General features: G+C 35.6%; 5 protein-coding genes and 1 pseudogene across 10 annotated transcripts in view; all 6 read right to left on the bottom strand.

Moving 5' to 3' along the window:
- Positions 1-8689: 8689 nt before the first annotated feature.
- Positions 8690-12624, bottom strand: LOC121240302 (receptor-like protein 2). Of its 2 annotated transcripts, none has more exons than XM_041137700.1 (2): positions 10359-12624; positions 8690-9010 (listed from the first exon to the last, which is right to left on the bottom strand). In XM_041137700.1, exons 1-2 carry the CDS (start codon positions 11234-11236, stop codon positions 9007-9009), a joined length of 882 nt encoding a protein of 293 aa, XP_040993634.1. In that variant the 5' UTR covers positions 11237-12624; the 3' UTR covers positions 8690-9006. The 2 variants fall into 2 exon arrangements, 1 of the variants encoding a protein (XP_040993634.1); XR_005935512.1 differs by having other exon boundaries at positions 8701-9010.
- A 7858-nt stretch (positions 12625-20482) lies between these two features.
- On the bottom strand, positions 20483-22966 carry LOC121240938 (receptor-like protein 2). The gene is made up of 3 exons (XM_041138454.1): positions 22540-22966; positions 21942-22135; positions 20483-20587 (listed from the first exon to the last, which is right to left on the bottom strand). Exons 1-3 carry the CDS (start codon positions 22964-22966, stop codon positions 20483-20485), a joined length of 726 nt encoding a protein of 241 aa, XP_040994388.1.
- A 10406-nt stretch (positions 22967-33372) lies between these two features.
- Positions 33373-65081, bottom strand: LOC121240734 (annotated as a pseudogene).
- Positions 35923-37298, bottom strand: LOC121240937 (TMV resistance protein N-like). Its single transcript, XM_041138453.1, has 2 exons — positions 36769-37298; positions 35923-36511 (listed from the first exon to the last, which is right to left on the bottom strand). The coding sequence occupies exons 1-2, from the start codon at positions 37296-37298 to the stop codon at positions 35923-35925; spliced, it is 1119 nt and encodes a 372-aa protein (XP_040994387.1).
- On the bottom strand, positions 61556-63126 carry LOC121240733 (disease resistance protein RPP5-like). The gene is made up of 3 exons (XM_041138266.1): positions 62541-63126; positions 62226-62426; positions 61556-62099 (listed from the first exon to the last, which is right to left on the bottom strand). The coding sequence occupies exons 1-3, from the start codon at positions 62541-62543 to the stop codon at positions 61887-61889; spliced, it is 417 nt and encodes a 138-aa protein (XP_040994200.1). The 5' UTR covers positions 62544-63126; the 3' UTR covers positions 61556-61886.
- A 6890-nt stretch (positions 65082-71971) lies between the features above and the next one.
- The window catches only part of LOC121240732 (protein EMSY-LIKE 3-like), a 4802-nt gene continuing 4684 nt past the window's right edge, over positions 71972-72089 (bottom strand). For all 5 annotated transcript variants that reach the window (XM_041138262.1, XM_041138265.1, XM_041138261.1 and 2 more), the window contains one exon: positions 71972-72089. This exon is cut by the window's right edge. The gene's annotated coding sequence lies outside the window, so the exon portion shown is untranslated.

Below are 72089 nucleotides of genomic sequence, written 5' to 3'. Positions count from 1 at the left end.
ACGGATAACCAATAGAATTCTCTTAACAGTGTATACAAACAAGTATATATATATATATATATATATATATTATAATGATATAGTGATACTAATACGTTATACATTATGGAATATAAATTATATATATTATATAATAATACATTGATACTAAATTATTATTAATACTATATGATATACTAATAGTGATATTAATACTATATAATAATATATGGTCATAGTGAAAAATATATAATATCTTATAGACTATCATGAATTTTTAGACGAAACGAATAACCAATAGAATTCTCTTAACAGTGCATACAAACAAGTATATATATATATATATATATATATATATATTATAATGATATAGTGATACTAATACGTTATACATTATGGAATATAAATTATATATTATATAATAATACATTGATACTAAATTATTATTAATACTATATGATATACTAATAGTGATATTAATACTATATAATAATATATGGTCATAGTGAAAAATATATAATATCTTATCATGAATTTTTAGACGAAACGGATAACCAATAGAATTCTCTTAACAGTGTATACAAACAAGTATATATATATATATATATATATATATATATATATTATAATGATATAGTGATACTAATATGTTATACATTATGGAATATAAATTACATATTATATAATAATACATTGATATTAAATTATTATTAATACTATATGATATACTAATAGTGATATTAATACTATATAATAATATATGGTCATAGTGAAAAATATATAATATCTTATATATAATTATAATATATATTATTATATATAATTATAATTTATATTATTATCTAATATAGAAAATATTATATATAATATTAAAAAAATTAATTTAAATATATAATATAGTAACCAGTTTGGTCCTAAAAATCATAGAATTGGAACCGGACCTATTCCGGTTGGTTTTTACATTTTAGAAATCGGTTCTGGACAGTTCCTCCTGTTTGGGCCGATCCGGTATGATTTTTCGATTAAAATTTACACCCCTAATTGTTGCCCATAGTCACAAAAAATATATTCCGATCTGATGCGTGTTTTAGTCTTTTTTCGTGAAATTAGGTCGCCACTAAATACATTACCAAATATGTAACTACATGTAGAGACATTATATCGTCGCAAATGGATATTATCTAAAAACAAACAAAAGGATGCATTTTGCAGCCTAAACCCTTCCCCTTTCATTATTTTTTCTCTTATTTCTTCTCCCCCACAACTTACAACCTCTTCATGTGCAAGAAGATCATACACTTAGATCCTCTTGTGCAATCTTTCCAAAGACACGATCAGTGTTACACAGAGTTGGTCTTTTAAATTATCCAAAAAACAAAAGTACAAAACTCTCCAATTATGGCTAAAAGTCAAAGGACCATTGTAACAACCCGCTAGAAATTTAATGGTAGAATTTCTATTGGCTTTAAGAACCTCATGAAAGCCCCTAAGTTTTCATGAATTGACTAATCGCATAGGTTCTAGTCTGTCAACATAGTCAGTGTTATCACTTACTATGGTACTAGAAGTGAGATTTTAATTATTTGAGGTAGTTAGAAGTGTCAGAATGAGTTATGGTTTGCGTCATTAGACTCAATTGATTATTTAGGATTTTATAACATAATAGTCAATTTTCATATTTTTAGATGAAATGCCTTGGTAAGCACACTAAATGCAGTGTTTTCAAAATCACAGTGTGAAATATCCAAATTAGATTAAAGAAGTTTTATTTGGACGCTTGGCAAGATCTTAACCACACATAGTGAATAGTATTAGACACTTGACACCATGAGTAACGTTTTATGGATTTGAAGGAATCAAGGTGTGAGATCATGTCACCTAAGCAAAAATCATATTCTATCCAACCAATCAAATTGTGCCAAATAAAAGAGGATTTCCACCCTAAGAAATTCATAAATGGCTGGGATCCAACCAAGAACTCAAAAGTATGGTGGAAACCGAAATCCTAAGCGGTTTTATCCAAACCATAAAGTTGACTTCCAAAACCTAATTGAATCGGTTTCTAGCATTGTGTTTAATTACTTGATTAAATTACTTCCAAATGCTATTAATCTTTCAAATTGATATTATAACATCATTATCCAACCATGTAAACCTTGGATAATTGATTGGGCCAAGAGAAATTAAATTTGGGTTTTATAACAACCCAAATCCTCTTAAAACCTGAAATTAAGGCCCATTCAGTTAAGGCCCATTAACACCTACGAATTTGGCCACATTAGTGTTGCTTCTTGGCTAAGTTTTTTGTACCTCCACATGCCTAACCAGATTGTTCAAGAGAACCTAGAAGACTCTTGAAGTAAAAAGCTAAAGAGCCACCTCACTCTTTCACTTTTGTACTCCACTTAGAGAAAAAATCTTGGGTTGATATTTGTATATTATATTGGAAAGAAAAGGCCAACATTCAAGTTTCATTTTAGACTTATCATCTTCCATAACTAACATAAAAAGGCCTTGAGCCCCTTCCAATGAGAATCATCCCTCATTTACACTTTGCTTTGTTAGAACACAAAAGACACTCTTGGGTAACTTTTCTGAACTTCATTTGACGCCTGATTATAAGTTTTTGTAGGTGTTTTATCACCACGTTTCCTTCTTTAAAGTTGTTTCTTTTTTAGTGTCGTTCACAAGGAGATCTTATTTGTTCCATTTGAAGATCATTTGGTCCGTCAAAAGTTGTTTAAACCACATAACAGTCATTCTAAGCAAAAAACTGGAGAGTGTGTTATATTTTGAAGTTTTTGACCAAGTTAATGGATAGATCTTGGTCCGAAATTCTTATGGAGTACTGCTAACATGTGTATATGATTATTGGCTGTGGATTTTTTGCATGATTAAAGGTTTTGATGAAATATTTTCTTAGATATAGAAACTTGGAAACTGGAAGAGGAAAAAACAATATATGTTTTAAGAAAGTTTGGATCTTTTGTGATTTAAACCTAGTCCAATGACTTTGATAATTTTATTGGAGGATCCTAAGCCTCTTATATACTTGTTAGAATATTAGTGTTAAGATATTTTATGTTATATTCAAAGTTATGAATTTTTATGCAAAGAGATATTCGTATAGACCAAGTGATGATGTTCTTGACTAAATTCTTGTTTTGGGTAATTTTTAGCCATATGATCTTGACTTTAAAGCAGAGATCTATTTTAGACACATTTTTAAACCACTTAATGTTTTGGTTTGAAGATCACATCTTTTTAAGTCATGGATCAAGAGGTTGATCAAAACAAGTTAGAAACAAAAATCAGTTTTTGAACTTAAAAGAAAATCGAAAAGTTCAAGTATGATTTTAGTGATTTTGATGACTTTTTTTTTTTTATGATTCAAAGCATGATTGTTCTTAGAAATATATTATGAATATGTTAGAAACAAGATTTGGATTTTTGCAGTTCTTGGAGATACTTTAAAATAGATCAAACCATATGATTGAAGGGTTTGCCTTTTTAGTTAAAAAGTTTGGTGTCGATGACTAGCATATTTTTAGTTGATATTTTGAGTATTTTTTAAATTCGGATAGGTAGATCTTTGTTGCAAAATTTGATTTGATCATGAGTTTTGAAATTGGAAGAATTGCAACAAAAATTAAGGAAAAACTCCTATGCAAGTTTCGGCCACTATAGAGTTTTAATGGTTAGATTTAGTTTTAAATTTTTCAAAATTGATATTTGAGTTTTGACAAAATTTACATGAGGTATGTGAATTTTGGTAATTTTTGTACTTAGGATTCAAATTCTTTGAGTTATGGGTAAAATGATTATTTTTCCACATATAGATATTAAAATGGTAATTTTACTCTAAGTTGATACTTTTACATAGTTCTAATTGTTAGTGATTAAGTTCTAACTTTTAGAAATCATTACTTTCAGTTTCTCTTGATCGCGCTTGAGTTTTTTTAGAAATACGATAACCGATGTAAGTTAGATTTTAACTTTCTAGCAGTTTACTGTGTATGGATGATAAGTAAAGGAACTACGGTGAATGTATGTATATGTGTCATGCCAAGTCATTACATATTTATTTATTACACACAATTTATTCTGTCACGAATTATTCATCTATTACACAAGATATTCTGTCACATATTGCTATATATTGCAAGTAGTGTGGATACGTACAGTATAAGGAGATTTCGCTAGAAGATTGACACTTAAGCGGATCAATGTAACCCTTCAATCTTTCGTACAAATTTACTTAGTGAGTACTATTCATTACTACGATAAAATTCATCAAGACAATGTCAGAAAGGATAATGTCATGTATGTCATGTTAAACTAGGTATGTCATTTGTTACATGTATGTCATGTCATGTAATATGCATTGTTGCAAGTATGTTATGTTAAGTATGTTATCTGTTACATATTATGTCATGTTATGAAATATTGTCTACTACATATTATGTCATGTTACGAAATATTTCTATATCAAGTAAGTCATGTCTTATGAGTTATGTTCAAGTTATGTTGTATTACGTCAGGGCTTCTGTCCTTTCGTATTTCAGTCATGTTTCGTCTTGGATACAATTTGTATATTTTGAGAACAGTCATGTCAAGTGATTTATGTCAATTACGAACCAAAGTGTTAGGATTGGGTAATATCCGAGTGAAACACCTTTGTTCATACTGGAGTGTCTAAATAGGTGTAAAATTTCCTAAGTTACAAAATACAGTCAACGGGTAACGGGCGGGGCCTAACAAGCTGGTTACCGGAGCACGCCAGACACTAACGCCGATGGACCTACATTTAACCCCTCTCCTTTTCATTCTCTGTCAAGCCCGCTAACGCAGCCATCCTTCTGGCTTCCCTTCCTTTGTATATGCAGGTACCAGCTGTAGGCTCTACTGCCTCACGTGATGTTACTGTGCCATCATCTTCTTCACTCAACCATGCAGCTTGTAACATCCGAGCCTAGTCAGGCTGCTTTACAAAATGTTGGATTATAGTTATGAAAAATCGTTTGGGATTACGAGTAAAATTTTTAGAAGAGAGTTTGGGCCTGAGATATTTTTGGCGATATATAAATTTTTTTAATAGGTTTGATAATTAGGTTTTAAAGTCTTTAATGGATCAAGTGGATGTTCATCAGAAAAATTTATGGGATAAGTGTATTTGTTTTAGGTTGAGTCGAGACTCAAAACTTAAGTAAAACCCATACAGTAACCCCATGCATGATCAGAGTCGTCGGCCAAGTCTATTTATTTTTTTATTTTTAGGCTAAAGAGCCCAGTCCCGTGGGAGTACCCAGAACACGTCGCATGGTTCCATTTCCATGCATACGCTTTTCATCCCCTTCCTCTAGGTTTTCTCTTCACTATTTATATGTTCTATATATATTTATATGTTAAACATCTCAACCCTAGTTTATGTGCTACTGCCATCTCTTCACGCTCTCAGCCATCCATACTTATCTGAACCTCCACCCCCCAACCTCAATACAGACCACAACCATTCTCTGTAAAACACCAAACTGAAGGGCTCGGTTTGCTTCCAGTAAACCGCCACCCCAAAGCTAATCTGCATGCCGCGACGCCGCCAAGCACCGTCCACGTCAGTACCTCAGCCTCTCTCAGTTCACCACCCAGGCCGTGCGCCACCACCCTCCGAGTATCCCGTCCGGTTCTCAGCTATCCCCACCCCCTGTTTTTACACCAAGAAATAGAGTGTTTCCCACCATCGTGCGCCATCAACCTACCAACCCACACAGCCAACCATCGTCTGGTCACCTTCGGTCTGCCGCACGCCACCTTGGTCTCTCGGTAAGTCACCGACACACCCTCGCTATAGCTCCCCTTTCAGCTTTGCTCTCCCTCTGTTTTTTCTCTCACAGTATCCCCCTGTCTCTCATTTTCAACTCTCTCTCTCTCTCTCTCTCTGTGCGACGCCATCAGAAAGTCATCACCACCTTTGTCCAACGTCCGTCGTACTCCCGGGGTGCTGCTGCCTCGATATTTGTCATGGGTATGTCCCTGTCATCACTCGTGTGTTGCCTCTTCTGATTTTAGTTTTGCTATTAATAACAGTTACTTAAAAAGGGAATTGTGGTTGTCTTGGGTAAATGGTAGGTGAAGGGCATTTTTACCATTTCGCCCTTTTTGTTTAAAGCATCAGCTAAGTTGATATTTTTTTAACTGAAACGTGGGTTGTATGCGATTTTTATGGTTACACGAAGGCATATGTGAGTTTATTTTGCTAAGCTGGTATTTTCAAGAGACTAATATTTTTATCGGATTGGTTATTAAATAAATATTGATAAATTTTTTTGGAATGATCAGTAAGTGCAAAATCTTATAATAAATCCTTGTAAAAGAATATTTTTTTAAACAAAAGTATGATTATCTACTTATAATGATTACGATATACTTATGTTATTTTAGTTTTATAAATTATAGTAAGATCTCAATTGTAAATAAGTTAGAATCTTATAAATAAGTTAACATTTGATGTATTAGTCGGAGTAAGTGCCTTAGGGTACAAGGACTTTTTGGAGAGTTATTTTGGTAGTGTTGATATGTTATGTGGCTATTGTATTTTGAGTAATGATTATTCCTAGTCTTTGTGGAAATGTTTATGAATTTTATCAAGACACTTCTGATGTGCCCTTATGTAGGAACATGGATATTTGTATTGAACATATAGGTTAATATGTTATGGAGAATCTGGTTTATTTTTAAAAGTGTTATTGGAGATGATATTTGGCGACATGAGTTAATTCTCAAGATCCTCAAGGACGGGATGTTACACAACTTTTCCAAACTCATCATCAATATCATTGTCGCCAGCTCTTCAGGCTCCTTCCACTGCTCCATATATCCATCCGATGTGCATAAGGCTACAAAATAAAATTTGGTGTCCCAAACAGTACACTGATGGTACCATTCCATACTCTAGCCAAGCCCTTATGGTGATTTTCGCTTCTACTCCTATCGAACCAATGTGTTTCACCACTGCGAATAAAGACTCAGCATGGATGCAAACCATGAACAAAGAGTTTGACACTCTTCTCCGAAACTGCACCTGGTCACTTGTCCCTGCCACTTCCACCATGAACATCGTTGGCAACAAATAGGTCTACCACCAGAAGTATAATGCCAATGGTACTGTCCAGTACCACAAAGCCCGTTTAGTGGCCAAAGGGTTTCACCAACAGCCAATACTTGACTAGAGTGAGACTTTCAGTGTCGTAGTCAAACGACAAACTATACGGCTCATTCTCTCCATTAGCGTCATTCGATGTTGGCTCATTCGACAGTTCGACGTTTCCAATGCCTTTCTGGATGGTAATCTCTTTGAAGTAGTCTTCATGGCCCAACTGCAAGGTCTACATATTATGTGTGCAAGCTGCATAAGGCCATCTACAGCCTTAAACAAGCCCCATGCTCATGGTATTTCAAAATCAGTAGCCGTCTCCTTGAACTTGGCTTTGTTGCCTCCAAAGTAGACAATTCCCTTTTTATTTATTGTTAACACTCACTGGAATTCTATGTTTTAGTTTATGTTGCCGATATACTTGTTATTGGTTCCTCCATGACTGTCATGCATACACTACTCCAAAGCCTATGCATTGGTCTTCTGATTAAAGACTTAGGGCAACTTCATTTCTTTTTAGGTGCAAAAGCACATTTCCAACACAATGATTTTTTTTTTCTCTCTCAGCATAAATATATCCAAGCCTTTACTCCTTATGACCAACATGCACAATGGTCTACTAAGGGTGGTAATATGTGACATGACCCGTGGATCCAACACAAACACAACACAAAATTAGCAGATTTGGATTTGATGTTGTACTGAACTCATTTGGCTTCAGGGACTTCTCAACAATCTTGACATTTCTCTACATCAACCACCCATTTTATGGCGTGACAATATTGGTACCACATACATTTTTGTCAATCTCATTTTTCATTTTGCACCAAGCATGTGGCTATTGATTTTTACTTTTTTCGGGAACGTGTTATTCGTGGTCATCTGAAGGTACAATTTATCTCAGGCATGGACCAATCCATGGATATTCTCACTAAGCCATTGGTTGCACCCAAATTTGTTATTTTATGGGACAAGCTCAATATCATTGCTAGTTCGTTGAACTTGAGGCGGTGTATTAGTGCTCCAACTAAATGACCCAACAATCATGCCAAATTAATAGCCAAGAACTTCTCCACAGTTGGTGACAAATTACTCACATATTCAAAGTCACTTGCATAGCTTCAAGTCTAGCCACGTATCAAATCTCCATGATTATAGAAGCTGTCTTTCCAACGTTCATTTTGTTTTTTTGTAATATATATTTCCATTAATTGCATTATTGACTCTGTATGTATCATAGCACGTGTACATGATATTGTGTGTGTAATAAATCAATATTTTATACCTTCTTTAATTAGTTGTTGTGAACTAACCCAAATAAAACTAATCATCATACTCCACATGCAATAGTTTTTAGAGTTAGTAGGAGGTTCCTCAAGTTAAGCTATATATACAGTTATCTGGTTATTGGAGTAACATGAATTTGGTGTAATCCGGGGTAGCCATGCATTTGTTAGTTTAGAGGTTTCTAATTGGAATTTGTGGCCTTTATCTGTGTTGGATCCAGATTATACTGCTGGGGAAACACATACTATAGACTGAATGTGTGGCACCCTTGACCCCCCACATGTGATTTGGTGGAAGTCGTAACACCTGGATGATGACCACACAGATCATACACCCATCGTCATTTGCAAGTGTGTGCAAACATGCAAAATGTGTACAACATAAATAACGCAGCGAAAAAATATAAGGCAGTCAAAAGTAAGTACCAGAAAGGTTAAAAATGATATAACCCGAAACAAAGTCCTCCAAGAGGTTAATACAGTCATCCGACTAAAATAAAGGAAATGAATACAAAGGTCTAACAACAAGTAACGGGTAAAGTCCCAAGCCATCACTCCTCAAGTGGGGCTGGTTCCTCCTTCTCATACCCCTCATCTGCATCAAAGTTTACGATTCCATGAAACGGAACTGTAGATAGGAATATCAAAATGAGATTTCACAATCTCATTAAATAAATCACTAGAGCGAAAAAGAAGAGATTTAAGCATAAAATTATACAAACAAACAATGCACAACAGTCATGGAAGCAAAAAAAAAAAAAACCCCAAAAATGTCCATTTTTACAACAATTTCCAAAATGCATTTATTAGAACCACTCACGTCAAAAACCCCTTCGTACCCCAAAACACATCCATTTATTACACGTACACCATGGTCTGATCTCAAATGGACCAAGTGCACACCCTGGCTCCATTCGTCACACTACGAGTAACGACCGTGCATGTGATTTTGTAAAAGTTGGCCATGCAAGACAATACGCGGTAGTAGTTGATGTAGAGTTTGTACACAGAAAAAACTTGGACGAATAGCCTAATTTATAAGCATTAATAATATAACTAGATTATAATTAAGAGAAACCACAAAATACGCTTTCAAAGTTTTAACATTTAATATTGGACTTATAATAGTTCAACTGATCATATATATGTCTTCCTGTATAGAGTATTAACAAAGGAAAGGCTGAAGTCCATGCGGGTTTTAATTGTGAAATTACTACTAGTTTCAAAATTTTAATTTAATAGAAAAAGATAAATTTAATTATTTCTAATATTATTATTTTTTCAATGGAGATTCTATCTTAATTATTTGTAGAAATAGAAAAGATCAGAAGAAAGTCGCGAATTATATAATCATCATAAGTGACAATCACGTGCTGTTGAATGATATATACAATCATGTGCTAGAGATTAGAGGAATATACATCCTAATTAGATACATTTATTATGAGATTGTAAATATCATATGACAAACTAAAAGAAAATTTTTTCAACATGACTCAATAAATCTCATTGAGCAAGCAATTGTAGAGAAAGAATGCACATTAGTTTATGCGTATACAGTAAATATAGTTCATATAAGTTATAATATGGTAGTCAAGTGATTAAATTCTATTAATTGTTTTATAGAATCTATAGTACTTACTGGATAGGTTTTAATATATAGTTTCATTTACTAGTTATATAAAGAATTTTCATTAAATTGTTGTAATTTAATTTATTTTTAATTATTCAAGTTTATTAAAAAAATAAACAAGCTTGATCAGCTCGTTCTTGGTAATTTTAAAGATTTTGCAGGTACAGAGGCAAAATAGTTCAATTACAAATTCTATTTATAGTATCAAAGAAAAATGAATCATCATTACTACTGATGCGGTCTTTGCTACACATGCATGAAGACAAAACTTTGCCTAGACTTTTGTGTAAGAAGATCATAAACTAATTACCTCCTTCTAGCCAAAGACACTGCAAATGCCCCATAGAGTTGGTCTTTTAAGTTATTCAGGTATCGGAAATATGAATCTCTCCAATTACGATTCAAAGCCAAAGGACCACAAACCGCCCAAAATCCTGTAATGAAGCCAAACATCGCAGTAATATGAAACCATGGAGTTGTACGTCCATCTTTCTCATTCTGGATGTCTTTGTCTTCGTTGCCATTAGTAATATGGTCACAACGAGGAAGTGGGGCGCCGCAAAGTCTAAGATTCCCTTCATATGCAGACGTATCAAAACCTTGGAGTTGAGTGCCCGAGGGTATTCGCCCATGGAGATTATTGTTAGCTACACTAAACGTAGCCAAGAAATGCAGACGAGCAAGTGATGCTGGTATTTCACCAGATAACTGATTTGCTGAGAGGTCTAGCTCTTCCAAGTTTGTAAGTTCTGATATTTGGTCTGGAATGTTCCCTGTGAAGCTGTTATGACCAAGATGTAGTGCTCGAAGCAATTTCAAACGTCCAATTTCAATGGGGATACTGCCACTAAGACTATTATTATCTAACGATAACCGTGGGTAAAAGTAGGAGAGGGAGCTGTACTGGCGAACCTCATTATTTTCTAAGTAATAAATCGGTAAAAGCAAAGAATCATTGTCTCGTTGATAAACCTGTGCTGATACTAATGTGGGCAATGCACAAAGTTCCTTAGGGAATTCACCCGATATGAGGTTGTGAGACAATTGTAAAGACTTGAGCCTCGGAAGGGTCGACAACCAACCTGGAATTGAACCTGTGATACGATTACCATTGAGTGCCAGAATTTCTAGCTTCTTGAGCATAGATAGCCAGATAGCCACATAGGCAATTGACCAGTAAGTTGGCATGTAGCAATACCCAAGAGTCGAAGATTTTCAAAACCAACTATGTCAACATCATTCGGCAATCTCTCATGCAGAAAGTTGCTTCCAATGAGGACAATTTCGAGACTCTTGCAACGCGTCATAATTTTGATTGCCGCCATGATGTTGGTTAGACTGTTGTAACTAAGTGAAAAATAAGATAAATATTTCAGTTGAGCAATCTCCGATGGGATTTGCCCCTCTAGTTGGTTTCGGGAAAGTCGAATTGCTCTAAGAGACTTGCAGGATTGAAAGCTTATTGGAAAGCTACCAGTGAAGCAATTATATCCGAAGTCAAGAATAGTTAGCTGTTGAAAACCGGAGAAATTAAGGTTGGATATATTTCCTTCAAACAAATTGATTCGTAAATTCAATTCGATGAGATTTGTGCAATTCATCAATGATGAGGGCAAAGAACTGTGAAGGAGTTTGCATGAAGAAGCATGTGCTTTAATTTGGAAAGCCTCCCAATATTTGGTGGTAACTTGCCGCTCAATCGATTTGCATACAACTCAAGGAGGGTGAGTTTGGTTAGGTTCGCAATGTCATCGCTAATGGGTCCGGAAAGATTATTGGAAGGTAAAGAGATTTTTTCTAATGCTGTCACACTATATAGATCATTTGGAAGTAACCCAAAGAGAGAGTTAAAGCCTGCTCGGAAAATCTCTAGTTTGGAACATGCTCCTAGTCCTAAAGGAATTTGGCCAGTATGATCATTGAAAGAGAAATCAAGGAGCCTAACAGAACGGGAATTCATGCAAAGATGAGAAGGAATGGGGCCTTGGAAACTGTTGCTGCTGACATTGAGCTCGATCAAGTTCCAAGCTCGTTCGAGGAATGATGATTGGATTGTACCATGGAAGTGATTGCTAGACATGTCAATTATTTGAGTAGAGGTAGGCCAACCATGATGAGTAGATGAGCCATTAGATGAAAATAGCAAAGATACATCTCCAACTAAATAGTTGTAGCTTAAATCAAGAATCATGAGTTGATTCAAGGATGAAAAGAATCCACTGGGGAGAGAACCTGAAAGTGAATTGTGGGAAAGATTTAGGTGAGAGAGATGCATAAGGTTTCCAAGAAAATTAGGAGATACACTTCCTGTTAGGCCTTTAGAAGGCAACGAAACATGGGTGACCTGACCGTTGTGATCACAAGAAATACCTTCCCAGTGGCAGCAATCGTTCGAAGACCAATTTAAAGGAGGAGAGGACGTACTGGCCTTTAAGGACATGAGAGAGTTGAGTTCTGCTTGGTTGCATGCATTATTTGCAATGAGAATGACAAGGAGAAGTAAAATGAAAAGGAGATCATGAGGTGTAAAGCAGAGCATCTTTTTAGCTTGATAACTTCTGAAAAAGAGGAACGATATCGACTAAACTGAAGCACACAATGAACTCAGTTTGATCCTGCTATTTATAGAAATCTGATCATATTCTTCACGTATACGCATGCATACCTAGCTTTCAGTTTTGTTTGTTGATTTAGGTGGGTTTGGATGGTGATATGAGATAAGATGATTTTAGATGAAAATTGAAAATTGAATAAAATATTGTTAGAATACTATTTTTTAATATTATTATTAATTTGTGATTTGAAAAAATTAAAGAGACAAGCTCTTTCCTGCTGAGCCACGAAGGACGGAGATCATCCCCCCGAGCCACGACAGACTGATCTTGCGACCCCAAGCTCCCATCCCAAACCCAAGGGTCTTGAAGTGTCCCATTCGAGAATACTGCCCGATTAACTAGCTGAGTTCTTTGTTTTTTCTTTTCTTTTTAGTTCATTTGGCCTTCAACAACGACAGAGACTGAGAGAGTGACCTGCGGTGGAGTTGACGGCGGCGAGAAAATGGCAGCGAGCTGAGCATTGCAAATTTAAGAAAATGGCGGTGTGGTTTTCATAGGGTGATCAACACTTTTTTGTTCATAGGGTGGAGTTAGGAAGAAATTGTGCTTTGTTTTTGCTCCTAAAAAATAGAGGTTTGTTGGGCAGCATCTGGGCTATTTTCATGGTGACGACGGACTGATTTTGAGAATACTGCCCCATTCACCACTCTTTTTTTTTTTTTGGTTTTTTTGGTATGATTTTTTTTGGTATGAAAAAAATAAGATTTGTGTGTTACGGTGTTGCTAGGTGCTATCGGTGGTGGCATTAGGAAGAAATTGTGCTCTGCTTGCGGAGCAAAAACAGAAGTTTGTTGGGTAGCGTTTGGGCTATTTTAATGGTTGTTCAAAGCTTGCTACGGAGGTTAGACATGGGGCTTTGCGGTGCACTTTTCTTGCAGTGCCATGCAATGCTTGATTGTCTCATGGTGGATCATTTTTTTTTTTTTTTGTAGCTAGGGGTGGTGGCGCACGGTGGGGCTTTGGGGGTTGGTTAACGGAGGCTAAACGTAGTGCACTTTCTCTTTATGCATGTGCAGTGGCTTCCAAATTCAGGATTGATGTGGAGGGGCTATTGTGGGTTTTATCATGTGGCGGTAGAATTGAGATGGCGTTGGACTGGTGGCGGTGGAACTCTGCTTTTTTATCGTGCGGTGGTGGAACTGCAAGCACATAATTGATTTAATTTCCTATAGTGAATGAGTCTCTTTTCTTTCCCATGTGGACGAGTGTATTGTAAATTTGATATTTTTGAGGTGGCAATATATGAATGGAAAGCTGTTAAACAAAGAAAAATAGCCCGATCGGTTAGAAGGGGGACTCTTTTGAAAACGCACGGATCAATTCTTTCAAATTGTTTGTTCAATGTCCACATGTCACAGGTTTTCAATATGCCACATCTAAAAGAAACTTGAAAGGAATTATTGTTTTCATATTTTTAACACCTAGCTATAGAAGATTAAAAAAACAAAAAAACACCTAGCTATAGAAGCAAAAAACTCTAAATTAGGTTAGTTAAAATTGAAGGCACATGAGAAAAGATATTTTAGAATTTTATTAGTAGTAATGAAATGATTTGAGTTAAGATATTTTATTGGATTTTGGAAAAGAAGAGAGAAAATGTTGAATAAAATTATTATAAAGTTCAAAAATTGTTTGAATATAATTTTTTGATATTATTTTTGTTTTGAAGTTTGAAAAAGTTGTATTCAGTTTTGTGTTTTGTTTTGAAGCTTGTAAAAGTTGTATTGATTTTTATGTTTGTATAATGATTAAGTAATAATTAGATTAAAAAGTGAAAATTTAAAATTATTTTATGTTTAAATGATGTTTGAGAAATAAAATATTAGATGTTTTGAGAAGTTCATATCTCATCTATGTGTCCAAATGTCCCTTGAGTATATGTAACAATCGTATATATACCAAAGTTTCGTGGCCGTTTCGGTTAAGGTACTGGAATGAAATATTTCGATACAGGTACCATTTCGAGATAGTATATATATAATAAATTAATAATATGTGTATAAATTATATTTCAAAATAACATCAATACAAGTCTTATAAAGTTAAAACACATATTTATAAAACTAAATAATACTTCTAAGTTCTCTATCCAACTATTTTAAAAAAATAATAACTCATCTTCATCATAAAAAAGGAAGTAGGGATTTAATTTTCAATTCTCAAGAAAAGAGGATTAAAAAAAAAGTTAAGAAAATAGTTTCCAGATGTGAGAAATTGAGTAAAAATTATGAAAAATTTAGAATTTTTACATTAATTACAAAAAAAAACAAAAAAAAAAAGATTTCGGGTGATACATAGAAAATAGGCCGGTATTGACCGAAACGCACTGGTACAATCGATATTTGACTTGATACGAAATGTAAACATCAACTGTACCGGTCTGTACCCCAATATGGTAAATATCGATTGTATCAATTGGTATAGTACAAAATTCAAAACTTCTTATATATACACAATAATTTTTAGAACTTTGTTATCCTACAATAGAGTGGCAGCTAGCTAGTTAGCAAAAAGAAATAAACTAATATCTATCATAAATGTATTATGACATTTGCCTTTTGGAAAAGATATATAATATATTTAACTCTATAAATTGACTTGGAAGTCTTTGTTTGTTCCAAGTAATTTCCTGGTGGCTTCCAATCACTAATCATGTTAGATTAAAAAATAAAAGAATTAAGAATGATTACATATTTTATTAGGAAGATGGTTTTGCGCAGCTCCGCTTCTTCTTCCCACTTTTTTAACTTTTTGACTAAAACATAAATTAAAACACGTAGTAATTCCTCTTAATGACATCTAAAGAAAAAACATTTACATGATCTAGTACAAGAAAACGAATTATTTGTTGCCAATTATTTTTATAGTTATTTCCTGTAAAAATAATTATTTCCTAATTTTATTTCTTCTTCTTTCTTCACCTACCGCGATCCTGCTGCAGTGACATAATACTTTCCATCTAGACCAGCATCTCTCTCTCTATACTTATTTTTGAACTTTAATGCGTATTCTTTCATCTTGATCTCTTTGTCGCTTCTGCAAATATGTCTCTAAATTAGACTGTCGTGATAAGAGAGCCTTCAACTCTTATTGCCTAGACTTCATCTGCTCAATTTCTTGATGTGCAGTTTCCAAATCCTTAGTAAGATTATTAACTTTTGAAGTCTAGGCAGTGTAGGATGAATAGACATGCTTCAAAGAACGTCTCAAGCCTCTTACCAAACCAGAATTGGTCTCGAGGACCTGCATAAATATGTCCATGTCATTAGGAAAAGATTTCTTAGAGGCTGAGTGCATCTAAATCATTTTTTTCCTACAATAATTAGGAAGAAAACACACAATAAAGAGAGATTTGAATTCAAAACTCACCTCAACTCATCTCATAATTACAATTTTTTAAATTTTTACACAAAATATAATAAACAATTCAACTTTTTCAAATCTCAAAATAACTTTCTCAAATTCTCACACAAAATATAATAAATGATTTAACTTTTATTCTACTATTTACAAACTATTTCAACTCATCTCTGAATCCAAATCTCTCCACTTACAGAATTATTATAAAACATAATTATTACATAATATCCATATTAAAATAAATAATAAGAAAATATAATATCCATTGACAAGTTGACATAATTTATTCACACACTTACATAATTATTTTTGACAACAGGATCAATCCACTCCTTGTGCGCATCAGTATGAATTGCAGCATAGATATGAATGAAGGAAAATTTTTTAAGATCATCGTATTTCTAACAAAGTCCGTAGTAATTTTAAAAAGTATTTAAATAAATAATATGATAAAAATGATTGAATTTAATAAATAATTACCAATTTATTTGCAAGGCGTAGAGTGGCAGCTAGCAAGCTAGCAAAAAGAAATAAACTAATATCTATCATATATGCTTTATGACATTTGCCTTTAGACAAAGAGTTATAATATATATCATTCTACAAATTGACTTGGAAGTCTTTGTTTGTTCCAGGTGATGTCCAGGTGGCTTGTTCTTCCCATTTTGCTAACTTTTTGACTAAAATACAAATTAAAACACATAGTAATTCCTCTTTATGACATGCAAAGAAAAAACCTTTACAGGATTTAGTAAAAGAAAAAGAATTATTTGTCGTATGTTATTTTTTGTAAAAATGATTATTTTTTACAAAAATAAATATATGTTTTCGTCTTAAATAGTCATTATTGTTACAAATAATCCGTCAAAATATTCATTTTTTTTGTAGTACGGTAAGTGCTTCATGTTGATCGTAGCAATTCTAGAGTGGTTATGAAATGGATTCAGTGATTCATTGGACTAAACTATTATTTTTCGTCACTATCTTCTATCTATGCAAAAAATGATTAGATGAAAAAGTTAAAAATTTGAAATTAAAATTACTTGTATTTAAACGATATTTGAGAATGAAATAAGATAAGATAAAATGAGATAACTAGGATGAGATGAGATGAACCATCCCGTCAAGCAACACCATAGTCCTACAAGAGAGTGGCAGCTAGCTAGCATAAAGAAATAAACTAATATCTATTATATATGCATGATGAACATTGCCTTTTGGAAAAGAGCTATAATATATATAATTCTACAAATTAACTTGGAAGTCTTTGTTTGTTGAAGGCAATTTCCCAGTGCCTTCCAACCTCTAATCACGTTAGATTAAAGAACAAAAAAAATTAAGAATGATTACATATTTTGTTAGGAAGATGGTTCTACGCAGCTCCACAACTTCTTTTTCCACTGTACTAACTTTTTGACCAAAACACAAGTTATTATTATCATAGTTTATCATTTGCAGGCCCTTATAATCACTACAACCGATTTCATTTATTCTCACCGATGAAACCATCTTAAAAAAAATAAGAAAATCATCATAAATTTTTTTTTGGGACGGTTTGAAATTATCACCACAACCATCATAGAAAGTATTTTATGACGATTGGAAGTCTGTGGTGAGATGCAATGTTTGAATGTGATGAGATTTTATAACAGAAAAATTCTGTCATAGAAAATACGTTCAAATATATCAAATAATGTTCGAACGTTTACTTGATCGATTAGCATTCGAACGATAAATATCTAACGTTAGATATTTTTCATTGGAATGTTTGATTTTTACATTCGAATATACACATCTTGAAACGTTTGTGATGTAACGTTTGAATTTTACATTCGCAAATTATTGAACAATTGTTTGAACGTCAAAGATTAAATGTTCATATGGTTGAGCAGTTACAAGTAGTATATGTCCGTACTAAACGTATTCATGACATAAATCGTCGGATCGTATAGGCAAATAACGGTCATTCAATATTGACCGTTAGATTTGTCTTAATTCTCGTTGCATCGGGCGAGCTCATTGCTCGGGATGAGTTAGTGACACGATTCATTGTACAATTTTTCTTGCAATTTCGCCTACATTGTTAACTTTTCCAAAGGCAGATTAAACAATATTAAATTCGCATATTTCAATTAAATAAACTCAATATTAGAGCCCCTACGATATGTATTTGAATAATTATGTTATGGTAGTGATTGTTGATGGGAAAGATAACGTATGCATCATTCCAATGAAATCTTTAACACAATTTATTCTTAAAAAAATTGCACAATGAGCTAATCCTAAATGGGTGAAAGCTGAGGATATAATTTCATTATAATTATATATAAAAAAAAAAAGTGTTTGGAGATCATTTCATTATTTATTTATTTTAAAGGCCGTCCTAAATATATGTAAAAAGGAAAAAGAAAAGATAGGCTGGACTTTTGTGTCTCAAGAATAGGCTAACTAACTACTACTTATTTTACTAATAAAAAAAAAAATAGGCTAACTACTACCACAAATAAATCATGTATAGAGGGCAGCTAATGTAGTTTGACCTGTCATTTGACATTTGAAGCATCAAAAGTATTAAAATCCTCATTAATTCTTCTTTATTTTTACAACACATCTCATCTCGTTTCATTTAATTATTATAATTTTTTCAAATTTTTACACAAATTAAAATAAATAATTTAACTTTTTCAAATTTCAAAATAATAATAATATTAAAAAATATATTCTAATAATATTTTATTCAATTTTTAACAATTATCTAAACTCATCTCATCTGCAAAATCAAACGAAGCTTAAACTCACATTACTTGAAATATCTACCGTTTATGAGATTTGGTAAGGAAGGAAAGTTGAGTCACCGTTATGTAGGACCATTTGAGATTTTGAAAAAAGTCGGTCCAGTTGCTTATCAAATTGCATTACCTCCTGCACTTTCTAGAATACATAGATGACTTCTCCTCCCGTTATAGTTAGTTGTATCCTCTTCAATCCAAAGATGCAACTTATGAATGTTTTATCAAATTCAAAACCCTTGTTGGAAACCAGTTTTGCTAAAAAAAATCCAAAAACTTCAATTTTATGGTGGTGGGGAGTATACTTCCTTTCGGTTTCAATCCTTCTTGACCCACCGTGGCATAGTTAATAGAAAGTCATGTTCTCATGAGTAAGGGAGCTTTGGGCAGAGGGAACTGCTGTCACGTATATCGGTTTAGAGTACTTGATAGGGCGTGAGCGCATGCAGCCACGTAAAGCAAGAGATTCTGCCCTTCTATATATCAATGTTGCTTGTTTAAAATCAACAATTAGAATTGAAACACCATATATCCATCAACATATGGTCCTTCTCCTTTCGTAGTCATCATCGTTATGAATAATGTAAAAAGGAAGAAATTTATTCTTTTTAAGATTATTAATATTTTTTTGTATATGTATAATATTAATCAAGTTACACGTGTTTTTATAACATTCATTCACCTCATTAGTGGCCTAGCTAATAGTGGGAGATTTATATGACATTAATGACAGAGCATGGGAGTGAAATAGCATCTCTATTAACCGTTCCCCAAAATGCAAAAGTATCAAAATCATGTCTTTAATGATATCATGCATGGTAACTTCAGCTAGCCTAAACGGTGAGAGCTCTTTTTAGTCCTCAAGAACTACATATCAACTCATGTGAACGTATGTCAAACGAAAAGGAATTAAGAAGTATGGTTTGCACAATCCAAATTATTAGATTCCTCTACTTTATATTTAAAAGAGTAATACTAGATATAATTTTAAACTGTTCAAGTCCTGCATACTCTTTGAAAAACAAATGGGATCCATTATTAAAAAATAATTTTTGAAAAACAAATGGGATCTATTATTAAAAAATAATTTTTATGTATGACATCCCGGGGGATGTATCCATTTCTTTCAAAAGTATGTAGTACTATGTGGGACTTATACACCATGACTATAAATATCATCAAATAGATGAAAAATAAGTAGTGTTACTCTCATCATGATGGTCAGATCTTAATCGAAGGAGCTAAATATCATGTTTAGATAGTTTGAGAGTGTATTAATTAGTGGCAACCTAATATCACTAAAAAAGAGACGGCCAATGTTACATAGAGTTGGTCTTTTAAATTATCTAAAAATGGAAGTACAAAACTCTCCAATTACGGCTAAAGTCAAAGGACCACAAACTCTCCAAAAACCAATAATGAAGCCAAACACTACCTTAAGGCGAAACCGTGGAATTGTATGTTCATATCTTTCTCATCCTCAATTCCCTTATGATATGTGTTGTCCCTAGTAATATGGCCACAATCAGGAAGTGATGCACCACAAAGTCCAAGATTGCCTTCATATCCAGAAGCATCAAAACTTTGCAGTTGAGTTCCTGTTGGTATTTTTCCATGCAAATTATTGTTTGTGTTAGAAATACTAAATCAATTATATAGAGGAAGCAATATTACCTCGTTGGCAAATTGTAGATCAAGTGCGATTGTTCTACGGAATCTCCGTCATAGCTGTTGTTCATCCGAAATACCCTCTTATCGATGGTGAAGTATGATACCTGGTAATACAAAAGCAACACTCACAAATTTCACTGCCTATATGTCGGGACTAGAGAGAATTCTTTTGAGAGAGGGATTATTTTCTATTTTGTTCCACACAGAAACACTTCTCATCCAAAAGGGGGAGGGCTATTTACATAACCCCTCTAAGTGTAACCCCTAGCTCATTAAGAGCCAGCCATCAAGGCTCATAAAGTAACTTAAGAGCCACTTCATAACCTCCAAGAGAAGGGGAAGGGTGCCTACTATGGGTACCCCTTTCTTACATCTCCCACTTGAGTGGAGTTCGAGCGAATATCAAGCGAACACTAGGAGTTTGCTTCGCTCGAATGAGAGTCGAGCGAATAATTTGTTTGGACTTCGCTTGAGCTAACTGTTTAGCGCACCTCGAGCGAACTCTCTGCTTGAGTTTCACTCGAGCCAAGGTCAAGCAACAATCGAGCGAAAAATCTGTTTGCACCTTTTCCAACTCAGAACCAAACTCCACACAAAACCCAATAGGAGATTTACGACAATAATAGATCAACATGGGAGTGAGATAGCTAGCATTTGATCATCTAAGTATTGTTCCCCAAAATGCAAAAAGTCTCAAAATCATACATCTTTCATGATATCATTCATGGTAACAACAACGAGCCTAAACAGTGAGTGCTTTTTTTAGTCTTCATAAACGACATATCAACTGTGAACGTACATCATAAACCAAAAGGAAGAAGTATGCAGGTTTGCATCAACAAAATTACCATATTCTTGTTCTTTATATTTAAAATAATAATGCTAGATACAATCTCAGAATATGCAAGTCTCGCGTACTCTATTTGAAAAAAGGGAGTCCACCATTAAAAAATAAATTTTTCATGTGGATTTTAAATTTATCCATTTTTTTCAAAGGCAGTGTACGAGATTTGTACATGATCCAGGATTGCAAATATGATTAAATAGATTAAACATAAGCAGTGTTACCCTCAACAAGATGGTCAGATCTTAGTCGATGGTACTAAATATCATGTTTTGATAGTTTGGAGTGTAATGCGTTGGTTTTGATATTTGGATTACATGAATTGTGTAAAACCTCTTGCAGTACTTTGAGAATGCAAAGTATATTTATTCCTTAAAAAAAACGATCAAAAGCAGGAAAACTAAAGTTGAAACATATGTGAGATATTGGATTGACAACAATCTCTAAAGAGACCAAGTATATTTACTATTCAACGCATAAAGTCACACTTATAGCCATCTCTTCAATCTGGCTAAAGATACTGCTAGAGTTACATAGAGTTGATCTTTTAAGTTATTAAGAAATCGAAAATATGCAATTCTCCAATTAGGGCTAAAAGCCAACGGGCCACAAACCGCCCAAAATCCAGTAATGAAGCCAACCACCACAGTTATATGAAACCATGGGATTGTGTGTCCATCTTCCTCATCCTGAATGTGCTTATCAGTACTATTGCCATTAGTCACATGGCCACACTCCGAAAGTGGGGCACCGCAAAGTCCATAGTTGCCCTCATATGCAGAGGCATCAAAGCTTTGTAGTTGTGTGCCTGATGGGATTGGTCATGGAGATTATTATGTGCTACACTAAACCTACGCTAGAAATGCAAATGAGCAAGTGACGTAGGTATTTCACTAGACAAGTGATTTGTAGAGAGGTCCAATGTTTCCAAGTCTGTAAGCTCCGATATTTGGTCTGGAATCTGGCTTGAGAAACTGTTCTGGCTAAATCCACTGAACGAAGTATCTTCAAACGACTGATCTCAGTTGGAATGTTGCCACTAAGACTTTTTTTTTTTAATATATATTGTTGGGTTCCAGTAGGGGAGATAATTGTATTGGTAAACTGTACGATTAAATACGTTATAAACTGGTAAAAGCAAGGAACTATTGTCTTCTAGAGCTTGCGTTGATGCTAATGCTGGAAATGCATTAAGTTCCTTCGAAAACTCACCTGAAATGAGGTTGTCCGACATGTCTAGACAGATAAGTCTTGGAAGGGTCGACAACCTACTTGGAATTGAACCTGTGATAGAATTGGCATTTAGGCTTAAGATTTTCAGCTTCTTAAGCTTAGATAGCCATATGGGCAACTCACCAGTTAGTTGGCATCCACCTATATCCAAGAACTTAAGATTTTTGGATCCATTAAAAGCAATTATGTCATCATCCGTTGGCATTGTCTCGTATTGAAAATCTGTTCTAATGAGCACAGTTTCGAGAATCAAGCAACGCATAAGAATCTTGATTGCCCCAGTGATATTAGTTATCTTGTTGCCGGTAATTGAGAAGAAAGTCATAAATCTCAACTGAGCCACTTCTAGTGGGATTTGTCCGTCTAGTTGGTTCAGGGCAAAACGAACTGCTCTTAGGACTTGCATGAGTGAATGCTTACTGGAATGCTACCAATGAGGGCATTATACCCCCGGTCGAGTTTAGTAAGTTAATTCTACTACAAGAAAATAGGTTATTTTCAACAATTTTAATATCGTCGCAAATAGTCCTTATTTGCGGCGATTTTTAGTTCGCCATTGATTTTTTTGCGAAAGTGAAGGATGCTGAGGGAGACCACTTTTTGCGATGAGTTTTAGAGCTATTGGGGTGATTTAGGTCGTCGCAACAAAATATGGTGACTGTAGCATCATCTTATCTCCGTTGAACTAAGAAAGTCGTCACAATAACTAATTTTGTAGCGAATATTGTCGACGAATTTATAATTACTAGCGATGAAAATATCCTTTTCTGAATTTTATTTTAGAGGTGATATCGCATGGCACCCCGCCCCAGCATGGACGGAGTGGGGTAGCCCACCCGGCCATGCCCCGCTACCCACCCCTATTTTATTTTCATCTGTCCCAGCCTGGTACTCTCTCTATTCTTTATTTACTCTCTTCTTTTTCTTCCCACCTCCACCGCCGTCGACAATGCCACCTCCACCGCCGCTCCTTGCCGGAGACTACCTCTCTTGCCTCTCTCAGCTCCTCAATCGTCTGTCTGTCTCTTTCGGTATCTTCCTCCCAACGCTGCCTCCCTTTCCCGATTTCTTCCCCCTAGCGGCCGTTGCAACCGCCAGCAGCCACGACCACGCTGCCTCCCTCCTCCAAGCACAGTAAATCGGCAAGCCAACCTACGACGCCTCTGCCTTCCTCTCGAACCCCTCTCTTTCTCTAGATCTCCCTCTTCTCCCTCACTGCTTCTCTTCGTCTCAGCCATGGACGATGGAAGCTCAGCCACCAGCCACCGTGAACAGTAGCGCAAAACCCCCGACGCCTCTGTTACCCTCTCTGTCTCTCTCCTCCATACACCACCTCACAGTCCCCTATTTTAGCAATCCGAATGGTGTTCATTTCATGCCATCTCTTTGGTAAGCAGCTTAATTTGTTCTTAAATTATTTGCTTTGGAATAATAATATCATGGGTGAATGTGGATCTTAAATTAATAATTAGGGTTTTTCTAAATTGATCTTAGGGTATAGATTTGAAGACAGATACACATTACTGATGTAGAAGCTTTTCACATTTTATGGGCACGAACAAATAAGCTAGATCAGTTTTGTATTTGCACTGAGTTTGAAAATTACATGTTTTGTATTCTAATGTTAAGTTTTATTGTTGCACTGAGTTTGGAAATGGCTATTGTTTATATTTGAGTACTCTTGAAACTTTGGAAGAAAGATGTATGGCTACTTGGAATTTTCCTTCTATAAAATTATTGTATGTAGATGGTACGCTTTAGTTTGATAAATGGTGTGTAGTGTATCTTCGAATGGCTTTGTTTTATGGATGAGGGAATTGTGTATTTCTTGGCAGTGAGGTTTTCTTGTTCCTTTGTGCAGGTGGGTGGATGAAGTCATTCCCAATGAAGTTATATACGCCTACATATATAAGAATTGAAACATTAGAGTAAACAAATAATTAATCGGTCTTTCTTAATTAACATGTCTGTGGGGCATGAGTTTAGTCATGTTATATATATATATATAGTACTTAGTTAGTTAGTAATTTAAGTTAAAGTCTAATGTACAAGCAACCAATTGGTTTTGATCTCTATGTTATACAATATTCGTTTGCGGATAGGTCGCATGTTATGTTAGGGATCTCTTATATTAATTAAATTCACCACATATCCTATTCAACACACACAGTGGCCTTTAACTCTCTTGATGATAAACTACAATAAGATTTTAACTTTATTTTTTAACTTGCTAGAAGGCTTATGCAGGATCACAAACACTGCAGAGTATCATTTTATTGAACCGTGTTGAATTTAAATAGCGGTAGGAAGAAAACTTAACACAGGTGGAATTTAATACTCATGTGGACTAGGATGGTTAGTCTTAAGTGTAACTAGAAGTTTAAACGAGTAGAGTTAGAGCAAATACTACATCCGTGTCTAATTAATTTTTATTCGAACATGACTTGCCAATCGCATTGCAGAAAAGGCGGCATCCACATAAACAAATGTGGGACAGTCTAGACAAACAGTTTAGCATAGGATACATTTTAGAATACCAGTCTCAAGGTGTGCTCATTTTTTCACTGTCCTCTGTTCTGCTGCTTCCAAGAATTATAGGAACTTCTTATTTTTTAATAAGTGAGACTTATAGGATCTCTAACAAAGACAAACATGTCACATACAAACTCTCAGTTTTCTTGGTAACCAAACAGGGGTTACTGTGAAGTGCATGGTTTGTGTATTTTCCTCTATTTTTGCTGCTGCTATTTGTGGTTCTTTGGTTATTTATTAACACCTTATCTTTGGTTCTTTCTTAACACCGTATCTTTGGTTCTTTCTTAACACCATACACTAGCAATGCTGTCATGGCATTTTTGTGGGGCAAATAGGTGCATGAACTCATTATCTGAAAAATACTAAAATGTTATACTAGAAGTTTAGACTCCTTTCTTTCAAGTTGGGGATTCAAGGCAATAAAGGAATGAAAATAATGCTGGGTGGAACTTGGTTGAACCCTTCAAATACTGATCAGGTATGATTCAAATGAAAATTGGAGGAAATGGGAGCACATGGACGTGTACATGTACTTCCAAAGGGTTCCCTAAGTTAGTTTCTGAAAATCTTGATACCAACTGTTTTACAGCTTGCCAGTGCACTCTAGTCTGTCACATTTTGTTTCCATGTTTTTCTTTTCAAATCCTCATCAGGACTCCACACCTTTTTCCACAGCTTAGCAAGTTAATTGCTCATAACAGGGTTCTTCCAAGACATTCTCAAATTAGATTGTAATCTTTTGTTTTATTCTTTGGCAGTCTATGCATAGAATTATGAATTCAAGACTGATTGATTTCTTGCTTGGCTTTAATTGATAAGTTCCCCAGCATTGCTTCTTAGTAATACGTGAAATCTACATATAAAATCTACGAAGATTTGTCTCAAGTTGAATATTTGGCTGCAGATGAACTTTCTGATACTTCTGGCATAAACAAATGGACATGTAAATGTTTTTATACATATCAAGGAAATCATAGTTATGCTGTTAAATCTAACTGTTCCACATCTTGTAATTGCATTCCAGGTATGCTACTACTTTTATGGTATGAAGCATCTAGAAGCTTTGACTGGCATGTTAAACAGTTGCTGAACTCACACACACACACACTCATTCATTACCTCTTTGTTAATTTATATATAGAATTTCATATATATGTGTTCTAAGAAATTTCTACCAGCAGCAACACACTTACCTGGAAAGAAGGTGAAAAATGAAAAGTACATTTGCATAATAGTTTGTTCTAGACAAAGTTCAATGCTTGTGACTGATAATTCAGTTTTATTTTTCCTTTTCTTTTGACTTGAACCTTTTATGAATTATGAGTTGAAATAAGCAATACACTTTGGCAGTTGATGGTTACTTTCATTCACGCAGAAAATGAAAAAAATCTTGTGATATCTTCACTGGTTAGTGCAAGCTTGTCAGATTTATGAATTATCCAAGTTATAAGCTGGGGCTTGGGGGTTAAAAGATCAAATTAGATAACAAAAGTAGATATTACTTGGATGCTTTTAAGCAATTACTTTATGTCCTCCATTTATTTTTGGGAGTCTCATATCATGAATATACTTTTGTCTAACTTGGTTGAATTACTAGATCTGTTATGACTTTATTTTTTCCTTTGAATGGAATGTAAAAGACAATATTGGATCCTCCACAGCAATAAAACTTCCAAATTTTCCCTAGGTTTTTACATTTTCCCAAATGAAATATTGGACATGAAATCTGCACTCCTCCCTTCTTATTTATTCTGAAACTATTTCTCTTAGATTTTGTGGTCAATAAAAGTACCATATTTGTTGGTCTGGAAGTCATGAAGTGCAATGTGGCTACCAGAAATTTGAAATTATAGGGACTAAGTTCATTTGTAAGAAGACTAAGTTCAGTTTAATTTAAAACTCCATTTTCCCCTCTCTTAGCTCACGTTTAGCACCTAAAAAGATAGCAGCAACACACTTCCAAGTACCATTTTTATAAACGGTACTGCTTATTACAGAAAATAAGGCACAAATAGTTGTTTTATGCCTGTTTTGGGTATATGAAGGAAAATTTTATTTGTGTTGAATTGAACATACTTTGGTCCCTTTATCTTCATTTATTTACTTTTTCATCCCTCTTCAAGTGGTTCTTTCTGTAGAAATTCACGGAAGTCCAATATAGCTTATTGCCTTGTACTTCTCATCTAGCTTTCTTTCCCATCAATATATTGTAGTCTGATTTGATCTTGCCTATCATTCCGAACTCTCTAAACTTATGATCATTTGTTTATGATGCTTGATACAGGGTCTCATCTCTATTTCTGGATAGCAATCATTCCTATTGCTGTAATTATTTTTTATTTGTAGCTTTAACAGTTGCTTCTAGGCTGATTGATTATGTGTGTACATTCTAACGTGGTATAATAGATGTGTATTCACAAATGAAAAAAATACATGAAAAGTCAACATCACATAGCTTGAGTTCCCCTCATGTAAATGTCTTGTCATCTGGTTCTACATGTTTGTGTGCAGCTTGTTCTTCTGGTGGGCACAAAGCTGCAGCTTGTTCTTCTGGTGGGCACAAAGTTGCAGCATGTTATTGCAACCTTGGCATTAGGGAATAATGCACCTAACTGGATTCTTCACAGCAGCAAAGCTAAGGCCTTGAGATGATCTTTTCTGGTTTAAGAACCCGTGTCTTTATTGTTGTCCTTGATCCATTTTATTCCGTTCCAGGTTGGAAAAAACATGACACATCTGCAGATAGTTGCAAATCTGTTTTCTTGTTCTTTCTAAAATTTCTATGGACTGACTTTCAATCCAGAAAGCAAAACTGATTTGCATGTTCTTTGTTTTAACTCTTTGCAGAATACATTTGAATTGGCTTCATTCTTTTGGTTCTGGATACTCTCTTTTCTTCCTTGACTAGGCTTATTGAATATTGATACTTATTGCTACACTTTTTAATATTGAGAACATCTTCTCTTTTTAATCTTTTCTGCTTAGTGTATTTTTAATGTATTGTAACAAATTTTTGTGTTCAATTAGGCTATGAAAGCCATACAGTTTCACTAGTATTTTCTTTTTATTATTATTATTATTTTGTAACAGACTTTTTCCGGCGACAAAAAATCGCTGCAAATACTTATTTACAACGATGAACATTTGTCGCAAATAAGCTTGTAGCGTCGAAAATTTTTTATGGAAAAGGGAGTTTGTATTTGCGACGAATCCAAGATCGATGAAAATCTATAATTGCAGCGAATAATGTTCGTCACAAAATGTCGTTATGGTTATGGTTCCCATAAGCCTTTAGCGTCGTAAGACATATTCGTTGGAAAAACTTTTTTGTGGCTGCTTTTAATAGTATTTGCGGCAAAAAAAAGACCACTGCAAAAACTTTTTCTCAATGATTTCCTATGGCTAAGGGGTACACATTTCCGGCGAATTTGTAACTATTTGCGACTAACGTAATCGCTGAAAATAATAAACTATTTGCGACGAATTTTGCAGTTTGCTGATTTTACAGGGAAAAAAAAAAAGCAAACAATTCCAATGAACATGTGCCGATTGAAAAAGCGACGAGAATGGATATTTCTGGCCATTTTGCATAGTATTAGCGACTAAATCTGGCGCTGAAAAAAGTCTTTATCTTTGAATACCAAAGAAATCAAGTGTAGAGATATTTTCTTCAAACAAATTGATTTGTAAAATCAACTCGATCAGATTCATGCAATTCATCAACGTTGGGGGCAAAGAACCTGTCAAGGAGTTCGTATCACGAAGGAGCAAGTACTTTAAGTTGGAAAGCTTCCTAATATTCAGAGGTAGCTTGCCACTCGAGTGATTTTCATACAAATCAAGGTTGGTGGGTTTGGTTAGGTTTGCAATGTCATCGCTAATGGGTCCTGAAAGATTATTGGAATGTAAAGAGATTTCTTCCAATGCTGTAGCATGATATATGTCATTAGAAAGCAATCCTGAGAGAGAGTTAAACCCTGCCTGGAAAACCTCTAATTTGGAACATGCACTTAATCCTTTAGGAACTTGACCTCCATGATTATTGGAAGAGAAATCAAGGAGCCTAACAAATGGAGAATTGATGCAAATAAAGGAATAGGGCCTCGGAAATTGTTATTGCTTACATTGAGCTTGGTCAAGACGTTCCATGGTCGTTGGAGGAATGAGGACTGGATTGTCCCATTAAAGTAATTCCTAGAGATGTCAATTACTTGAATGGAGCAGGCCAGCCCATGATAGATGATTCATTAGACGAAAAAAATAATAAAGATATATCTCCAGCTAGATAGTTGAAGCTCAAATCTAGAATCATGAGTTGATTCAAGGATGAAAAGAACTCATCAGGGAGAGGACCTGAAAGTGAATTGAGGGAGAGATTTAGGTGAGAGGAGATGTAATTAGAGGTTTCCAAGAGAGGAGATACACTCCCTGTGAGGCCTTTAAAAGGTGACCAAATATGGGTGACCTGATGGTTAGCATCACAAGAAATACCTTCCCAGTGGCAACAATCAGTACTACTGGAAGACCACTTTAAAGAAGGAGAAGACGTACAACCGAAGGGTAAGGACATCATGAGAGAGCTGCGATCTGCTTGGTTGCATGCATGATTTGTAATGAACATGCCAAAGATCATAAAGAAGGTGAAGATCAATATATCTTGAGGCTTAAAGCCAAGCAAGGTTTTGTTTGGTAACACATACTACTGCACGAGGAATGGACCAAATTAGGATCAATGGAAAACTAAATGCATGCAATGAAAACTAATATCTCGATCGGATCGTTGGTATTTATAGATATTTCTCCCATCCTTTTCTGAATATAGATTTGTTGGTATTCTTTATAATATTCCTCTTCATCACATAATTGCAGAATAAAATTGGTTAACTAATTAATTTCATCATCATGTCTACGATTCTTTATTTTTCTGTTTATTAATTTAGGATCAATAATATTACAGAACAATATATAAAAGGTCCCAAAAAAAGACCTTCCGTAAAAAAGTGTTGGGGCTATATATCTAGTGAACTTTCTGACGAGGAATTAATATATATCCAAATATCACCATTTTTCTGTAGGCAAGAAAAAAAAAAAATTAAGGATCCATATGAAATTCGAATAAGGTCCGTTTGGAAACAAGAAGTGTTTTATCTCTTCTCATCATATCATTACAATTTTTTGCATGCATTGAGAAGCCCACCTACACGCACTTTAATAACCCTATGTACAGGAAGCCGCGGTGTAATGAGCTAAGTTTGAGCAAGACTATTAATGGGTATTCAATTAAGTTGTTTAATTTTTATTCGTATACTGCGTAGGGGTGGGCAGCAGAGCCCTGCACCCCGCTGCCCTGCTCCCCTCTGCCCCGCCCTCGCATGGAAGGGTGGGCAGCGGAGCCCTGCACCCCGCTGCCCTGCTCCCGTCCGCCCCGCCCTTGCATGGAAGGGTGGGCAATCCCGCTCCGCCCATACGGGGGTGTCCCCCGCCCCACCCCCCCTTACATTTATATATATATATCTATATATATATATATATATATTATATGTAAACATAAATATATATTTATATTTTACAAATTGTGTATATATAAATATATATTACAATTTTGTTATATTTGTTCACAAAATATGCACCGGTAAATTTAAAAACTACATAATTTAAAAACTAATACACTACAATTTACACAAAATATGCACTAGCAAATTTAAAAATTACATAGTTTTAAAATTATAGTCATATTTAGAAAATTTCAATTTATAATTTAGGTCTAAAAATTTATTTTTAATTACTTTTGGACTTAGAAATAATTTTTAAACCAAGTAAAATGTAGTTTTTTTTTTTTTTTTTAAGTAGATGGAGGCGGGATTGATTGGGAATCCGCCCCGCACCCCGCCCAGCTGGGTGGGATGAGGACGGGGTGCAGGATGGCCCCGCCCCGTAGGGGGCGGGTAGCATCCCTAAATTACTTGAGCCGAATTTCCATTTATGAATTTTATTTATCATGTTTACGAAAAATTTATTTACTTTTTGAGCAAATATAAGTTATTCATGAGCTACATTCGTACATCATTTTTCTAGAATATATTATTTATATTTTATGTTAGGCTTTATCTAACAATTTTAATAAAAAAAAAAACTTTTAGATCACTTGGGTAAATATCTTTATATATATTTAATATATTAATATATCGATAATTATAGTCATAAAAAAATTAAAAAGACCCCTATCGGATTAGAAGCATGGTTCCCTAGTCTTATTTTTATTAATTAGTTTTTATAATAATAAGTTAAATCAAGAATAATAATCAAAATTGGGGGAGCTTGCGAGAATCGCTTGGTACGTAAGCAAGCAACTGGCCTGTTATATATGAAGGCGCCAATTCCCATTAATAAAATATAGTCGAACTAATTTTTATTAGAGATATCCTTTAATAAATGATCATGATTACGTATTTATGACGTCCTTTAATAAATATTTCTATTTTATTGCTTATAAATTGGCTCAGTTTTAAAACATTTCATCTCATCATTAATTTTTTTTTAAATTTCTATACAAAAATATAATAAATAATTCAAATTTTTTCAATCTCAAAATAAAATTAATATTAAAAAATATATTTTAATAATATTTTATTTAACTATTATTTAAAACATCTCATCTCATCAACTGTCTATCCAAACTCAACCTAAAAGTTATACAGATTATAAATTGCACGTGCCAAAAACCATCATAATTGATTAGATTCTTGCTTAGGACCAAAAAAAAAGAAGGAAAAAAAGAGAGCGTTCTTCAATCCAAACGAGGCCCAAGTTTTCATCGTATAAAATGTTTATTTATCTTCTACTTGGCCAAAGAAAAATTTAAGAGAAAAACTTAAAAACTTATAACGGTGACAATAGAAAGATAACCCTTTGAATCAAGAAGAGAAAAAAAAATGATAAAAAGAAAAAGAGGAAAGAATCATCATGAAAATTTACCTTTGGTGTGAAGAGAATAATTAGGTCAGCATATATGGCAAGTACTTCAAAAGCTCAAAGCACCAAATAATCGAATATCTACATTACAACAAATGATGATTTATTTTATTTTTGAGAAATGATACTTGTAGTTGTGAGTGTGCAAGGGCCGTTCAGTCACTTTGAAAAAAATAAATAAATATGAGACCTACATGAAAAGAAATTAATTTTTTAATAATAGACCCCACTCTTTTTCAAAGCGACAGCACGGCGTTTGCGCATTCCACAACTGTATGCAGCATTACTCTTTATTTTTTACTGCTGATTCAAAAGCTCAAAGCACCAAATAATAGAATATCCACAGTAAGTACTTCAAAGATGAGATGAGATGAGTTAAGATTAAAGTTAAAAAGTTGAATAAAATATTGTTAGAATATATTTTTTAATATTATTTTTGTTTTGGGATTTGAAAAAATTAAATTGTTTATTTTATTTTGTGAGAAGATTTGAGAAAATTGTAATAATAATGTGAGATGAGATGAGATGTTTCCTGAAAATAAACGAGGGTAGAACATACACCGGCAACTTGCACTCAAAACTGTTGAGTTTTCCTCATTTTCATAGACATCACAACAATACCATGTCTGCCACTTCAGAACTTCCTTCCAGAGATACGCTTTAACCTTTATCAGAGGTAGAAATAAGTTATAACTTTACAACCACCTGTTCAAGCAAAATAACACGTAATTGGCATAGAACCAATTCCAATTATTCCCATTTGGGAAGAAAAGAAAAGAAAAGAAAAGAAAACCACTAGTTCTGGAAATTAAATACAAATTAATATGGTAAGCAAATTAAATGTTTTGCTTCCATAAGAATTTCAGGATATCTTGATCTTCACGTAGTAATTTCCAATCCTCTTCAAGAGAACACTTAGGAACGCGAAGCGCGCTAGTTCCTAATAGTAGAAGTATTTTGCAAATTAAGAAACAATAAAACACGGAAATTCTAATGCACAATAAACTAAACACCAGCAGAAGGATGTAGTAACGAAATGTTTGACAGGTGTCAACAACTTCCCCACCTCCACAGTTCCACCCAAGCCAACAAAATGGTATTCGCAAAGGAGATGATCTGAATCCCCTACACCTGCAAGTGCGTCAATGGGACGGCAACAGTGAGCGTCGAGTTGGATTTGGAAGGCTAGGCTTCGAGAGAACTGAAAAGGTAAGAACAAAATTATAGTTCGGTCGGTTTAACAGCCGAAGAACAAACCCGATATAAGTCCAATCACCCCATCCAAAAGGAGGGATTTTCCTACTATAGATAGAAGTCCAATAGCCTATTTCTTTTATTAATAAATAAACATGCCAATATTATAAAATTACAAAAAACCCTCATCCTCCAAAATGAGGAGAAGGAGACAAAACACACCAACTCTAAATAAACAACACATGAGCTGAAGAAACAAATAAGGCCAGCCTAAACAAAAGGATCCAGCCTATATGCAAGTGGAAGGGCAGCCCTTAGAGTTTCATCTCTATCATAACTGCCGCCACCCTTCTTTCAACTTTCTTTTTCCTTTTTCCTTTTTTTCTTTTCTTTTGTACTTGGTCATACCGGCTTCAAATTGTCGATGGAAATTTGAATTTGAAAATCCCGAACGGCCAAAAGGAGCAATGCTATTATAGAACTTTGAATTAGCATCATCTGGAAATACTAAATGCACCCCGCATTCTTTCACTTCTACTTCTTGTCCAGAAAGCGGCTCAAAAAGCCAAATCCAGCATGTTTTAAATGAAATCTTAATGACCCTCCGTCTATCCAATAACCGCAAAACTGCCGGTATATACACCCAGAATCCAATTCGCTTACCAAAAGAGACGTTCAAGATAGGAGATATTGTACTGTAAGTTGAACAATCATATTCCACATAATATTCTTCATCCGTCTCAAACACTATTGTAAGCCTCGCCGCCTTCGAGTTTATACTGGGGCTCTTGAATAACGAAGAAATTGAAACACTAGGTCCATAATCATGATGAGAAGAGAATTGATCAGAATCACAGACAATAAAGAAAGCCAACCCCATCTCCGGATTCGTATTAGCATCCAAATCTATCTTTACAAAGGAGCCATTACTTTTATACTGGACCCACTCCGGGATCATATGGAATCCCAACGACCATCCACTTATCATGTTCTGTAAAAACAACCCCAAAAAGAGATGTTAATTGCAGTAAAAATAAAACAATTGCAAGGTAATGATTAATTTTTTTATTTGTGAAATGAAATACTTTTTTATTAAAGCATTTTTCTGACATATTTTATTTGTTTCTAAAGAAAAGAATGAGAGAACTCACCAAATCGTCATCTAAAGCCGAAATAACAACACCTGCCATGTCTAAAATATTTTCTACTTCGCTGTCAAGATCAATCCACGCTGCTTCTAGGCTATCATATGTTCCTTTCTTCTGATATTCTACAAGTGATCTGATATCATAGATGGGATCCCTTGATTTAAGTCGCATCAACTTGCTTCCAGTAAAATGAAACTGAACGCCAAAGATATCCTTGCTCTTGGGCGATATATTGACAGATGGTATTTGTGTTATAGCAGTTTCAAATGCCCAAAGATAGGTCAGGCATTCCAAACTACTCAGGTCTGGTAACTTTTCAAGGCTTGAACATTTGTCAAGATTCAATTTTTCTAATTTTTTGAGACTTCCGATGGATGGGTGGACCTCACACAAGCTTCTACAACCTGAAAGGTTTATTCTCTCAAGATTTGGGACGCAGTCAAATCTGGTGTTTCAATCAAGTTCTTTGAATAGCTCAGATCAAATTCCTCCAAATTGGGTAAAACCTGTTATAAACAAGTAGTTAATTGGATCAAAATATAAATATGTTAACTTGTTTGGAAAATTATTAACGGGGAATTATTAAGATGAATACGTATTTATACGAGTGAGAAACTTACCATCAACCCCTTCCATAATTGTTTCATACGGCTGCCACGCATCCTTAGTACAGTAAGATTTTTTGGTTGGAAACTGCGCGGCAAGGTTTTCAAATGATATCCAGGCCACTCTAGAAATCGCAACTCATTGGTTGGCATGTATTTTAAAGGATCTCCACTCCATTGTATAGTTCGAGAATCAGGGAATTTAAGATACCTCAATTTTGTCATCTTTGAAAATGCTTTGGCTTTGAGTATCTGATCTTTCGTTTCAGCACAAGAATGCACGACTATGGCTTTAGTTGCATCAGTTCCCTGGTAACCAAGAAACAACAGATTAGCAAGAATTAGGATGAAAATATACCTTTTTATATTAATATCTACACTAATCAACTTACAGTATCAGTCTCCAGTACGTGATAGAGATCGTCCACACAAAACAGTCTACTCCGTCCTCCAGGGTTATCTCTACGGCATTCGCGGCGAACTATTTCCCTGCCCAGTTCTTTTAGCAAATCATGCATGGACTACAATCCATAATTTGATTTGCTTATGAGGGACTTCTCGACGAGAACATCAATGTCGATGCGATGATGACCAAATCTTTCTAATAACATCCAAGAAAATATGTGCTCATGTCCTCCGAACAAACACGCCATATCCAAAAATAACTCTTTTTGCAATTCCTGCAGCCCATCAAAACTTATTTGAAGTACATCCATAAATTTTGGATTAGGAATTGCTTCTAGTTGACCCCTAGCACTTTCCCATGCATCTATTTCTCTCTCATATAAGAAGGAACCCAAAACTTTAAGAGCTAAAGGAAGGCCTTGAGCATAATTCACAAAATCCATAGATAGATCCTTGTAATTCTCTGGTAGATGGGTTTTGTCGAAGGTTGACAAACTAAAGAGCTACAATGCTTCATCTTTTTGAAGCCGCTCAACCTCATAGATATCATTCACTCCATGTCTTTTCAACAGATGACTATCTCCGCTTGTTATAATCACCCTACTCCCTGGACCAAACCATTTCCGATCCCCTGCTAATGCCGCCAGTTGCTCGTCACTGTCCACATCATCAAGGACAATAAAAACCCTTTTATTACTCAGCATCTTCTTTCTCATCCGATCTCCCTGGTTTTGATCCCATACATGTATTTCTTCTTGCATGATCATAGAAAGAAGTTGTTTTTGTAAAGAAGCTAGACCACGAGCTTTAGATTCTTCTCTAATACAAGAAATAAAGCTACTTCCTTCAAATCGACAATAAGAATTAGAAACTCGATCATAAATTATTTGGGCCAGCGTTGTCTTACCAACGCCACCCATCCCATGAATTCCTACAAAGCGAACATCGTTCGATTCCATATCCAATAACTCCATCATTTTGTCTACTTGGGAGTCTATTGCAACAAGTTTATTGTAATCAAGATGTGAGAATCTAGAATTCAACTCACGAGATATACGTCTACTGATATCTTGTATAATTTTTGATTCGTACCTATAAATTGATAGAACAATTAATATTGACGAGACCTAAATCGACACGAACAAAAAAAAAAAAAAAGGCTAGCTTTAGTTGATAATTTGCATTGTTTATTAGAGGAAGCGAAACACTTTAATTCGTACTTCAATATTTTCCGTCTTGCAACACTCGAGCTGTCAGACCAGATCACAATTTAAACATTTTAAAAATTATAAATGTCATAATTGCTTGCTATATATCCGTCATTGGAAGAAGAAAAGAGGAAATGTTACCTGTCATGTATGTGCTCTCCTTTAATGTTGCCCACCTTACTGAAAGCTTTTTTCCACATTTTAATCTCTTTGACGTCTAGCTTGGGATCTTTTTCATGTGCGGCGAAAGATTTTGTAAAAGTCCCTCTTTGATTTCTTACGTCTGAAGGATCCACATAGTAGAAAATAGGAATAATTGTGATCAGCTTCGTCTTTTTCTCCCATTTAACGATCTTGGCAAGTTCCCTGAGGCACCATTTGGAAGAAGCATAATTTTTCGAAAGAATGACGATGACGTATTGTGATTCTTGAATTGCTTTCCGAAGCGCTTTAGAAATGTCTTCTCCTCGCTGGAGTGCTTCATCATCCCTAAATACGAGAATTCCTTTCCGTTTTAAATCAGCATATAGATAATCTGTAAAACTAATGCGAATGTCTTTGCCATAGAAACTAAGGAAAACTTCATATTTCCATCGAGACGAAGATGAATTGTCTCTTTTTCTCTTCTTACTAACTTCAGAAGTAGATAAAGAGGGTGTTTGAGTGGCCATGAATGCAATGCAAAGAGATCTAGAAACTTAATTGTAGAAGGGAATATTGGTAATTTGCGGGCTTAGACAATGAGAAGAACACTGAAGATATCATGAGTTAATTTGTTTGTATATATATAGAAGCTAGCCATGGAGTACTAGTAGTACTGGTCGACCTGAGATGGAAAGTTCCAGGTAGACAGCATCAACTTTCGGTTTATTTAAGCCATGTTTATGGTAACCCATCACACGCCCTTATGGCATACGAAGGTTCTGCGCAACTTCTCTCATCTTTTACCTTCTTTTTTTTTTTTTTTTTTTTAGCTGTTGACTGACTGACTTGATTTTTATTTTTTTTCTAATTTTTCGGACAACCAAATTAGTGTTGCAGGGCTGTTGACTAACTTGGCTACATTTTCTAGAGGAAGATTGAAGAAATTCATTTGATATAGTGAATATTGCATAGAATAAAAAAGATGAAGTACAAAGGCAAAAGTTTGTCACAAATTTAATTAAGAATAAAAAAAACTTTGCCTCGTAAAGCAAGAGATTAAAATTAGCGATAGGAATTGAAACATCATGCATTCCACATAGCGCACGGTCTACTCAAAGATCGACGTTGGTTAGCTCTCCTTTCGTAGTCATCACCATATATTAATAAGAAAAATGATACAATTACTACTCTTCTATTATTCATTTATTATTATTTTATATATTTAATTAATTTTTAATTTTATTTAATAGTTAAAAAAGTGATTATTAGTAAAATTATATATTTTTTAATTTTTTTAATGATTAAGAATGTTGAAAAAATACTTAAAATAAAATGATAAAAAATAAAAAATTTCAAATATAATATACCTAGTAAATGGATAGAAATAGGGTAAGCCTATCACTACCCTATTAATAATGCATGCAAAAAGAAAGAAATTTAAAATGCGTAGGGCCAATGAATTTGCAAACGAAGATTGTAGGTAGGTTCGCTTCTCCTTGACTCAATTGAGGATAATGATTCTCTTATTATTCTTTTACTATTTTTTTATTATTCTACAATATATTTGAAATTTTTATTTTTTTATTATTTTTTAAATATTTTTTTAACATCCTTAATCATTAAAAAAATATACAAATTTATTAATAACATTTCCTTAATTATTAAAAATAAAAAATAAAAAAGAATAAAAATAGTACTAATACTGTTCAACCTGAGATGGAAATTACAAAGTAGATACAACGTCAACTAGCTATCATGTATGTACGTAATTTCCAAGGTGGCTTTCACCCACTTTAGAATTTTTTTAACTAAAATACATATAATCATGTACACTGTTAGACCCGTCGAGCGTACTATTGGACAATCAAATGACTTAGATAGTTAGATGACTTAGAGCATTCGTAATAGCTGATGCATCTTTATATTTATATAATATCTCTTTAAATTGGTATACATTAAATTATACATCTTTAAAATTTTGTATAGCTATAATTCACTCTCCAATCATTATTGTACTATTTTTTCTCTCTCTTACCCAGTCCATTAAAATCAACTTTATAGAATTTAAATTTGTATTAAGATGATTTTGATATATGAAATGTGTATTAAGTTGATGATACAAAATAATTTTCAGTATATATTAATATTTATTGATAAAATTGGTCATTTTGATATATGTATATTTAGATATATGGAATTGTTATTTTTGAGCACATGGTACCAATTGTAAAATATATAAAAATAATAATTTAAAAAAATAAAAATAATAATATTTTATTATTATTTAGTTCAAAGATGCATAATTTAATATGAGTTTTTCTTGATATGCAAAATCAATTTTCAAAAGATGTGATTTTAAATATGCATATAGAGAAATTAATGCTAGTGCTCTAATTAGATGTACACTGTTAGACCTGTCCAGGATGACTCGTTTGAATAGTAAGATGAGATGAAATGAGATAAGATAATTTATATGAGTTGAATAAAATATTATTTATTATTATTATTTAAAATTTTGAAAAAGTTGAATTGTTTATTATATATTATATGGGAGTTTAGAATAATTATAGGAATGAATTGAAATGAGATGAGATAGATTGATGGTGTTTCTGTATTCAAATCGAGCCTTAAAATTAACACAAAGTCATTTGAGTGTTTTTTCTTTCTAAGTATTTTTTTTTTAATTTTCTTAAAAAATTATTATCATATTCGTTTATCAATCTTACAAAATATTAATATATGAATGGTGTTATTATGCCTCCTCAATTTGCCCACTTGGTGTGTCTCTAGTGCAAATTGCTCTTCTTCTTCTTTTTTTTTTTTTTTTACTTTTTATTTCAAACATCTTTTAAACATGTTTAAAATTTTTTTTTTTTAAAAAAAATATCAATATACTAATAATCACTTTTAACAATAAATAAATAAATGCATGATTAGCAATCAAAATAAACGGACAAATTAAAGAGTCATAGTAACATTATTCTTAATATATATACCGAGTGTATCCGTCTTCCAAGGAAATCATACCGATAATCATGCCATTTCATTTACACATTCTAATTGATAAGATGGAGTCAGCCATTACCAAATTTGCTGCTAATTCTGTCGGTTAATTCTACCAAATTTGTCGTATTAAGTACGTGACCCACCATATATATTATGTTTATTTAAGCCTTGTTTATGGTAACCCATCACAGGCCCATACAGTCAATGTGCGGTGTCATGATCTAGAGGAAGATCATTAAAATGAAACGTGTAAAAGAAGTAATTTCTTTGAATGGCACGAAAAGGTTCTGTCAACTCTCCATACAGAACGGCCCATATCAAAAAGGTCATTCTCTTTCTCTCTAGTCTAGACCGAGTAAGGTTTTCGTATCTTTGCTTAGGTAAAGGTACAAATCTTTTTTTGTGAGAGTTTATAATTTTGGTGAGTGTAGAGTTACAGAAAAAAGGTGATGAAGGATGTAATATACTTGTAATATAATATGAAAATAAGAGAAATATGGATTGTAATAGATCAACAGTAGCAATACTTTCTTCGAGGGAAAGCACCTCCACAGGAACAGTGAACAGTAGAAATATTCCAGAGATAGGTCAAGTCTCGTATAGTGACCTCATATACTGTAGCATGTAAATTACTCTAAGGTCCCTAATTAACTGGGCCGCAGGCCCTTACAATATTAAACTAGATAATTGACAGAATATAACATAGTATGGCCCGTAAATGAGCCCATAACTCTTCCGTATGATTAAGCCCAACAAGCCTCTTCACTACCCGGTCCATTAGCCTTCATTCTCTACAGTAACCCACGACCAAAAGGACAACACTTAGGCACTTAGGGTTTTCTGTTTCTAGTTCACTTCCAAAGTCCTTTAGTCCCTTCGTGCGTCTCTTCTCTTCCAGTCGTCGTATCACAACTCCTCTCTCCTTCAGAAAACCTTGCCCACAAGGTGGGGAAAGTCTTCACAGAGTTGGTGGCGCATCTCCCACAACGCCTCTTCCGCGGACTAACCTTGCCACCGAACCAATACTTCAACTAAAGGTTTGTTCTTTACCTTTTTAAGCCTCCGATTCAGCACCTCTTCGGGTTCAACCTTGGTGATTCCTTTGTTATCTACAGGCAGCAACATGGCTAAGGGAGTTACTCCTTGACTGAGCTTGGGTTTGAGCTGCGACATATGGAATACGTTATGGATCTAGGCCATGGGTGGAAGCTGTAGTCGGTACGCCACCTCTCCAATTCTTTGCTCTACTTGATACGGCCCGTAGTACCTAGGGCACAATTTGAGACTTTGCCTGCGACTAATGGTTGATTGTCTATAGGGTTGCAATTTCAAGAACCCTCAATCATCAATCTGGTATGTCAGTTCTTTCCTTTTTCGGTCTGCATATTTCCTCATCCTTTCCTACGCCCTAACCAAATTTTGCTTCAACAGGTTCCACAGCTGCTCACGGCTCTTTAAGGTAACCTCCACCTCTTCTACTTTTGCTGTCCCAGCCACATAACTTGTTAGCTTAGGGAGCTTGTACCCATACAGTGCCTCAAAAGGGGTTGTTTTTGTGGATGCATGCATACTTGAGTTGTAACACCATTCAGCTAACTCGATCCACTTAACCCAATCCTTAGGTTTGTCCCCAACATAGCACCGTAAGTAGTTTTCCACCCATTTATTCACAGCCTCTGTCTGACCATCCGTTTGAGGGTGGTAGGCAGTGCTAAAAGCCAACTGTACTCCTTGTAGGGAGAAAATCTCTTTCCAAAATCTGCTTGTAAAAGTCGAGTCTCGGTCAGAGACTATAGAACTGGGCATACCATGTAGCTTGAAAATATGCTTAGAAATAGTTGTGCTATATCCTTAGCTGTGTATGGGTGACAAATGGGCACAAAATGTGCATATTTTGTAAACTTGTCCACAATAACCGATAGTGCATTGAACCTTCCTGAACTCGGCAAACCTTCTATAAAATCCATTGTAATGTTTGTCCAAGGCTTAGAGGGGATGGGTAGGGGTTGAAGGAGGCCACTAGGGAGGGTGTTGTCTACCTTCACCACCTGACAAGTGTCACATTCTTTAAGAAAAGCCTTCACATCTGCTTTCTGTCTAGGCCAATAGAAGTCCCTTTTTAACTTGTATAAGGTCTTGTCGAATCCCATATGCCCCCCCCATAGGACTGTTGTGAATTAATTCTAGTAGTTTCTTAATAAAACCTTGATTAACAGGGATATACAATCTGTTCTTATAGAGCATCATTCAATTCTTGACTGCATAGGGCTGTTAAGATCACCCTCTTGATGTTTCTTCCATAACTCTTGCAGCTGTAAGTCCTCCCCATATAGACCTTTTATCTCATTTATCTAGTCCCAACTAGGTAAAGAGATAACTGATAATGTCACTTCAGTATCCTCCCTCTGCCTAGACAAGGCATCAGCTACCACATTCTCCCTTCCTCTTTTAAATTCAACTACAAAGTCATAACCCAATAACTTCGAAATCCGTTTTTGTTGCATGGTAGTTCCCACCCTTTGGTCCAATAAGAACTTGAGGCTTTGATGGTCAGTTTTGACCACAAAGGCTTGACCCAATAGGTAGGGTCTCCATTTCTGCACAGCTGAAACTAGTGCAAATAGTTCTTTTTCATAAGTTGACATCTCGACAGCCCTTCCCTTCAATGCCTTGCTAAAAAAGGCTATAGGTCTCCCACCCTGCATTAAAACCGCACCAATGGCCTCACCCGAGGCATCACACTCAATCACAAAGGGAGAGTGAAAATCTGGTAGTACCAAAACCGGGGGCTGTGTAACAGCCTATTTTAGGCTATCAAATGCTGCCTGTGCCTTCACATTCCAATTAAACTTGTCTTTTTTTAAGAGGTCAGTTAAGTGGGTAGCTATGGCTCCATACCCCTTAATAAATCTCCTATAATAGCCCGTAAGGCCTAGGAAACCTCTGAGTTCCTTGACAGACCGGGGTTTTGGCCACACTAACATAGCCTTAAGCTTTTCGGGATCAGCTCTTACTCCTTGTCCAGAAATTAAATGGCCCAAGTATGACACCTCCGCACACCCAAAACAACATTTGCTTAGTTTAGCAAACAATTGGTGCTGCTTCAGGGTCTCCAATGTGGTCTTTAAGTGGCCCAAGTGTGTTTCTGCATCTTGGCTATAAACCAATATGTCATAAAAAAAAACTAAAATGAATTTTCTGAGGAAGGGCTTAAAAACCTGATTCATTAAACTCTGGAAAGTGGATGGCGCGTTGGTCAAGCCGAATGGCATTACCAAGAACTCGTAGTGTCCCTCATGGGTCCGGAAGGCAGTCTTGGGAATGTCTTCTGATTTGACTCTGATTTGATGATAGCCTGACCTCAAGTCAAGCTTAGAAAAAATCTTCGCTCCATGTAACTCATCTAACAGTTCCTCTACTATAGGTATAGGATATCTATCCTTAACTGTAGCGTTGTTCAAAGCTCTATAATCAACACACAGTCACCACGTGCCATCTGTCTTCCTCACCAACAAAATAGGAGAGGAATAGGGGCTTTGGCTGGGTCAAATCACTCCCGATTCCAGCAACTCCTTCACAATCTTCTCAATTTCATCCTTCTGAAAGTAGGGGTAACGATAGGGTCGTACTGAAATGGGATTGGTACCTGGCTGTAATGCGATGGTATGGTCATGGGAACGGTTGGGGGGAAGGCCTTTTGGGGTTGCGAAAATATCTGGGTATTGGTTAAGTAGGTGTTGTATGTTTGGTGGGATTAGGCTGGGTGTGGTATTGGGGAGGCTTTCAATAAACTGTAACATTACCACTTTCTTTTCCAAGCTGTTGCACTTGTGTATGGGGCCTTCCTCAATCCATGTTTGACCCGTGAGCCCCTTTAATAACACTGCAGACTGATGGTAATTAAACTGCATAGTTAACTCCTTAAAGTTCCAAAGTATTGGCCCTAGTCCTTGCAACCAATGCACTCCAAGGACCATGTCACAACCAGCAAGCACTAGGACATACATATCCAGTACAAACATCGCCCCTTGAATACCCACATGCACTCCTTTGACTTTTCCCTCGCTGTCCACTAACTCCCCATTTGCTACTTTAACTCAAACCGTATCATTTGCTAGTATAGGTAGAGGAACCCGAGAAATCACATATGGATCCAGGAAGTTATGGGTACTTTCTGAATCAATGAGTATAATAACCCACTGGTTGCCAATCCTCCCTTTGACTCACATGGTCTTAGGACCCACAAACCCAATCAGAGCATGTAAGGAAATCTCTGGAGGGTTTTGTAAGGTCTTTTACACCTTAGAGCCTGGTTCTTCAATCTGGTCAGCAAATTGTCCAGTGTCTTCCCCACAATCCTCACTTTCCTCAACAACTTCTTCAATCAAATACAGCTTAGGGCTACTACATCGATGGCCAGGATGCCATTTAGACTCACAATGATAGCACAATCCCTTCTCTCTTCTCATTTTCATTTGGTTTGGACTGATCTTATGAACATGTACGACAGCCTTGTTGTAGGAATGGTTTGGTTCTAAGGTTGAAGGATTCTGTGGTGGATGGTGTTTAATGGTTGGTGGTTCAGTGTATGGGGAAAATATAGGTCGAGTGTTTGGCTTTTTATGGAGGGTTACTTTTTCTTCTTGGATTCTAGCAAGTCTATAAGCTGTAATCAAGGTGGAAGGGTTAAACATTTTAACGGTCAATCGAATATCATCCTTTAATCCACTTATAAAACAACTCAGCTTGTCGCTCTCTGATAAATGCCTCAGCCTATTAGCAATAACTTCAAATGCAGATTTGTACTCTTCCACAGACCCAACTTGTCTCAGTCTAGTGAGTTGCTCAATAGGATCATCATAAGTACTTGGACCAAAACGTATTAGAAGAGCATTGACAAACTCATCCCACTCATTCAACAAACCAGACTCATCAAGTCCTTGAAACCAAACTAAAGCCTTCCCAGTCATGTGAAAAGATACCAATCTTAAACGGTGTTGAGGTGATGTGCTGTGAAATGCAAAAAATTATTTTACCTTATAAAGCCAGCCATGTGGGTCATCACCATCAAACAATGGAAAGTCAAGCCTTACAGATCTGGGCAGGATGTCACCAGGATGGTGTATCATCTGCTTTCCACTATTTTCTCCATTTGTATTCATATTGTTTGACTGGTTTGGTTTTGCTTGCTGCAGAACTGCCGCCAAAGAGGTGAACTGCTGCATCATGGACTCCATTTGCCTACGTACTGCAAGTAGTTCAACGCCAATGGAGGGGAATTGTGACTCTATATTCTTAATGTGAGATTCGGTGGACTTCTTAAAGGCAGTGAAACCTTCATGCAGATCTTTCAACTTGGTGCCGTCAACCATTGAATCTTAAGAAGCAGGATCTGGGCTCTAGGATACCACTTGTAATATACTTGTAATATAATATGGAAATAAGGGAAATATGGATTGTAATAGATCAACAGTAGCAATACTTTCTTCGAGGGAAAGCGCCTCCACAGGAACAGTGAACAGTAGAAATATTCCAGAGATAGGTCAAGTCTCGTACAGTGACCTCATATACTGTAACATGTAAATTACTCTAAGGTCCCTAATTAACTGGGCCGCAGGCCCTTACAATATTAAACTAGATAATTGACAGAATATAACATAGTATGGCCCATAAATGAGCCCATGAATCTTCCGTATGATTAAGCCCAACAGGCCTCTTCACTACCCGATCCACCAGCCTTCATTCTCTATGGTAACCCACGACCAAAAGGACAACACTTAGGCACTTAGGGTTTCTTGTTTCCAGTTCACTTCCAAAGTCCTTCAGTCCCTTCGTGCGTCTCTTCTCTTCCAGCCGTCGTATCACATGGAGGAAGAGGAGTTAGCTCGACGATGGGAAAACCTTAAACTGTCCTCGGAGGAAAGCAAAATTTTCTTGGTTTCCCCTGCTGATATAAAAGACAATTGTTTACGTGGAACTTTCTGTGTGGTTGGAGGGGTGATGGTGGATAAGGGGATTAACAATGAAGCATTTCGGGTGACAATCTCCCAAGGGTGGAGGTTGGAGGGGTGGGTGAAATTTAAGGATCTTGTGGAACTTCGTTTTTTAATAGAATTCCAATTTTTGTCTAATAAGGAGAAAGTCCTTGGAGGGCGTCCGTGGTTTTTTGACAGAAACCTAGTCTTTCTTCAAGAGATTGATGAATCCATTCCACTGAATTCAATGCAATTCCAATTTGAACCTTTCTGGGTCCAGCTACATGGTCTGCCTCTGGTAGCCATGTCAAAAGACATTGGAGGAAGCCTTGCCTCATCAATTGGCCATGTCTTACGTGTTGAAGCTGATTCGGATGGTATGGCATGTGGAAAGTGCATGAGGGTCAGAGTCGTTGTGGATTTGTACAAACCTTTGTTACGAGGTAAATTGGTGCAGTTGGAGGATCAGAAGTATTGGGTCTCTTTGAAGTATGAGCGTTTACAATCTTTCTGTTTTCATTGTGGGATCCTATCTCATAAACTTAAGGGATGTCAAGGGCAGAGAAGTGCAACCCTGGGTGGTCATCCAAAACCATCTTAATATGGCCCTTGGCTAAGGGCACAACCAATGAACCCTAAGATTTTTTAGACCTGTAAATATGGTGATGCCAATGGTGAAAACCATCAGTAGAGGAGATATAAAGATGAGATTCTTGAGAGTTATGATGATGAGACCAAAGACGGAAAATCTCCTAAGTCATTAACAACAACATTTGTGGGAAATTTTCCTGTTAGTGATATGCAAACAGATACTCCCTGCAGTGATTTTAAAGTTCAAGGAGGTGAAGGGATCACATTTCAGTTTGATACAGAGCCGTTGAACTCTGGTTTGGTAAACATCTCTCAACGTGATGCACCTGTTTGTGAAAAGACCTAGGTAAAACAGTTTTTCCTGCTTCTAAATTTCCATCTGTCAAAAAATTGCCCAAGCAAAGAGGAATCACGTGGAAACGTAGGGCTAGGGAAGAACATCTTCATGGACCATTGGTACTGGATACTGCACTAAAGGAAAAAAGAAAAAGGAGAGTTTGTTCTATCGGTGATGATGTTGAACCTGATAAGAAAAAAAGAGATGTTAAAGATATGGATGATTCCAACCTTGACACTGAGTTGGTGGAGGCTGCTATGTAGCTCCACCAACAACAATAATAGGCCTTAGCTGGAACTGTCAGGGGCTTGGAAACCCCCGGACAATTAGAGAACTTCACTTGTTAGTGAAGACTAAGTGGCCCAATTTTGTTTTCTTAATGGAAACAAAGTGTTGTAGAAGAATGGTAGAGGAAGTTAGAAATAAAGTGGGGTTTGATTCTAATTTTGTAGTAGATAGCATTGGCTTGAGTGGGGGGATTGCTTTTATGTGGAATAGTAATCTTGATTTGAAACTAGAATCCGACTCTCAAAATCACATCTCCATGTTAGTTCACCATGAAGAATCTGGTCTAGAAGTCTCAATTTCGGGTTTTTACGGGTCTCCCATAACTGCTAAAAGGATTGATAGCTAGAGGTTACTAAGGTTAATGAGACCTAAGGTAGATAAGCCTTGTGTATGTTTTGGAGATTTCAATGAAATTTTACATAACCATGAGAAGTTTGGAGCTGCTGTTAGGCCTTACCATCAGATGGAATCTTTTAGATCTTGTGTGAAGCATTGTGGATTGAGTGACTTAGGTTATGAGGGCCCAAAATTTACTTGGTGCAATAATAGAGAAGGTGCCCAATTCACAAAAGAAAGGATTGACCGAGTTTTTGGGAATATGCTCTGTACTAGTTTGTTTGATAACTTCAGAATTTTTACTATGGCAGCTCAATCCTCAGATCACAGTCCTCTTCTGATGTCCTTGAAAGGTGGAGCTAGGAGATTGCCACATGAGGAAAGGGCTAGACAGAGAATTTTCAGGTTTGAAGCTAGTTGGAACTTACATGAGGAATGCAGCAAGATTATCCAAATGACTTGGCAGAACCAGCCACCTCAGCAGGGTTTTTAAAACTCGGTTCATAGCAGTCTTGGCAAGTGCAGAACAGCTCTTGATCTATGGAACAAGAACTCTCTGAGACATCAAAAGAAGGAAACTCAGACAAAGCTCAACTAGTTGTCCTCTCTGCATAATTCAAATACGGGTTCAGATACAGCAGTAGTCAAGGTGCTTCAGAAGGATATAGACAAATTACTTGAAGAGGAAGATGTCAAATGGAAGCAAAGAGCAAAACAGTTATGGTTGAAGGATGGAGATAGAAACTCAATGTTTTTTCATAAGTGTGCTAACCAAAGAAGAAAGACAAATGAGATTAAAAACCTGGTTTGTGAAGATAGTAGGTTGATTAATGATGATATTGGGATTGCTGAAGCCTTCAATCAGCATTACCAGGCTCTTTTCTCTACAATACATCCTAGTGAATTTGATGAATGCCTGCGAAAAACATAACCAAAAGTGATCGAGGATATGAATAATAACCTTTCAAGAAGCTTTACTGCTGAGGAAGTAAAGGGAGCCCTTTTTCAGATGAATCCTCTGGGTTCTCCAAGCTCAGATGGATTCTCAGCTGTTTTCTATCAAACTCACTGGGAGATAGTGGGAAGTGTGGTTACAAAGGCTGTTCTTGAGGTGCTCAACCATGGGGGAGATTTGACCCTGATAAATGATACCTTCATTGTTTTAATTCCTAAGTTAAGAAGTCCCAAAACAGTAATGGATTTCAGACCTATTGCTTTATGCAATGTACTCTACAAAATTGTCTCTAAAGTGCTGTCCAATAAGCTCAAGATGGTTCTTCCTCAAATTATTTCTCCAACACAGAGTGCTTTTGTCCCTGGGAGAATGATCCAAGATAATGTTATGGTTGCTTTTGAAGCCTTGTATTCTATGACCATTAAAGGAAGAGGACAGCAAGGGTACATGGCCATTAAACTAGATATGAGCAAAACATACGATAGAGTGGAGTGGATCTTTTTAAGAAATGTTATGGAAAAGATGGGATTCAATGAGAGATGGGTTAATTTGATCATGAACTGTATTCATCTGTTTCCTATTCCATTTTAGTGAATGGGAAGCCACAAGCGAGGTTTGTTCCTTCAAGAGGTATCAGATAGGGGGATCATCTATCTCCCTTTCTGTCTATTCTTATTACTGAGGTTTTTAGTAGTATGTTGAAGTTTTAGTAGTATGTTGAATCATGCTGAATCTATTAAAGACATTCATGGTTTTCCTATTCGTAGAGGAGTATTAAGCATTAACCACCTCCTCTTTGCAAATGACAGTTTACTTTTTTGTAGAGCAAATTCTAGAGAATGGGCAGCCATTAATAGAATCCTTCTTCTGTATGAAGATGCTTCAGGGCAGAAAATTAACAAGTTAAAGACTTCCATCTTCTTCAGTGCAAGTACAAGGAAGGCTACCAAGGATTATATCCTGAGTATTGCAGGGACTCACGTTTCCTCTTGCTATGAGAGCTATTTAGGCTTACCATCCCTAATAGGTAGATCAAGATATGCTGCCTTCAAAGGAATTTTGGACAGAATTAGAGGCAAAGTCAGTAACTGGAAAATAAAGTTTCTCTCCCAGGCAGGCAAAGAAATCTTACTGAAAGCTGTGGTTCAAGCTCTTCCAACTTATTGCATGGGGGTCTTTAGATTGCCAAAGTCCTTAATAAGTGAAATTAACAGAATCATGCAGCAATTTTGGTGGAGCCATATGGATAATGAAAAGAAGATGCATTGGGTTTCATGGGGTCAAATGGGAAAAGCTAAAGGGGCAGGTGGCTTAGGCTTTAGAGACTTCGAGAGCTTTAACTTAGCCTTGTTGGCTAAACAAGGTTGGAGGCTCATTCAATTCCTTGATTCATTGGCTGCTCAAGTTCTAAAATTGAAATATCACCATTTTTCAGATTTTTTCCAAGCTAAAGTAGGCTCTCGACCTTCCTTTATTTGGAGAAGTCTACATGCTGCCAAGGGTTTGCTTGAGAAAGGATCTTTATGGAGATTAGGGAATGGTCAGGATATCAAAATATGGAATTGTAGGTTGTTGCCTCTCCCTTCAAGCTTTAAAATCCAATCTCCTATTTAGGTACGGCATGAAGATGCTCTAGTTGCTGAGTTAATTAATGTGGAGACCAAGCAATGGGATCGAGGTTTGGTAATTTCTGTCCTGGGAACTGAAATGGCTGACTTAGTTTGTAAAATCCCCATTAATGCATCAAGTGCTAGTGACCATCAGGTGCTAGTGACAAACTGATCTGGCTTGGCACAAAGGATGGAAGTTTCACAGTAAAAAGTGCATATCATAAACAGAAGGAGCTGTTGGAAGTGGAAAAGGGCCAAACTTCTCAGGTTGCACAAAAAACTAAATCTTGGACATGTAGCTGGAACTATTTGATCCCAAATGCCACTAAAGTCTTCTTGTGGAGAGCATGTCTTGAGTCATTACCAACAAAATTAAACCTATTTAAGAAGAAGATTGTAGATTCTCCTTTGTGCCCTATCTGCTATAGGGAAAAGGAATCAACTACTCATGCTCTGTGGAACTGCACCTTAGCCATGGATGTGTGGAGTCAGGGGCCAATGGTTTTCCAAAAGAGTTCTAGTAGAGTAAGTAACTTCAAGGATTTGGTTGAGCACCTGCAGTCCATTTCAAATCAGATTTCAATGGAGGTGTTTTTTGTGATTACTCGAGGCATTTGGATAAGAAGGAACAAACTCGTTTTTGATGACTTATTCTCTCACCCCCCTAAGGTAGCCAAGCAGGCTTTAAAATCCTTGGAGGAATTCAAGTCAGCACAACTTATGTCAAGAAAGAGTGGCCCAGGGCATCAAACGGATTCCCATGTTTGGATCCATCCACCTAAAGGGAGCATAAAAATCAATTGGAACGCAGCTTTATATTCAACAAAAGACAGAATTGGGATTGGCTTGGTGGCTCGTGATCATGAGGGCTCCATTATGGCTTCTAAGAAACTGTCAACATCTGGTTTTATGGACCCTCTATTAGTGGAAGCACAAGGAGGTTATCAAGCTGCTAGATGGGCTAGAGAGTTGGGACTAAACTCTGTGATCTTGGAAGGTGATTCTCAACAAATTGTCAATGGACTCAATCATCAGAGTAAGCGTTGGGATAATGTTGGAATGATTTTGTGTGACACTAAAGTCTTATTATCAGAAATAGATCAATGGAAAGTAAGTTTTGTAAGGAGAAGTGGTAATTGTCTTGCTTACTGTCTATCTAAGAGTTCTCTTGAGCTGGCTGAGGATGTGATAGAGATGGTTGAAAGACCATCTATGTAATCGTATTTCCTCTTGTATCTTTATAAAGTTATGGAATGTTTTCTTCAAAAAAAAAAAAAAAAACTCTCTATACAATTCATTAAAACCCATACTATGGAGCTATGAATGCATACCAAGGTTTGTGCGCAATTTCTCTTCATGTCTTCTGTTCAATAGGATGATACCAAATTGAGCTGAATTATGAAGCTTCTATGCAATTTCTCTTCATGTCTTGTGTTCAAGAGGATGATGCCAAATAGGACTGAGTAACAACAATGTCGGACTGGGGGTGCCCTACCTTTGACCTTTGACTCTGACTCTAATTCGCATAGCTTCTAATCTAACTTTAATTCCGACTTGTCGGAGCGGAGTTGGATTTGGGCTTTCTTATTGGGTTTTTTTTCTTAATCGATTTAAAATTTCAATTTGACAATCTTGGACTCTCACTAATCAGATTTAGGCTTCTAGATTTTAGTTTTTAAAAAAAATATTTTTTTTCAATTTCAATTTTATTAAAACATAACCAAAATTGAAAAAATAAATCATTATACAAATTAATGTTATTATTTATTAGTATTACATGTTATTATACACTGATTATTATACAATACTAATACATGTTATTATACTTTAGAAATTATATATCAGTATTACATGTTATTATAAATTTATATATTTGTGTTTATATTAATACATTAATATTAAATGTTATTATAAATTAGCTATTATATAATTAGTATTATATGTTATTATACATTAGTGTTTATACGTATACTTAATAGTATGGTGTTTACATATACTTAACAATTATTAGTTAATTTAGTCTATTTGTATTATAATATAAGCATATTATTTTATAATAATTTGTTCATATTAGTATATTATTGAATTTAATTAATTATACAAGTTATAGTTACATAAAATATATATTTTTATAAAATATGTACAATATCAGAGTCGGAGTCAGTACATCACTGCCGTTTTCTAGAAATTTCTTGAATCCTTGATTTCCTAGTTCTCGTCGTCCCAAGGTTTAAGCTGAAGCCAAATGCCCTCTGCAAATTGAGAGAGAGAGAGAGAGAGAAATGGGTGATTCGAGCGACTCTGTGTCAGTGGATATGGAGGGGATCTCTTTTGGCAGAAGGGTAACCTGCATTCTTCTCTTATCTTTGCATCTATTATTTAATGTGTGATGCTATGTTTGGTTGCTTAGAGATGTAGTACACTGAAAAAATCAAAAGACCAGTCTCTCCTCCCAAACTAAGCATGCTGCAAACATCTGAACAACTTGATGTTCTTTTGAACAAGTTTTAGTTTGGCATTGAATAACAGAGTAATAATTTATTCATTTTGGTTTCTCTTGCCATGATTGTTATATTATCTCTTTCTCTATCGTCGGTTAATTCATTATGTTTTCAAGGCAATACCCGATGCTATGCTTGGAAAAATTGTCAGCATTAAAGTTGCTCTTCTGGTTGTTGACTGCAAATGTTGCTGTTAGGATTTAGTATTAGATTGGTTTCATTTATCAAAAAAAAGATTGGTTTCATATGTTTTGTATTTTTTTTATATGTTTTTTTTTGTATTTTAAATTGAGTTAAGCTTTACTGTAGCGCCAACAAAACTGGACCTTGCTGTGTCTTTGATTCTAAGGTTGGGAATTCACAAATAGGATGGCAGGAATGGATATTGGGTCTTGAGGAGTTTATTTGCCTATTTAATTTGTGATCTGACATTTCAAATGTTTATAAAAAAAAGATCTCATTTATGTTGTTTTTTTATTTCATCATGATCTGTATATAATTAAAGGAAGTGACTGATCTCTCTCTCTCTCTCCCCCTCTCTCGCCCAGACTTGGTGTTGTGATGCGTATGGGGGTTACAGCAGGAGCTTATGTCCTGGCTCTATTTGCTATAAGTTGTCTCCCATGGCACGGCACACATGTTTTGTTAATCATTTGGGTTGGAGAATCTTTTTGCTAATTATTTGGATTGGAGAGTCTTATTCTTATACGAGATTTAGGCTTCATTTGTTTTTTTAAACTCATCATTACAATTTTTTTAAATTTTAATATAAAATATAATAAACAATTTAATATTTTTAAATTTCAAAATAATAATAATATTAAAAAATTATATTCTAACAATATTTTATCATCTAAACTCAACTCAACTCAACTTAATTTAACATCTAAAAGCAACCTTAATATAATCGGTAAGTGATGTCAAAAACTTACTCTACTTTTATGGCATGTGTGGAGTGGTGACTGAGTTATTGCTTAAGAGGTACTTCAGCAAGGTCTGCCTGTCCTTAATTTCCTCCATTGATCTTCATGTTACCAGACTTTGGTCGGTAGATAACTGGATTTTAAATAATGGTGGCAAGAAGTTCATGGCAGTGCTCAAATACCAGAGTCAGATATAGTACTGACATGTAGAAGAGTCGGTCCTCCAACTTTTCCCATCTTTCCTTCCTTTTTCTTTTTAATAATCTATTTATTAATTGACAGATGAATGATAATTGTGGTCAAAGGCTGAGCACTGAGCACTTTGTCTGACTTCCATGACATTATGTTTCCTTCAACAGTCTTTGGAGGAGAGGCAGAGTTCAAATGTTTGGCGGTTTCTGGAAGCAATCAATGGGTAAATCCTGTTTTTAAGATGGTTTTGCTTTACTTTCCATAGAAAGGGTAAAATCTCTGGAATTTGGTACATAGAGTGTTAGGAATAAGTGTAGTTAAGATTAATACGAAATATAGTAACAGAATTAAACAAAAGAAAATTAATGTCAATCACACAGAAATAACACCAAGAATTAAGTGGTTCGACTCAAAATGAGCCTATGTCCACTGGTGGGGTCGGTATCGAAGATTTCACTATCAACAGAGATGGAGTACAGATCAATACAACAAAACTTCACAAGGAAGTTATCTCTCAAACTCTCTCTAGACTTCTCTCTCAAGGAAACACTAAAACAAGAGTAAAATGAATTCTGAAGTCCTAAGAAGAGAAGAGGCGCCGTTTGATATTTATAGGAAAAGTGAGAATTCACTTTTGTGAACATTGGCTCGAGCGAACGTCGAGTGAGTGTCGAGCGAACATAGATATTCTGCACTTCACTCAAGCCAACAGTTGTGCGAGGGTCGAGCGAAGCTCTCTGCCTGAACTCGCTCGAGCTGGGTGTCGAGCGAGGGTCGAGCGAAGCTCTCTGACTTGGATATTGCTCGAGCTGAATGTCGAGCGATACTTGAGCGAAGCTCTCTGTCTGAATTCGCTCGAGCTGAATGTCGAGCGAATGTCGAGCGAAGCTCTCTGTCTGAATTCGCTCGAGCTGAGTGAACCTTCGCTAGAGCGAACCTACGACACTTGCACTGTTCAATCAGAATTCAAGACACCTCATAACAAATCTCCACCTTGGCTTGAACTCTGCCAAAACACAAAAAACCTCCGACCACAAAACCAATCCCCACCACCAAATCCCTTACGGGAATAACAAAATGCGAACACCAATCAAGTCCAAACAAAGTTTGAACTTGTATACTGCAACTGGCTTAGTCATCATATCTGCTGGATTCTCTGTAGTAGCAATCTTCAGAATCTGTATAGCACCCTCTATAACAATCTCTCTGAGAAAATGGTACCTGACATCAATGTGCTTTGTTCTTTCATGATACATTTGATTTTTGGTCAAATGTATTGCACTCTGACTGTCACAGAATACTGAGATCCCATCTTGTTGTAAACCCAAATCATTGACCAAGCCTTTCAACCAAATGGCCTCCTTAACAGCCTCTGCTGCTGCCATGTACTCTGCCTCGGTAGTTGATAAAGCAACAGTGGATTGCAGTGTTGCTTTCCAACTGATAGCTGACCCACACAGAGTGAAAACATAACCTGTCAATGATCTTCTTTTATCTAAGTCTCCAGCATAATCTGAATCAACAAAACCAGTAACTTTGGAACTGAGATCGACATCTCTATCAAATATTAACCCAAAGTTCAGGGTTCCCCTCAGATACCTGAGTATCCATTTCACAGCCTGCCAATGAGTCTTACCTGGGTTAGCCATATACCTGCTAACTACGCTCACTGCCTGTGAAATGTCTGGGCGGGTGCAAACCATTGCATACATGATGCTGCCAACATCACTTGAATAAGGAACACTAGCCATGAATTGTTCCTCTTCAGTTGTCTGAGGAGATAGGCAAGCTGAAAGCTTAAAGTGCGTAGCAAGTGGTGTACTTACTGGTTTGGAATCAAACATTCCAAATCTCTGAAGCACTTTTTCAATGTACTTTCCCTGGGACAAGTACAACTTTCCAGCTTTCCTATCTCTGAAGATTTCCATTCCCAAAATCTTCTTCGCAGCACTTAAGTCTTTCATTTCAAACTCATTTCTGAGTTGGGTCTTTAACAAACCTATGTCAGATAAGCTTCTAGCAGCAATAAGCATATCATCAACATATAATAGCAAATAAATGAAAGATTTATCAGATAATTCCTTATGATAAACACAACTATCATAGTTACTTCTCAAATAACCATGATCAATTATAAAGGAATCAAACCGCTTATACCATTGCCTTGGCGACTGCTTCAAACCATATAAAGACTTCTTCAATCTGCACACATGATCTTCCTTGTTTTCAACAATGAATCCCTCTGGCTGATGCATGTAAATGGTCTCTTCAAGTTCACCATGTAGGAACGCTATTTTAACATCAAGTTGCTGTAGCTCTAAGTCATACAATGCTACTAAAGCTAGTAGTAATCTGATCGAACTGTGTTTCACCACTGGAGAGAAGACTTCAGTGAAGTCGATGCCTTCTCTCTGACTGAAGCCCTTAGCAACTAAGCGTGCCTTGTATCTTGCATCTGTATCACCCTGGATTCCCTCCTTTCTTTTGAAAACCCATTTGCAGCCAACAGTCTTCACCTTCTTTGACAACAGAACCAAATCCCATGTTTGGTTTTTGTGAAAAGACTCAATCTCTTCAGTCATAGCTGCGCACCACTGTGCAGATTCTACACTCTTGACAGCTTCTGAATAACTGGAAGGTTCCTGACCAACAATATTCTCTGCCGTAGTAAGAGCATACATAACCATATCTGCATGAGCATACCTCTGAGGTGGTCTAATCTGCCTCCTCTGTCTACCAGTCGCTATACTGTAGTCTTGCTCACCTTGTGCGCCGCTACCTGAATCAGAATCATGCTCATCTTCAATAGCATGATCTTGGGTGCCGTTGGGCAGCCCTTGTGATGCTTCCACCTGAAACTCCACCTACTTTCTAACATCCTGTTCTTGTCCTGTAGACTCAGAATTCTCCTTCCTCGGACTAAGCATGGATTTTTCATCAAAAGTGACATCCCTACTGATTACAAACTTGGGTGATTTAGGATCAGTACACCACAATCTGAATCCCTTCACCCCACTGGCATACCCAATGAATATGCCATTTTTTGCCCTTGGCTCAAGTTTTCCATCATTAACATGGAAATATGCAGGACAACCAAAAATTTTCAAATTTGAATAATCAGCAGGAGTATCAGACCATACCTCATTCGGAGTCTTCAAACCAATCGCTGTGGCTGGAGAGCGATTGACCAAGTAACAAGCCGTGTTGATTGCTTCGGCCCAGAAATCCTTAGCCAAGCCTGCATTAGAAAGCATGCTGCGAGCTCTCTCCAAGAGGGTCCTGTTCATCCATTCAGCTACCCCATTTTGCTGTGGAGTATGTCTAACTGTACGATGTCTAGCAATACCCTCATTTCTGCAGAATTCATCAAACTCACCTCCGCAGAACTCCATACCATTGTCAGTGCGAAGTCGCTTGATTTTCTTGCCCGTCTGATTTTCAATCAAAGCTTTCCACTGTTTGAAGTTAACAAATACATCACTTTTCTGCTTCAAAAAGTAGACCCAAACCTTTCGTGAGAAATCATCAATGAACGTAAGCAGATATTGAGCTCCACCTTTTGACGGGACGGAAGATGGGCCCCAAAGATCAGAATGAATGTAGTCCACAGAACTTTTGGTTCTGTGAACCCCTATAGAGAACTGAACCCTGCACTGTTTGCCAAACACACAGTGCTCACAGAAATCCAGTTTCCCTATCTTCTGATTACATAACAAACCCTGCTTACTCAAAATTGACATTCCCTTTTCACTCATATGACCCAAACGCATATGCCACAAACGAGTGACATCTGTATCTGGATCATCTGAGACTGACACTGCAGCTGCACCTGTCACTATAGAGCCCTGAAGGAAATAAAGACCATTTGTCTTATCTCCTTTCATCACAACCATAGAGCCCTTACTGGCTCTGATAGCTCCATCTTCACCAGTGTACTTGTAGTCCAGAGAATCAAGAGTACCCAAAGAAATAAGATTCTTTTTCAAATCTGGAATGTGTCGAACATTTGACAATGTCCGGACAATTCCATCAAACATCTTGATTCTGACTGAACCAATTCCAGCAATTTTGCAACCCATATCATTCCCTAACAAAACAAAACCTCCGTTGACCGATTCATAGTTAGTGAACCAGTCCCTCTTGGGACACATATGGAAAGTGCAAGCTGAGTCCATGACCCACTAGTCACTAAAGCGACTATTGGAGTCGCTTATTGCTAGAACAAGATCTAGGTCGTTAGACCTATCATCAGCAACACTAACGGCATTAGATGAACTAGTGCCGTCCTCTCTGTTTTTCAATTTTGGACACTCGTTTTTGTAGTGACCAAACTTATGGCAGTAATGACATTTGATGTTTTTCTTACTAACCGTTGTTTGTGAACTGCCCCTGGATTTCCCCTTATTCTTCTCTGAACCCCTGTCATTCGATCTACCCCTGCTTGAGGACCCCTTAACAAACAAGCCACTAGCTTGTTCATTAGTGTTCTTCACACTCAATTTATTCCTCAACTCCTTAGAATTCAAAGCAGACTTTACATCTACCAAGGAAATTATATTTCTACCATACAACATGGAATTCACAAAGTTCTCAAAAGATGTGGGTAATGAACATAAAATAATTAACGCTTGATCTTCTTCTTCAAGCTTAATATCTATGTTCCTCAGATCCATAATGATTTTATTAAATTCATCTAGGTGTTCAGAAATAAGAGTACCTTCCTTCATTTTGAGAGTGTATAACCGTTGTTTCAAATACAACCGGTTAGTGAGAGATCTCTTCATGTACAGATTCTCAAGTGCCGACCAGAGACCAGTTGCAGTCTCCTCATCAGCAACCTCTCTTAAAACTCCATCAGATAGTGACAAAAGAATAGTACTGTGTACCTTTTCTTCTTCTTCTTTCGAAGGAGCCGGAGAATCTTCAGATACCGAGACTTCTAATACTTTTGACAAGCCCTGTTGTCGCAGTAAAGCCTTCATCTTGATGCGCCATAGACTGAAACTGTTCTGACCGTCAAATTTCTCCACTTCGAACTTAGCCATAGCCATCCCTCCAGATCCTGAGCCAAGCTCTGATACCAATTTGTTGGGAATAAGTGTAGCTAAGACTAACACGAAGTATAGTAGCGGAACTAAACAAAAGGAAATTGATGACAATCACACAGAAATAACACCAAGAATTAAGTGGTTCGACTCAAAATGAGCCTACGTCCACTGGTGGGGTCGGTATCGAAGATTTCACTATCAACAGAGATGGAGTACAGATCAATACAACAAAACTTCACAAGGAAGTTATCTCTCAAACTCTCTCTAGACTTCTCTCTCAAGAAAACACTAAAACAAGAGTAAAATGAATTCTGAAGTCCTAAGAAGAGAAGAGGCGCCGTTTGATATTTATAGGAAAAGTGAGAATTCACTTTTGTGAACATTGGCTCGAGCGAACGTCGAGCGAGTGTCGAGCGAACGTAGATATTCTGCACTTCGCTCAAGCCAACAGTTGTGCGAGGGTCGAGCGAAGCTCTCTGCCTGAACTCGCTCGAGCTGGGTGTCGAGCGAGGGTCGAGCGAAGCTCTCTGACTTGGATATTGCTCGAGCTGAATGTCGAGCGATACTTGAGCGAAGCTCTCTGTCTGAATTTGCTCGAGCTGAATGTCGAGCGAAGCTCTCTGTCTGAATTCGCTCGAGCTGAGTGTCGAGCGAATGTTGAGCGAAGCTCTCTGTCTAACTTCGCTCGAGCTGAGTGAACCTTCGCTCGAGCGAACCTACGACACTTGCACTGTTCAATCAGAATTCAAGACACCTCATAACATAGGGCATGAATGTCTAATTTGAGATCCTTCTATGGTTGAGTGCAACCCTAGAGTGCAATATCCTCACATATCGTTTTATGGAAGAGGACGGGACCGTGCATCCTCAAATATTAATATGCAGACTTTATGTATATTCTCACCCATATAATATATCTTAAATTCTTTATATATCATAACTGATTAATGTGAGGATTTGCCGTCCTCTAGAAAGTGTGCTATCGATTATGTGTGCATTGATTGTTTACTGCTTTATAGATGACTGTCTTACATGGTGTGGGTTACCTTGCCTTTGTGTTTTTATAATTCATGAAGTCCCACATTGAAAAAACGTGATTCACACACATGCTGATGCCTAGAGATTTGGAGTAACTCTATGTTGTGATGTCTAGCAGGAGACCTGACATTACAGAGGGATTGAGAAAACTACAATGCCGTTCTCTAATTTTTGTTGAGGATAACTCTCCATTTCACTCAGAGGCTCTCCACATGACTTCTAATCTAGATAGGCGATACAGTGCATTAGTTGAGGTATGCAACAGTTCTATCCCATCTTGTTTTATGTTCATATATTGCTAGCATGAGAATGAGCTTTATTTACTAGGGGGTGTGGGGAACAAACGTACAGGTACAGGCATGCGTCAATGGTAACAGAGGAGCAGCCTCATGCCATGTTGATACCATTGGAGTACTTCCTCATTGGATACGGCTTGTATCGACCTATGAAAACAAGAATTTCTCTGCAAGAATGAAATTAGAAAGATCAAAAGGAGTGGAGAAAATAAATTTTTGCAATCTATCCATATCATAGGGGTTTGTGTTTTCTCTTCAATTCGTTGGGGTTGATAAGTGAGAGGGCAACCATGTTGTTGTATAGATAGAGGTCAAGAAAAGGAAAGATATTGTTGTATATTAAAATGTGTTTGTTGGATGATTAGTTTGAGGAAGAAAATAGTTGGAAAATAATAATTTTAAGTAAAAATTAAATTATTAATTAATATATAGAATGTATTTTTAAAATATTAAAAAACATTAATTAATATATGTTGATCAGTGCAGTATCCCCACTGAGAAAGTCAACTAGCAACTATTTTCATTGGCTTTATATAGGTATTCTGAAGATAGACTCGCATTAAATTGCTCTAAGAATACATCACTGGCCAGAATCTTGGAAAAGACACAAGATTTAGATTGAAGGATATGAATGATACCGCTAATCAAGAGAATATCATCAATGCCCTTTGACTTGAACTACTCTGCCCTTTTTATGTGTTTGCCACACACAAAAACAATCAACTTGATAAAACACACAGACCCTGATTTAAAAATTAGTTAATTTAGACCCTAAACTACATGTCAATACAACTTAATTCAAGCATATCTAACAAAATCAAAACTCAAACTTACTACATTTCCACTGCCTCTGAGCCAACAAAAATAAAAAAAAATAAAAGTCTTAATTTGTAACAATGACATGCATTAATAAGGACCTTAAAGATTTAACAACCTTAATTTAAAGTGCCGCAAACAACCGGGTGCAATGAGCGGGTCCTTCGAAGTGCCTAAGGTTCCGTTTGAAACTTAGACTGAATTGAAATCAACTCAATTCAGTTTAAATTTAAGTTGAGTCTAATATCTAAATATACAAATCTCAAATCACTAATTTTTTGTCAATTCAAAACCTCTTTACACGTGGAATATACAACCTTTTTTAACTTAACACCTCTTTACAGCGAGACCCACAACCTTTTTCAACTTTCTATAAATACATCTAAATTTATCTTAATATCTAATGACATCTAAATTCATTTTAGGTGGGTCCTACAAAACTCATTCTACCATCTCAACTTACTACTATTTATAAAGAAGTCAACTCATCTCAATTTAGCTCATCTTCCAAATGGGGCCTTAGTTACAATTCAATTTGCATAATTACAAAATACAAAACTCATCTCAATTTAGCTCATCTTCCAAATGGGGCCTTAGTTACAATTCAATTTGCATAATTACAAAATACAAGCATGACCATAAGAGAGTTTTTCTATTTGTGAGATGAAATCCGTTTTGATTGTAGGTTTGGATTAAGAAATAATTTTAACCTATCTCATCTCATCATTATAACTTTCACAAATTTTTAAATAAAATATAATAAAAAATTCAATTTTTTTAAATCTCAAAACAATAATAATATTAAAAAATAATATTTTAATAATATCTTATTTAACTTTTAACTTTTATTTCAATTCATCTGATTTTAAATCACTATTCAAACCTAAAGAAGAGAACGAGAGAAACACTCAAAACACACACTAACCCACCGTTTCGCCAGCTATATAGCCTATATCCGAATAATATGTACCGGATATGCCACGAGTTCTATCTCCTCCGTCAAAATCAATGCTCGGTGATTTTACCAGATCATATATTCCTTCCATCTCATATTCTACAAATGATCCGATATCATAGATGGGATTTGGCATCAACTCTCTTACTTCGAGATGAAATTCCCGGATGCTCTTGGGGATTAGATCCAGAGATGGGATTTGTGTTATCGATGTATCGAGTGCCCAAAGATCCGTCAGGCATTCCAACCTACTCAGGTCTGGCAACTTCTTTAAGTCCTGAACATTTGTTAAGCCACAACTCTTTTAATCGCTTGAGACTTCCAATAGATGGGTGAATCTCACACAAGCTTCTACAACCTGAAAGGTTTAAGTTCTCGAGACGTGGGGCTCTAGTCAAATCTGGTGTTTTAATCAGGTTCTTAGAATCACTCATATCTAAGACCTTCAAATTGTCAAAAACCTGTTACAAAGTACAAGTGTAGTTAATTGGATCAAAATACGAATATTATATTAACTTATTTGGAAAAGACAGGAAGGGGGATTATTAAGAAGAATATATACATATTTAAATGAGTCAAAAACTTACCACCAAACCCTTCCATAGTTCTTTGATTCGGCTGCCAGACATTCTTAATTCTTCAAGTCCTTTGATCGCTTCGATGGAGCTCCACAAGCTTCTACAACCTGAAAAGTCTAGTTTCTCAAGATTTTTCGCACCTGTCAAATCTGGTGTTTTAATCAAATCCTCAGAACCACTCACATCTAAGACCTTCAAATTGTAAAAAACCTGTTATAAACAAGTAGTTAGTTGGATCAAAATATGAATATATTAATTTATTTGGAAAAGACAGGAAAGGGGATTATTAAGAAGAATACGTATTTATACGAGTGAAAAACTTACCATCGACCCCTTCTATAGTTGTTTCATGCGACTGTTATACATCCTTAGTATAGTAAGATTGTTCGGTTGGAAACTGCTCTGCCAGGATCTCGAAGCATATCCAGACCACTCTAGGAATCACAACTCATTGGTTGGCATGTATTTTAAAGGTTTTCCACTCCATTTTATAGTTTGAGATTCATGGAATTTAAAAAATCTCAATTTTCTCATATTTGACAATGCTTTGGCGTTGAGTCTGATCTCTTTGGTTTCGGGACAAAAATCCATGACGATGCCTTTAATTGCATCGCTTCCTTGCAGGCAACCAAGAAAAACAGGCCAGTCAGCAAGAATTAGGATGAAAATATACCTTTTTATATTAATGTCTACACTAATCAACTTACAGTATCATTATTCAGCACGTGAAAGACATCCTTGAGACCACGCAATCTACTACGTCGTCCAGGTTCTTCATGGCATTCCCGGCGAACTATTTCCTGGCCCATTTCTTTTAGCAAATCATGCATGGACAACCATCCATATTTTGATTTGCTTATGAGGGCCTTCTCAACGAGAACGTCAATGTCGATGCAATGATAACCGAGACTTTTTAACATCTCATAAAATATGTTATCCACCTAAAGCTGTCCTCGGAACAAACATGCCATATCCAAAAATAACTCTTTTCGCCAATACTCCATCTTATCAAAACTTATTTGAAGTACATTCATAATTTTTGTGTGAGGAATTCTTTCTAGTTGATCCCTCTCACTTTTCCACGCCTCTATTGTTCTATCACGCAAGAAAGAACCCAAAACTTTAAGAGCTAAAGGAAGGCCTTGAGCATAATTCACAAAATTAATAGATAGATCCTCATAAATCTCTGGAGGTTGGGTTTTATCGAAGGCTGACAAACGAAAGAGTTGCAAAGCTTCAGCAGTTTGAAGAAGCTCAACCTTAAAGATATCATACACTCCATGTGTTCTCAACAAATGACTATCTCTACATGTTATAATCACCCTACTGCCTGGACCAAACCATTTCCGATCCTTTGCTAATGCTAACAGTTGCTCGTCACTGTCAACATCGTCCAGGACGATAAAAACCTTTTTATCACGTAACCTCAGGCCTGCTTATCACCTCGCTTCCATGGCGATGATCCCATACATGTATTTTTTCTTTTATGATCATACAAAGAAGTTGTTTTTGTAAAGAAGCTAGACCACGAGCTCTAGATTCTTCTCTAATACAAGAAATAAAGCTGCTTCCTTCAAACTGACAAGAAACTCGATCATAAATTATTTCGGCCAGCATTGTCTTCCCTACTCCGCCCATCCCATGAATTCCTACAAAGTGAACATCGTTCGATTCCATATCCAATAACTTCATCATTTCGTCTACATGGGCGTCTATTGCAACAAGTTTCCCGTAATCATGACGCGAGAATCTACAATTCAACTCATTAGATATACGTCCACAGACTTTTTGTATAATTGTTGATTCGTACCTGTAAATTGATAGAACAATTAATATTGACTAGAACTGAATGACACAGGCAAAAAAAAAAAAAAAAAGGAAGGCTTTAGCTGATAACTAGCATTGTTTATTAGAGAAAGCAAAACATTTAGGCCCGATTAGAATATGTTTCCTCCATTCTCATCATTTTTTTAAATTCTGACATAAGATATAATAAATAATTTAATTTTTTTAAATTTTAAAATAATAATAATATTAAAAAATAATATTTTAATAATATTTTATTCCAATATCTCATCTCATCTCATCTTATGTCAGACCGGATCGCAATGTAAACATTTTCAAAATTATAAATGTCATAATTAAGTAAATAGATAGATGTTAATTGCTTGCGAGCTGTCAATATTACTACAAGAAAAATGAGCTTTTGTGACCAATTTATTACAATCAAAAGACTATTTGCAACCAGTTTTTATTGTAAATAGTCATTTCGTTGAAATTAACTGATCGCAAATAATATATAGAAGAAGAAAAGAATGTTACTTGTCATGTATGTGCTCTCCTGCAATATTGCCGACTTTTCTGAAAGCATTTCTCCACATATCAAGCTCTTTGATGTCTACCTTGGGATCTTTTTCATGTGCTGCGAAAGCTTCTGCAAAAGTCCCTTTTTGATTTCTTACGTCTGAAGGATCCACATAATAGAAAATAGGAATAATTGTGATCAACTTCGTCTTTATCACCCATTCAACGATCTTGGTAAGTTCCATGAGGCACCATTTGGAAGAAACATAATTTGCTGAAAGAATGACGATGGCGTATTGTGAATCTTGAATTGTTTTCAGAAGCGCTTGAGAAATGTATTCTCCTTGCTTGAGTGTTTTGTCATCCCTAAAGACGAGAATGCCTTTCTGTTTTAAATCAGCATGTAGGTGAACCGTAAAATCCCTCCGGGTGTCTCTACCATAGAAATTAAGAAAAATTTCATATTTCCATCCAGGCGAAGATGAATGATCTCTTTTCATTTCAAAAATAGATGAAGATGATCTTTGAGTGGCCATGAATGCAACGCGAGAGATTTAGAAGCTTAATTGTGGAAGGGAATATTGCGGGCTTAGACAATAAGAAGAACAGTACTGAAGATATCATGAGGTAATCTGTTTGAATATATAATAGAAGCTAGCCATGGAGTAGTAGTACTAGTCGACCTAAGATGGAAAGTTGCAGGTAGCTAGATGCAGCTATGAAATTATTACTTATCTAAAAACTTAAACTAATAAAAAGATATACATTTTATTATTTATTTTATATTTTTATATATATATATATTTTTTTTTTGCATATGGTCTAGATTTTTCTTAATAGATATATTTTAACATGTCAAATATTTAATTAAATAGAGTAAAATATAAACTCAGTGTTCAAACTTAAAATCTCTATTTTAATTTAATGTAAAATCATCATTTATCCTTAAAAACATAAACTACTTTCGAGATAATAAATAATAAATAATAGGGTATAGAGGTACCTTAACAGCAGGATCAACTCTCGGTTTGTGTTTAGTCAAAGACTAAAAAGTTATTGAAGTGGGAGGCCGAAGTGCAGCTGCGCATGCAGAACCTTTTTTTTGTTTTTTAATCTGGCGTGATTCGCGGTTTGGAGTAAAGCGCGCATGTTATACATAATATAATCGTTAAATCACAAATAATAACTATAATCGTTTATCAATCTTAAAGAATATTAATTAATATATTAATATATCTGCAGAGTCTAATCTAAAATCGAGCCACTGCCTAATTTGCTGCTAAGTTTGTCTGTTAATTTGCCAGATTTCTCGTACTAAGTAGAGTACGTGACCCTTCCTCCACATATATGTTTATTTAAGCTCTGTTTATGGTAACCCATCACATGAGGCCCTTATAATTTCAAATCGAATATGGACAATACTAAAAGTAGTAACAGTGCGGTATAATAAAATGGGAAAAAGAAAAATCTATTTGGTTTGATTAAAAAAAAAAAAAAAAAAAGAGAAGAAGAAAAGAAAATCCTCATCCTTATCAAACCAACTCAAATATGGATTATGCTAGTCGTACAAAGATAACAATTAAAGTAGATTTTCAACCAAAAAAACTGTGTACATGTTAAGATAACGAGGGTTAAAGGCTTAACTAAATTAGTATCTAACAATCATAGGGCTTTTGTATCAATAGTTAGATTTTTAACAATTAACTCTATTACCAATATTACAGATTTAATCATTGATCTAAAAGTCTTAAAACTGTTAGATACTAAGTTGGTTAAACATTTAATCCTCATGATTATAACATGCACATGATGGCTATTGAAAGGCTTATCAATGGCTATTGAAATTGAAAGTAAAAACAGCACTACAGATGAAATATGTTACACTACAACCCAATAAGTTGAAAATAGCAAAGTAAAGTGCAGAGGAATGTAGTACTACATGTAATCTTAAAAACTTTGATGCAGCTGGAGCACACTCATTAAGAATACCACATTTTCATCCCAAAATCGAAATCAAAACCAGCTGCCCCGGCTCTTCCTTTCCTTTGGTTTTATTCTTGTTTTTTTTTTTTTTTTAAGTCAAATAAGGCGGTGTCCATAGCAGGAAAACCCCCTCCTCTTTTGGAGGAGAGTGGTGTTGGTTCTACCTCCTCCGTTTAGGGGGATGAGGGTGGTGTTCACTTCTTTTCTTTTGGAAGATGGAGTTTGGATACTCTATCCTACTTTGTAGGTGGGGGGATGGTTTTATATCTACAGAGAATGATACTCTCTTTTGAGAGTTTTTAAAAGTTAAGACAATGTCCATCGCAAAGAAATTTGTATACGGGGAAGCTTACAACAGATGTTAGATTGGCTTGTAACTTGAGTCACAGATGTAACTTACTTCTTTCATGGAATGAAATGAATGTCTATTTCCTATAAAAAAAAAAATGTTGTATTACCATGAAAATTACCTAGCTGACCAAAGCCTGTTTAAAAATCCAAACCTAATAACTTGGAAAATGATCTCTGTTAGAATACTTCTTTAAACAATCCAAATCCAAAGTTTTAGAAATTTCAAGACTCAAAATATCTAAATCTCCCAAATCCATCTACCCAAACGCACTAATAATTAATGGTTTTGAGATTATAATGGGTAATCGAAACACTTTCGACAGTCATATTCTTGGATTGAACATGATGACTTACAAGGCGCAGCCATGGCGCACGTTCATGAACATATATTAAGATACAAGCCTGAACCACACGAATACATTAACCCAACATGAAGCAAAATAAACCCTTAATTTGGTTATCATTAAATAATAGATTTATAATCTAATTGTGTGCAGAATATATATATATATATATATAGAACCAATATGTAAATATTTGTAACATTTTCCCAAGAAATTAGTGATATGATCCTTTGAAAATAAATAACACTTTTCTTGAGATTTTGAAAGAGCACAAGTTTATTCAACTGTCTGACATTAAAAGCAGATTGAACCCAAGAAGCTCGGTAGATTGAATTTTATATATATATATATATATAAAAGATTGGATTAGTTGAGTGGTGCAATGAGTTAAGGAACAAGCTGAAAGCAAATTAATGTCTTACAGACAAAAAGAAACCCTATGAGAAGAAAATTAGTGAAGGTAAAAAAGAAAAAAGAGTCAATTAACACATTGATAACTTGACAATTACTAGTGATCCTCAAACGGTGCTGTTCTATTAACTTTGCCTATCTTCCAAACGACGTTGCCTCATGTCCCTTATTGAAAGTAGGGCTGAGCACGGACAATGTTGGAGTCGGAGTGCCCTACTTTGCACTCCGACTCCGACTCCGATTCACATAATCTTTGATCATACTCCAACTTTGACTTATTGGAGCGGAGTCGGATTTGAATTTTTTTTATTGGATTTTTTCTTTCTTAACCCATTTAAAGTTTCAATTTGATAATCTTGAACTCTCACTAATCTAATTTGAGCTTCTAGATTTCAATTTTTTTTAAAAACAATTTTATTAAAACATAACCAAAATTAAAAAAATAAATCATTGTATAAAGTATTGTTATTATACGTCAATATTATAAGTTAATGTTTATATATTAGTATTATATGTTATTATATATTAATATTTATACATTAGTATTATATATATTATACATTGATTATTATACATTACTAATACATGTTATTATAAATTTATATATTTGTGTTTATACACAATACATCAGTATTAAATGTTATTATACATTAGTGTTTATACATTTGTTGTTATTATACATTAGTGTTACATGGTAGTAATAGTTAATAATATGATGTTTACATATACTAAACTATTATTAGTGAATTTAGTTTATTTATATTATAGTATAAGCATATTATTTTATAATAATTTGTTCATACTAGCATCTTATTAAATTTAATTAACTATATAAGTTATAGTTCTATAAAATATATATGATTAATATATAAAAATATATATATTTTTATAAAATATGTACAATATCGGAGTCGGAGTCGGAGTTAGAGTTGGTACATTGCCACCGTTGACTCCGACTCCAATTCTAATTCCAACTCTGATTCCGACTTTTTTGATTAAAAAAAATTGGCTCCAATTTCGACTTAATTGAAAGCAAATAAAACGACAGTGCTTCACATATTCTCAGATCCCTCCACGTGTATTACTCTGAACTCATAAGCAAAATTGTTGATTCCATCGAATTTCCCACGGGAAGTCAAACTGTAGTATAGGCTCTAGAGTCCACCAAACTTAAACCCGCGATGAATCGAGCTCCACACGAGCCTTGAGGCCTCTGCAGTGTGCACACCAAGAGAGGAAATAGTGGTGGTTCTCGTCCACCCATACTTAATCTTGAGTGGTTGTTAGGGCCTCTTGAAAAAATTATCAGCTGCGTTGGGAGAGAGAGGTTACAAGGCCGTGACCTTTGACATGAGATCCGCTGGGAGGTTAAAGTGGGAGGCCTTCTCTCACTGGGTTATCGAAAATCGAGATTGTTGTTCATGTCTTCAAGCGGGTCTGTGAGAATCTGTCTGTTGACAGGATTTTACGAGTGGGCTCGTCTGAAGGTATGATTTTTCTTTTGCTTGTTTTGCAACAAATTTCAGAGATCGACTTTTTTCATTTTCTCTTCTTTTTTGGGTTGGAAAAACGTAATGATTTTTTTATCCTTTGCAGTAAATAGATTGTTCCTTTTGTTTGTTTGATGGATTACTTTACAGATCTATGGAATGAACATTCGATTTTAAAAATGCACTCTTCGTGAAAAATGATTGTTTTTAATTGGTCTTATATACTTTGTTCGGTCAATTATAAGAATTATAGTTTTTTTATTGTTTAGTATATACTGAACGTGGGTGATTTAGCAGTAGATGGTATCTCGTTGAAGGGAAATTCACTTGATAAGTGTATGGAAGTTTTTAATCCAAAATGTAGATGGCAAACTATTAATCTAATGAAAATGTTTTGATTATTAATAGTTATATAACAGTGTGTAACTAGAACCCAACAAAGAGACCGTGTATGTGAGTAAGATTGTAAGTCCATCTGATGAGTGATAATCTTGGGTGCTGGTTTTTTCTAAACATCGGCTTGTCTATATGGTTATTTTTGTTGGATCTTTTTATGGCCAAAGCATTTCTCAAATGATTAATTAGCAACCATTACATTTTGTTTAGGGACTGGTTTATATTCTGGTAAGACACTTTTCAGATTACAGGCTGGCATGTGCCTTTATATATATTTGATTATAAATTTGTGTGATTAAGCATGCGAGTCCTGAGTTCTTTTTGGACCTTTACCGTTTCGCTTTTGATACGAAAGCTCCAACCTTTTGATGGTATTTATCTTCCAGCAATTCCTGGAGTCTGTCTAAATGTATATGTGAATCATATAGGTTATTTCACATGGGATATCTAAAAAGGTGTTGGGGATAAGTTGAAGAAGTAGGTGGATGAATACATGTCTTTCTTAGCAAAAATGCTTGTTTGGTTACACAGATGAGATGAGATGAGATAAAAGTTGAAAGTTGAATACAATATTGTTAGAATATAATTTTTTAATATAATTTTTTTTTTTTTATGATTTGAAAATGTTGAATTGTTTATTGTATTTTGTGTAAGTTTGATAAAGTTGTAATGATTAGATAAAATGAGATGAGATGAGTTGAGATAGTTTGTGAAAACAAACCAAGTAGTGTTATATTATTGAGTGGAAGACAATTTTATTGATTGAACAGATTTCACAACTTCTGGTACTTGTATTAAAGTTCAGAAAGCATTAAATTACCGTAAGATTTTAATAGGCATAATTTCATCTGTCAAACAGAAGTCTTGCTCTTACTTGTAATTAGGTGTTTGCTGTTGTATACTTCTTATGTACTTGGGTTATGAAGAAAATTTTATAGTACTCAAGAAAATAGAAGTCTTGCTCTTGTTGCTGGCCTTGGTAGTTCTTACAAGCACAATTAAGCACTTGCTACTTCATTATCATGTTTCTTTGAACCTAATCTGGAGTGTTGTATTTCTCTTTAATAAATTTACGGCCGAAATACACTTTTCACCCTGAAATTTCTAGGTGTTTTTTTTACTTATAAAAAAAAAAAAAAAAAAAAAAAAATTCTAGGTGTTTTACACTTCACATTCCAAACTATGAAAACCAATGTGTTGCACCTACCCCTATTGCTGACTATCAAATGGCATCCTCTGTTAAGATCCAAAAGTCAATATTGTACTTCATAACTTATTTTTCATTATCATAATAATCAAATTTGGATGTATAGCGCTATTTGTCAGTCCCCAATAGTTTGAAGGTGTAATCTGTTCAATTTGGTATCTTGGGATGTAGAGTATAAAACAAATGGTAGGTTGGGGGTAATAGCACATTAACCTGAATTTATTTGTTGGTTAATGTTAGATGCTCCAGTTTGACCATGCGCAACTCTCATTCTTGTCTTTTCTGTCACAGGTGCTCCAATTGCTGGTAAGGCGGAGGTAGCGGGTCTCTACTACTTGGCCTGTTTACGCTGCAAGGATCTAAGCGAGAAAATCTGCCCGTCAACCTGGGCGTGCACGGGTGGACTCAATACTATTGTTTGGCTCAATGACGTTGGACATAAATATTGTCTATAGACGATAGGATAGCTTTGTTACACAGATTCACAGAATCTTTCGTGAGGTAATCTATCTCTTTCTTCACGTTTTTTCTTTGCAATTTTTGGTATTGTATTTGGATTTTGGGATTGTGTAGTGTGAAAACTTGGATCAAAATCTATATTTTCTGTGTAGTGTAATGTCTATTGTGTTCACAGGCAAGAACTGCCCCTGCATGCCTCCCCCATAGGGCAAGTGATTGTAAATTCATTGGCACTGTTGAAACCATAACCCTGTTTGGGATGGGGTGGAGGACGTGAGGTGAGATCTGCTCGAATAGGGCAGGAATCACCTCTAAGTGCAGGATTTGATCAGATTGAACAAGTTCTGGGCTATGTGAGTCTAGGGTATCCTTTTGGCATGATCGCCTCAATCCTTTTCGACACAACTCCATCCTACGTTCCCCAAAAGCTGAGTCTTTCTTATGGGAAATCTGAATGGCTTTTATTGGTGTGAAGCAGATGAACAAGTTGAGTTATGCTGCTGGACGTGTTGAAACATGAAACACATTTGAAGGAAGGGCTAAGCCACTGCTTTTGATGCACAAATGGATCATCTTATCCTTGAATTTGCTTATTCGTTGTAGCTATATTACCAGTTCACGGGGTTCTAATTGGGGTTTTATCCTTGCATCGTGTGTATATGCATCCTGATCTTTCACCTTTGTTCATTTGCAGGATCAGATTCTTCTTTTGGATTCTTCGTGCCATCACGGTAAAAAAAATAAAAAATAAAAAAATGGCCAGCTGTCCAAAGAACTTGGCTTGTGTGTGTGTGTGAGAGAGAGAGAGAGAGAGAGAATAGCATGCATTATCAAAATAATATTTACATGGTGAAGTCATCTTACACAAGCATTTTCCCAGCCAAGTTAAACTAACAAAATAACCAAGCCTAATTTTCTAACCAATAGA

The sequence above is a fragment of the Juglans microcarpa x Juglans regia genome, chromosome 7S (assembly GCF_004785595.1).
Source record: "Juglans microcarpa x Juglans regia isolate MS1-56 chromosome 7S, Jm3101_v1.0, whole genome shotgun sequence".
Taxonomy (NCBI): Eukaryota; Viridiplantae; Streptophyta; class Magnoliopsida; order Fagales; family Juglandaceae; genus Juglans; species Juglans microcarpa x Juglans regia.
This window is presented reverse-complemented; position numbering and strand designations above follow the sequence as displayed.

What these genes read in the sequence shown, in the direction of transcription:
- LOC121240302 (XM_041137700.1), bottom strand. Translation starts at nt 11,236, where the DNA reads ATGCCAACTTACTGGTCAATTGCCTATGTGGCTATCTGGCTATCTATG.
- LOC121240938 (XM_041138454.1), bottom strand. Translation starts at nt 22,966, where the DNA reads ATGCAAGTCCTAAGAGCAGTTCGTTTTGCCCTGAACCAACTAGACGGA. An exon ending in GTCGGACAACCTCATTTCAG is followed by an intron (nt 22,136 to 22,539) that starts GTGAGTTTTCGA and finishes CAATCCCATCAG; the next exon opens with GCACACAACTACAAAGCTTT. An exon ending in TCATTACTGGATTTTGGGCG is followed by an intron (nt 20,588 to 21,941) that starts GTTTGTGGCCCG and finishes TTGTATTACCAG; the next exon opens with GTATCATACTTCACCATCGA.
- LOC121240937 (XM_041138453.1), bottom strand. Translation starts at nt 37,298, where the DNA reads ATGGCCACTCAAACACCCTCTTTATCTACTTCTGAAGTTAGTAAGAAG. An exon ending in GGAGAGCACATACATGACAG is followed by an intron (nt 36,512 to 36,768) that starts GTAACATTTCCT and finishes ATCAATTTATAG; the next exon opens with GTACGAATCAAAAATTATAC.
- LOC121240733 (XM_041138266.1), bottom strand. An exon ending in AACTATGGAAGGGTTTGGTG is followed by an intron (nt 62,100 to 62,225) that starts GTAAGTTTTTGA and finishes ACTTTGTAACAG; the next exon opens with GTTTTTGACAATTTGAAGGT.